At 39.3% G+C, this 72,089-nt stretch overlaps 3 protein-coding genes across 3 annotated transcripts; all 3 read left to right on the forward strand.

The window, feature by feature from the left end:
* The first annotated feature begins 2,271 nt into the window (after window positions 1-2,271).
* On the forward strand, window positions 2,272-3,219 carry LOC129402105 (olfactory receptor 1J4-like). Its single transcript, XM_055127122.1, has one exon. The coding sequence runs from the start codon at window positions 2,272-2,274 to the stop codon at window positions 3,217-3,219; it is 948 nt and encodes a 315-aa protein (XP_054983097.1).
* Window positions 3,220-29,782: 26,563 nt separating this feature from the next.
* LOC129402114 (olfactory receptor 1J4-like) lies at window positions 29,783-30,730 on the forward strand. Its single transcript, XM_055127216.1, has one exon. It carries the CDS (start codon window positions 29,783-29,785, stop codon window positions 30,728-30,730), a length of 948 nt encoding a protein of 315 aa, XP_054983191.1.
* Window positions 30,731-67,330: 36,600 nt separating this feature from the next.
* Window positions 67,331-68,278, forward strand: LOC101543496 (olfactory receptor 1J4-like). Its single transcript, XM_055127296.1, has one exon. The coding sequence runs from the start codon at window positions 67,331-67,333 to the stop codon at window positions 68,276-68,278; it is 948 nt and encodes a 315-aa protein (XP_054983271.1).
* Window positions 68,279-72,089: the final 3,811 nt, after the last annotated feature.

Genomic DNA, 72,089 nt, shown 5'->3' on the forward strand with positions numbered 1-72,089 from the left:
ATGTTTATAAAATTCTATTCTTATTTCTTGGAGTCAAGGATGGACACAGAATACGCAGATGTTTATGGATTTACAGATGCTTTCATCTTGCTCATTTTTTCCTGGGTTCTAGGACAGAAGCTGATCAGAATTTTAATCGAATTACAAGATTAGAATTTACTGTTAGCAATAATTGCTGAAGTTGGACTGAGCTGGTTTCTAGGTGAGCAAAGTGTGTCTCATTGTCTGAGAGGACTGTACATGCTTTTACTATTCAGTGCTATGTGCGGATCCCTCATAATGATGTGGATACATGAATATTTCTTCAAAAGTTGTGCCTCTATATGTTTGACATGTAACTTACAATATAGATTTTAAAAGAGATAAGATATATGGGAAGAGAGAGCGAGACTTAGATGACAAAGATGTGCTACTGAATTATAATGATTGTCCCTCCAATCAGACCACATGCACCAAATAAACTACCGTTAAGCAGATGCAGAGCAGTTCTGAGTGTGGTTTGGGGTCTCTTCATCAACTACCAAATATCTCTCTCTCCTTTAATCATTTCCATATTCTGTTCTTTTAAACAAATAAGAGTTAAATGAAGACACTGCAGCATCTGAACAGACAGATGTGTGCTCACTATGAGGTAAAATTTCTTTAATAGACCCATGACCAGCATAGGGGAAGAAGTTTAAAATCAAGCTTGCGGAAATTTGGAATCCCTCATATAATCTCAGGAATCCTGAGATTACTCAGGGATGCTGAAATGCAATATTTCATTTTGTTTATGGATAATTTTTACGGGTCACAATAATGTTGATGTGTTTGTGAGTAATTGATGGTGTCTTATTGGCAGGTAGTATATTAGTTGATGTGGTCCCTGTTAAGAAATACAGCCTCTGTGCTTAATCCACAGCTACCTTAAAAGTCTGTCAGTAGTAGCTATTATATTGCATTGAGCATGTGTTCTTATATGCTTTTCACCTCTGATAGGGTATCACACACTAATTCCTAGGACACCAATTGCTCAGTCGGTCAGGAGGTATCTAATCATCATCCTGTACCTGTTTGAATTTCCTAAGGTTCAGTTTCCAACTGGTAAAGAAAGAGGAACTAATCCTTGATCACAGTGCTATTTTGAGAATAAAATTGGACTATGTCCAACAATAGTAAGCACCATACTTGTCGTGTAATCAGTTAAAAGTACATAAACAATAAAATACAAGGGGAATTTTATTGTGTTTCTCCAAACCAAGTGTTTTCACTTAGACATTCTTATTTCTCCACTACCAAGTGCAGTCCAGGTAGAAGTCTAGAGAGTATAAGCCTTTCATACTTTGCTGCTACAGCTTGAACCCCTGCTCCTGGGTCATAGAACAATCATCTTTTAAATTAGGTGCAAATTAAGTTTCCTGGGTGATTTCCTAGGCTTCTTCTAAGTGCTCTCTTATTTCTCAGCCTCCACACAATGATACTGTACCACAATTTATAAATCAATCATCAGAAAGTGCCACCTTAGAGGTCATTAATGGAGAGACTAAGTACCTCTAGCAATTCATAGATCTTTGAACTACAATATTTGTTTTTTTTATCTCCAACACATGAATGCAAAAGGCAGTAAAGCTTCCCTCCATAAACTTTCCACAGAAAAGGGCCATCCATGGGGATGGGGTGGGGCTGTTGAAGGGAGTAGAATAGAGAAGGGACAACATGACAATAGTAATTGGGAATGATCAATTCATACAGGGACTGAGTGTTGAAAGTAGGTAAAGGCATAATCTTTAGTAACTTTGATAATCTTTCACTATCTTTATTGCAGAACCTAAGGCCCAAATAGAATGGTGTAGGTTAGGATGAAAACTCAGATCATTGATGGTCCCACACTCTTTCTCCACTCTGGTGAAAGGACTTGTGTTGGAACACTATGACAGAAACCAAATCATGAACAACTTTATAACTGTGTATATCACTGTTCTTCAATTTTTAAAATAGAGCTTAGCTCCACAGCTGTATGTTTCATAATTCTGACCCTCAGACTAAATTTCCTAAGAAGTAACAAACTGAGAGTCTACATAACAAGCCTACCAGACAACAATTTGAAATTACTTTTAAACCCTTGTGATAGGAAGGGCAATATACTATGCCATATAAACCATAAAATATCAAAATGTGATTAGTTAAAATTTAATACCCTCACATACAGTTGGCTTTACTATGATGTTACACTACTCACTCTCCATACACTATTTCCCTTTTTCTTTTATCTCCAGCGAAGACAAGGGCAGCATGATGAGGGAAAATGAAACCAGAGTTTCTGAATTTCTCCTCGAGGGGCTCCCTGTTCCACCAGAACGTCAGGGTTTGTGCTTCATCCTCTTCCTGCTCATGTACCTGACCACAGTGTTGGGGAACCTGCTCATCATCCTGCTTATCCGGATTGATATTCGTCTCCACACTCCCATGTACTTCTTCCTCAGTGTCTTGGCCTTCAATGATGTGACTGTCTCATCTGTCACTGTCCCCAAAATGTTGATGGACATGAAGACAAATCACAAATCTATCCCCTATGCAGGATGCATTTCTCAGGTGTTTTTATTAATAGTCTTTGTTTGTTCTGAAAATTTGCTTCTTACAGTGATGGCGTATGACAGGTATGTGGCCATCTGCCAGCCGCTCCACTACACCACCATCATGAGGCAGGAGCGATGCATTGCTCTAGTAACAACAACCTGGATCCTCAGTTTCTTCTATGCTCTGATGCACACCCTGCTTTTGGCCAGAGTGTCCTTCTGTTCGAACATTACCATTCCCCACTTCTTCTGTGAAATCATTCCCATCCTGGAGATAAGCTGTTCAGATGTTTCACTCAATCTCCATGTCATTTATTTTGTCGGAGGGATTTCTTTTTATCTGCCATTCATCATTATCTTGGGCACTTATATCCGCATATGGGCCACTGTCCTGAAGAATCCCTCTGCTAAGAAATTCTTCAAGGTCCTTTCCACCTGTGGTTCCCATCTCCTTGTTGTGTCTTTATTCTATGGAACCATTTTTAAAGTTTATATTTTATCACCCTCCTCTGCCACAAATAATAAAGATATAATTGCTTCTGTGATGTACATGATAGTCACCCCCATGCTGAACCCTTTTATCTACAGCTTGAGAAACAGAGATATAAAACAAGCCCTTAATTTGCTGGCTAACAGAGTCAAGTTCTGTAGTCAAAAAACTTAATGTGAGTATATTAACTAGTGTGCATTCAAATAGCCAAGGAGACTATGATCCTAAAAGATCTATTCTTTGTGTCATTTGAAATTGTCATATACATCTCTGAGATATTGAAATATTTATGCTTCACTTTGCTAACATACACCAGTTTTATTCCCCAGACTGACTTTCAGGGACAGACATTTACTGGACAATGATTAGATACTATGATGCCTTATTTCAGCATGTTTAGAACTTGGGATTTGGAGCAAAGATACTAAAAACAGTAATAAAGAAGAAAAGTAACCCAAGTCTTCTAACTCTCCTAAAAATGCCACACTTTTTTCTTTATATTGAAAACATGTAGGAAATTATGTACTTAAGGACTGTCAGAAAAACCTAATTGCTTATATCAATCATATTTCCTATTACAATTTTCTGAAATTTCTATTTCTAACTTTCAATGACAACTTTGGATGTTCTTACAAGTGGGGAATCCAAGTTCAAATAATTCTGTTACTTCTAATAAATATATTATTTTTAAATGTTAGAAGTGTTTTATATCTTGATGCATATGGCAGTTACCTTGGATAACTGCAATGTTCATGACACTGTATATGTGTGCGTATGTGTGAGTGTGAAATAAGTTCAAGATGATACACACCTTCAATTATTTCACTTTGTTTATGTATTCTCTTTGTTTATGATTACTCAGTACTATGAAAATTCAGGTGTGAGGGATAAAAACCCATGTTATTCTGAGACTGGAAGCATTAGTGACTTGTGGGTGTTTTTGTAAAATTACATAATTATGTTAATCTGTGCAAATTTTCATGCTGTACCATATATATGATATATGTAATTTTTTGTAAAGATAGTTTCATTTAAAACAGGTTATTTAGAGAAAAATGAGAGGGAAAAGAGAGAAGAGTAAGAGAGAGAGAAAGAGAGAGAGGGCTGTGTAATAAATCACATGAGCTTCTCCAGAAAAAACGCAGAGAATGGCTTTAGTGAAGTTTAATCTCAATTTTTCCAAATTTTCTTGGCCTTGGAAACTTTCATCATTTTATAAGAATATGTGGCTTTGAAAAAATAATACAACACATATAGGTAATATACAGTAATAGGTATAAACTTAATTTATACCTAAACATGAAAAATACATCTGAATATGTCATATTTATATCATTGTATCACTTGTTATCCCATTGACTTTTGATTTGCTCGAGTGGGCGCCAGTAACTACTCTACTCAGCACTGTCGTGTGCTAGTGTAGCCCAATGGCTTCTGCTCACTCCAGGAACAGTAAGAGCCTCAAACCTCTCTCAGGGTTTTAATGAAGAAGTCTGGGCATCTCATAGATGGGCAGCCATGTGGTCTTTTGGCATCCTGTGGAATCCAGCCGGTAACAGCTCTAATCCACCAGTCATCTTTGAATCGCATCACGTTTCCAGTCCATCTGATTTTTGATGCCTTGTTACATGAGACAGCGTCCTTGTTTCTTCATCATCGATAGAGGTCGGAACTCTGTATTCCTTCTCTCACTTGAGTGAAACGTGCTACTCCACGAATAGCTCTTCTGATTCCTCTTTGGGACACCTGAATACTGTTCTCATTCTGTCTTCATGGGGCCCAGGTCTCTGAGGCTTATGTTAGTGAAGAAAGAATGGTCGAGTTGAAAAGATGTTTCCAGGTGTTTAATTTCATTTTCTGTTTGTGTGTTTGATTTATTACTAATTTCATAGCATCATGGTCTCAGAAGATCATCGATACCATCTCTTATAAATGGATAGACATGGAGAGTATCATTCTAAGTGAAATCAGTCAGAAAGAGAGGGACAGACATAGAGGGACTGCACTCTTTTGTGGAGTATAGAATAACATCACATGAGGCTGACACCCTAGGACAGTAGATACAAGGACTAGGGGGATTGCCTCATAACAGGAAGACTGCTTCATGAGTGGAGGGGAGAAGGCAGATGGAATAGAGAAGGGAACACTAAGAAAATGATGTCTTGATGACCTAGTTCTGATGGGAGATGCATGGTGAAAGTAGATAATGCACCAAACATGATCACCTCTCAGTGTCTGTGTTGCAAGATATAATGTCCCGAAGTAGAGAGAGTATGGGGAATATTGTCTGCCAAAGAGGCAGGGTGAGGGTGGGAAAGGGGAGGTATATCCAAGATATTGGTGGTGTGGAATGTGCACTGGTGGAAGAATGGGTGTTTGATCCTTGTGAGATTGTAACCCAACATGAAAGCTTGTAACTATCTCACGGTGATTCAATAAAATTAAAAATATAAAAAAATAAAATTAAAAAAAGAAATAAAGAACCAGTGATTCTAAGAAAAATATTGATGAGAATTAAGGAAGTTACCAACACTGTTGAAACTTTCAGATGTCCAATTTGTGTTGGGGAAACTAAATTCACTTAATGTTTAAAATTGATAGGAAGATTGTGTTCTCAATATAAATTGAGTGCCGGAGAGAGATCCAACTGGGTGAGGTTCTTGTCTTGTGGATGGCAAACTTAGGTTTGATCTGTGAAACAGCTAATGGTCTCCCAAGCTCTGCCAGGAGTGACCCCTGCGTGCAGAGCCTCAGTACAGCCACTGTGCCCTCAGTACAGACAGTATACCCCATGCCACCCCATAAAGAAGAAATTATTTGAAAATTGTTGTTTTGAAAATATTTTGAAAATATTAATTACACACATGTCACTGTTTATGCTTCTCATTAATGATTATGCAATCTATCTACAAGGAGAAAATGATATGACTTTTATTATACTTATTTATAATTCATCCATCCTTCAAGTTGTTCATTTTTCTCAATGTTCTATCATACATATTAAATAATCTAGTTGTGTCTGTATACAATTATTATTGAATAAAATATAAAATACAAAACAAAAAAAGAGAAAATATGTGCCCAGAGCCGGAGGTTCTTTCTCCTCTTAACCACTTTTTTGATGCTCTTGAAAGCTTTCCACGCTGCTCTCTTCCTCCTGAGCAGTTCTGGCACCAAGTCGTTCCTCATGTTGATTTTTTGACCCGGGTTCACATAGCTGCTGCATTCTGAGATGTTTGTTCCATTGAGAGAAAATAGAAATTCAGAGGCTCATGCCAACCCACATTGGCGAATGAGAGTTTCCAAAAACAAACATCTGTTTGTGGCTTTCCCACTCTTGGCATTCTTCTCGCAGTCATGGAGGGGCTGAACCAGTTGATTGTATTCCTCATCAATGTTGTCAATAACAGCATCTTCCCAGATTGCCCTAATGGTGCCAAAGACCTCCCTTCGGTGGTAATTCTGGGAGTTCTTTTCTTAAACTTAAACTTTTAAGACCTTTCTCCCTGCTCTGTGAAGTAAAATTTTGCACAATGTAGATAGTGGTCCGATCCCTTTTGGAATTTTGGGACAACAGCAACACCGGTCAGGCAAAATCTTTGATTGAATATAATGTGGTCAATTTCATTGGGGAACTGTCCACCAGGAAACTCCCACGTCCAGCGTTTGGATTCAGACATGTGGAACTGAGAGTTACCACGGATGGTCTTGGTTGACATGATGATCTCAGATAAACTCTCACCCTGTTTGTTTCATTCTAGGCCATGGTCCCAATGTGGAGTTCTTCGGGTGACTTTCTTGGTTCTATTTTGCCATTAAAACCACCAAGAATGATCTTTTAAAGGTGTGGTCTTCTTTATAGAACCTCCCCAGCTCCATGTAGGACTTCTCAATTTCTTCATCATAGTTGGATATTGGTGTGTAGAAGACGAAGATAGAAACTGCAGGCAGCGAGCCACATCTATTCAAGTGTAATCGTCTGATTCTTGTTGCTAGGCTCTCGAAAGAATGATGGCTCATAGCCAAGTTCATGTTGACAAGGAAACCGACGCCAACAATGTCTCTATTCTCGCCTGTTCCAAAGAACAATTCTTCTCCAGTGACGTAAATGGCATGATGTGATTGATGTCTTCTCATTTTGGTCAGACCAATGATGTCGTACTTGATCTTCTGTGCATGCACCATCAGGTCCTCAATGGATGCTTCTGATGACAGCATACATGTCTTGAAAGTATAGACAGTCATTTTAGTCTTGCTTCGGTTTGGCATTCTGGATCATAACAGACTCAATGTCAAATGGTGAAAAATTAACCTGCAAGCAAATAACTCCCTCAAAAATGCTCGGGTGGGGGCTGGAGTGATAGCACAGTGGGTAGGGCGTTTGCCTTGCACACAGCCGACCCGGGTTCGAGTCCCAGCGTCCCATATGGTCCCCTGAGCACCGCCAGGAGTAATTCCTGAGTGCAGAGCCAGGAGTAACCCCTGTGCATTGCCAGGTGTGACCCAAAAAGCAAAAAAAAAAATGCTCGGGTGGTCTTACTAATATCTGACAACATAGACTTCAGGTTAAAAAGATTAGAAGGGACATCAAAGACCATTTTTTATTAATCAAGAGATATGTAAGGCAGGAAGAAATCACACTCCTAAATGGATATGTCCCCAGTGAGGGACCAGCTAACTACATAAAATAACTGCTAACAGATTTTCAGAAGGATATTGCTAACAACATAATAGGAGTTGGAGAATTCAACAACACCTTATCCATTCTGGATAGATCAACAAGTTTAAAACACAGCAAGTAAAAACAGACTTTGAAGGAAGATATGAAAAGGAGAATATTAATAGATCTATACAGGGCTTTACATACGCATAAAAATGTACACAATCTTTTCTAGTGCAAGGGGAACATTTTCCAACATAAACAGCGTGCTGGGTCACAAAACATACCTCAATAGAGTCAGAAATGTAGAAATTGTATCAACTATCTTTTCAGACCACTATGCACTGAAAATAGTATTACTCACAAAAAATTAAGAGGACAAAATAAACACCTGGAAATTAAACAACTCAATGTTTGACAACGCATGAGTCAGGAAGAAATCAAGGAGAAGGTCAAAAGATTCGTGAAAACAAATGAGAATGAAGACATGAGCTACTAGAATCTGTGGGATGCAGCTAAAGCCCTATTATGGGGAAAACTTGTAGCTCTGCAAGCATAAGCTCAGGAAGGAAGAAAGGGCCTACATAAATAACTTGACATCACAGCTAAAATATTTTAAAATGACCAACAAAAGGAGCCCAAACCAGGCAAAAGGAAATAAATAATAAAATTTAGAACAGATATGAACGACATGGACTCCAGAAAACATCCAAAAGATCAATGAAACCAAGACCTGGTTCATTGAGAAAATAAACAGGATTGATAAACCACTACCAAGACTTTCAGACAAAGAGAGAGAACCCTAATAAACTGAATCTAAAATGAAAGAGGGATATTACAACAGACACCAATAAATTTGAAAGATCATCAAAGACTTTTTTGAAAGTCTTTATGCCACGAAACAAACAAACCTAGAAGACATGGATAAATCTCTGAATTCCTATACTCTCCCAAGTCTAAACTACGAAAATTTAGAATACCTCAGTAGACCTATTACTGTCAAAAGAGTGAAACTGAAATGAAAAGTCTTCCCCAAAATCCAGATCCAAATGGATTCAATAGTGAATCCTTCCAAACATTTTTGTTTGTTTATTTCTTTGTTTGTTTTGCTTTTTGGGTCAAACCCAGCGATGCACAGGGGTTATTCCTGACTCTGCACTCAGGAATCACTCTTGACAGTGCTAAAAGAACTATATGGGATTTTGGTAATCGAACCTGAGTCGGTCACATGCAAGTCTAATGCCTTATCATCTGTGCAATCTCTTCAGCCCCTCTTCCAAACATTTAAAGAGGACCTATTGCCAGTTCTTTTCAAACTCTTCCAGGAAATCAAGGAAACAGAAACACTCCCAAACAGTTTCAATGACGCACATATAACCCTAATACCAAGGGCAAACCAGACAACAAAAAAAGAAACTAACAGGCCGATATCTCTGATGAACACAAATGTGAATATCCTCAACAAAATATTAGCAAAGAGATCCAACAACTCATCAATAAGATCACCCACCACGACTAAGTGGGATTCATTTCGGGGATGTATATATGGTTTAGCATTTGTGAATCAATCAGCATAATTCATCATATCATTTAAAGAAAAGTTAAAAACCATATGATCATATCAATGAATGCAGAGAAAACATTTGACAAGATGTAGCACCAGTTATGATGAAAACTCTTACCAAATGGATAGAGAAGGGACTTTCCTCAGTACAATCAAAACTATCTACCACAAGTCCATGGGAAACATAATCCTCAATGGGTAAAAACTAAGAGCTGTCCCTATAAGATAACAGAAAGATGCCCAGTGTCACCACTTTTGTTCAATAGAGTACTGGAATTACTTACAATAGCAGTTAAGCAAGAAAAGGATATTAAGGGCAATAAGATAGGAATGGAAGTAATCAAGCTCTCAGTATTTAAAGATATGATACTATATTTGGAGAAAACCAAAGCCTATACCAAGAAACTACTATAAACTATAGGTTTGTATAGTAAAGTCACAGGCTATAAAATCAATACTGAAATTCCATGGCTTTCCTAAACACAAATAATGATTGAAAAGAAAGACATGAAAAAAGAGATCTGGGCATTCCGCGACTCCCGCATCCCGGTCCGGCTCCCTCCAATTGGCCTTTTCTCAGGTAATCAGGCAACTCCCAGACACGCCCCCCTGGTGCCCCCCGTTCCCAAGCAGCCTCCCGGACATTGGACCTTTAGCCACCGCCCCGCCCCGCGTCCCCTGAGCCCCCGCAAGGAAGAAACAGGGGCGTGGCCTATGTCTCAGGGGGCGTGGTCTAAAAGGGGGCGTGGCCTCCTGCCGGAGGGGTTATTATTTTCTACCTTAGCACGTTTGGTGTAGTCTATTTGCTTTGAAACTCGCTTTAGCTCATCTCAATCACATGCAAAATAGCTCATTACCTTACTTCAACTTTAGAAAAACTATCAGTGAATAAGAGAATCTTAGCAAAACCTTTGTAAAGAGAACTTAGTCTTAAGTCTTCAGTAAAGCCCCCACATCAATCAGGAAGAAACGCCTGAGTATAAGGAAAAACCCTAGAATAGGAGCAAAGCTGCCATCAGCAATAGCACAACCAGAGCCCCTCCTTCCCTCAGAAAGAGGAAGTAGGAATAAACAACTACAAAGTTCCTATTCTATACTTCCATAATAACATGAAGAAGCAACAAAAATCCCCTCCACAAAAATAGGGAGAATAAAAGATACCAGAAACCTCAAAAGGGGCTACCCACATCTACGACCTCTCAGATAAATAATTCAGAGACGAAATCTGGAGGAGAGTCGACCTACTCCAAGCAACCATGGAACAGACATCCAATAAATTAAGAGAGGAGATGAATGAATGACTGGAACCATCTACCAAAAAATGCAGGAAGAAATGAGAGCAGAAATTTCAAACCTACGAACAGAAGTCACACAAATAAAGGAATCGGTAGATGAATTAAAAATCGCAGTAGATGCCCTCAACAGTAGAATGACTACAGCCGAAGACAGAATCAGCGATCTTGAGGATGAGCTGCAGAAAGCTTACAGACAACAACAAATAATGGTGTAAGATCTCAAAATGGCTATAGAGCGAATCAGAATCAGTCCTTGGGGATGACTTCAAGAGGAACAACATAAGAATCATTGGAGTACCAGAAGCACAGGGAAGTAATCTCAATGAGAAAAACACAGTCAAAAACATCATTACTAAGAAATTCCCAGAGCTGGAGAAGGCACGCATCCAGATCCAAGGGGTCAAAAGAGTGCCAGCAAAAAGAAACCCAAATAAAAAGAGTCTGAGGCATAACATAGTCAGAATGGCTGATGCTGTGGATAGAGACACAATTCTACAAGAAGCAAGGTCAAAAAGGAAATCACATACAAATGAGCACCCCTCAGATTTACAGCAGACCTGTCAGAGGAAACCCTCCGAGCCCGAAGACAATGGTGGGACATAGTGAAAGAACTCAATGAAATGAACACCTGAACAAAATACTTTATCCGGCTAAACTCTCACTCAAACTCTAAAAAACCATACACCATTACTCAGACAAACAACAGCTCAGGAACTTCATAGACTCAAAACCAAACTTGAAAGAAGGTCTAAAGGGGCTACTGTAAGATAAGGAGGAACCCCATAAGAACAACTAACCCCACAGAAAAATGACAAAAAACCCCATCACAATAATCTCTCTCAATGTCAATGGCCTAAATAAACCTATCAAGAAACACAGAGTGGCAAAATGGATCCAGAAATTAAACCCAACATTCTGCTGCCTGCAAGAAACACATCTGAATAAACAGAGTAAAAACAGACTCAAAGTCAAAGGATGGAAAACAATCCTGCAAGCAAACAACTCCCTTAAAAAAGCTGGAGTGGCCATCCTGGTATCCGACAACATAGATTTCAGGTTGAAAAAGATTAGAAGGGACAGCGAAGGCCACTTTTTATTCATCAAGGGATATATACAGCAGGAGAAAATCACAATCTTAAACGTATATGCACCCAATGAACAACCCGCTAAATACTTAAAACAACTCCTAACAGACTTCAAAGAGGACATCAGGAACAGCACAATAGTAGTCAGAGACTTCAATACCCCCTTATCACCTCTGGATAGATCAACAAGAACCACAGCAAGGAAACACTGACTCTAAAAGAAGAAATGGAAGAGAGAGGCCTAATAGACCTATACAGGGCTTTACACCCCCAAAAGAAAGAATACACATTCTTTTCCAGTGCACACGGAAAATTTTCCAAAATAGATCATGTACTGGGCCCGAGAACATACCTCAATAGAATCAGAAAATAGAAATTGTATCAACCATCTTTTCAGACCATGAAGCGCTGAAGTAGAAGCTAACCACACACCGACACAGAGAACCAAATCAAATAACTGGAAATTAAACAACTCAATTTTGAACAATGAGTGGGTCAGGAAGGAAATCAAAGAAGAAATAAAAAAAAATAGAAACAAATGAAAATGAGGACACAAGCTACCAAAACATATGGGACGCAGCTAAAGCCGTGTTAAGGGGAAAATTTATAGCTCTCCAAGCATTCCTCAGGAAGGAAGAAAGGGCCCACATAGAGAACTTGATTTCACGGCTCAAGAGCTTAGAAAAGGACCAGAAAAAGGAACCCAAACCAGAACGAAAGAAATAAATAATAGAAATTAGAGCAGAAATTAATGACATTGAAACCAAAAAAACAATCCGAAAGATCAATGAAACAAAGAGCTGGTTCTTCGAGAAAATAAATAAGATTGATAAACCGCTAGCAAGACTCACAAAGAAAGAGAGAGAGAGAACCCTAATAAATTGAATCAGAAATGAAAAGGGGGACATCATAACAGAAACCAGTGAGATTCAAAAGATCATTAGAGAATTCTTTGAGGGTCTATACACCACAAAACAAGAGAACCTAAAAGAAATGGATGAATTCCTTGATTCCTACAATCTCCCAAGACTGAACAAAGAAGACTTGGAATACCTAAATAGACCCATTAACGTTAAGGAAATTGAAAGTGTAATAAAAAATCTCCCCAAACACAAAAGCCAAGGTCTAGATGGATTCACTGGCGAATTCTTCCAAACATTCAAAGAAGACCTGTTGCCAGTTCTCCTCAAGCTTTTCCAGGAAATTGAAAAAACAAGAACTCTCCCAAACAGTTTCTATGAAGCACACATCTCCCTAATACCAAACGCAAACAAAGACACCACTAAGAAAGAAAATTACAGAGCAATATCCCTGATGAACACCGATGTGAAGATCCTTAACAAAATACTAGTAAATAGGATCCAACTATAAAACGCTACTTCATGAAATAAAAGAGGACATGAGGAAAAGGAAACATATACCTTGCTCATGGATAGGGAGAATCAATATTGTCAAACTGGCAATACTCCCCAAAGCATTATACAGATTCAACGCGATCCCTAAAAGGATACTCATGACATTCTTCAAGAAACGGATCAAGCAATCCTAAAATTCATATTGAACAATAAACGTCCACGGATAGCTAAAACAATTCTTGGGTAAAAGACGATGGGAGGCATCACCCTCCCCAACCTCAAACTTTACTACAAAGCGGTAACAATGAAAACAGCATGGTACTGGAACAAAGGCAGAGCCGCAGACCAATAGTACAGGGTGGAATATCCCTACAAACAACCTTAAATGTATGACCATCTAATCTTTGATAAGGGAGCAAGAGACGTGACGTGGAACAAGGAAAGCCTCTTTAACAAATGGTGCTGGCACCACTGGAAAACCACATGAAAAACAATGGGCTTAGACCTCGACCTGACACCATGCACAAAAGTCAGATCAAAATGGATTAAAGACCTCATCATCAGACCACAAACCGTAAGGTACATTGAAGACAAGGTCGGCAAAACCCTCCACGATATTGAAGATAAAGGTATCTTCAAAGATGACACAGAACTAAGCAATCTAGAAGAAACAGATATGAGACTACATCAAACTAAAAAGCTTCTGCGCCACAAAAGATACAGTGACCAGAATACAAAGACTATCTACAGAATGGGAAAGGATATTTACACAATACCCATCAGATAAGGGGTTGATATCAATGGTATACAAAGCACTGGATGAACTCTACAAGAAGAAAACATCCAACCCCATCAGAAAATGGGGCGAAGGAATGAACAGAAATTTTCCCAAGGAGAAGATACGAATGGCCAAAAGGCACATGAAGACGTGCTCTACATTACTAATCATCAGGGAGATGCAGATCAAACAACCATGAGATACCACCTCACACCATAGAGATTAGCACACATCCAAAAGAACAAAAGCAACCGCTGTTGGAGAGGATGTGGGGAGAAAGGGACCCTTCTACACTGCTGGTGGGAATGCCGACTGGTTCAGCCCTTTTGGAAAACAATATGGAAGATTCTCATTGAGCTCCCATTTGACCCAGCAATACCACTGCTGAGAATATATCCCAGAGAAGCAAAAAGTATAGTCGAAATGACATCTGTACTTATATGTTCATCACAGCACTGTTTACAATAGTCAGAATCTGGAAAAAAACCCGAGTGCCCTAGAACAGATGACTGGTTGAAGAAACTTTTGTACATCTATACAATGGAATACTATGCAGCTGTTAGAAAAAAATGAGGCCATGAATTTTGCATATAAGTGGATCGGCATGAAAAGTATCATGCTAAGTGAAATGAGTCAGAAAGAGAGAGACAGACATAGAAAGATTGCACTCATCTGTGGAATATAGAATAACAGAGTAGGAGAATAACACCCAAGACTAGTAGAAATAAGTACCAGGAGGCTGACTCCATGGCTTGGAGGCTGGCCTCACATTCTGGGGAGAGGGTAACTCAGAGAAGGGATCAATAAGTATAATGCGGTCGGAGGCCATGCGGGGAAGGGTGATGTGGGCTGAATGTAAACTAGAGACTGAACACAGTGGCCACTCAACACCTTTATTGCAAACCAAAACACCTAATTAGAGAGAGAGAACAAAAGAGAATACCCTGCCACAGTGGCAGAGTGGGGTGGGGGGAGATGGGATTGGGGAGGGAAGGAGGGATGCTGGGTTTACTGGTGGTGGAGAATGGGCAGTGGTGAAGGGATGGATTCTTGTACTTTGTATGAGGGAAGCAAGAGCACAAAGATGAGTAAATCTGTAACTGTACCCTCAAGGTGATTCAATAATTAAAAATGAATAAAGGAAAAAAATAAAAAAAGGAAATCCCATTTACAGGCTTGAACCAGACAATCAAGTCCCTCGGATTCAGCTTTACTAAGGTGGTAAAGGACCTGTACAAAGAAAACTACAAAACACTACTTCAGGAAGTTAAAGAGAACATGAGGAATTGGAAAAATGGCATGGCTCATGGATTGGGAGAACTAACTCTGTCAAAATGGCAATATTCCCCAAAGCATTATACAGATTCAATGTGAGCCTATAAGAATACCCATGACATTCTTCAAAGAAGTGTATCAAAACCTCCTGAAATTCATATGGGACAACGAACCCCCACTAATAGCTAAAGCAATTCTGTGGTAAAGCAGATGGGTGGCACCACCCCAACCTCAATCTCTACTACAAAGCAGTAATAATTAAAACAGCATGGTACTGAAAGAAACACAGAGCAGTAGAACAATGGAACAGGGTTGAATATCTTTACACACACCACAAATATATGTTTATCGAATCATTGATTAGGGGAAAATGTGAAGTGGAGAAAGGAGAGCTTCTCTAACAAATGGTGCAGGCAAAAACTGACAGCTAAGTGCAAACAATGGACTCAGATATCTACATAAAACCATGCACAAAAGTCAGTCAAAATGTATTAAATACCTCAACAACAGACTGGAGTCCATAAGGGACATTGAAGACAAGGTTGGCAAAACCCTCCATGACACTGAAGCTAAAAGTATCTTCAAAGATGACTAGCCAATGACCACATGGATACAGAGATAAACAAAAGGGACTATCTTAGCTAAGAAGCTTCTGTATCTCTAAAGAAACATTGACCAGAATACAAAGACCATCTACAGAGTGGGAAAGGATATTCACCCAATACCTATCTGAGAAATGGATGAATCAAGGATATACAAAGCACAGGTTGAACTCTACAAAAAGAAACATCCGATTTCATCAAAAAATGGGTCAATGAAATACACAAAAACTTTCTCAAAGAAGAAATACAAGTGGCCAAAAAGCATATGAGAAAATGCTCGACACCACCAATCACAGGGAAATGCAGATCATAAAACACTGAGATATCATTTCACACAACACAGACTGGCCCACATCCAAAACAACAAACACAACCGGTGTTGGCATGGATGTTGGGAAAAAGTGACTCTCGTTCACTGCTGGTGGAACGCCGACTGGTTCAGCCCTTTTGGAAAACAGTATGTATGTTTCTCAAAAACTTAGAAATGGAAATCCCATTTAACCCAGCAATACCTCGTTTTGGAATATATCCTGGGGATGAAAAAGGTGTAGAAGAAATTACATCTACACTCAAATGTTTATTGAGGCACTATTTACATAAAGCAAGAGTCTGGAAAAAATTTGAGTACCTGAGAACAGATGATTCGCTAAAGAAGCTTTGGTACATCTACACAATGGAATACTATGCAGCTGTTAGAAATTAGTCATGAAATTTGCGTATAAATGGTTAACATGGTGATACTATACTAAGTGAAACAAGTCAGTAAGTAAGGGACAGACATAGAAGGACTGCACTCATTTGTGGAATATAAAATTACAAAAGGGAGAATAACACCCAAGGATAGTAGAGATAAGGACCAGGAGGATTGCTCCACGGCTTGGAAGCCAGCCTCACATGATGGGGGAAAAAACAGCTGAGATATAGAAGGGACCACCAAGTAAAGGATGCTTGGATGGTCCGCACAGGATGGAAGATGTGTGCTGAAAGTAGACTAAATACAAAATATGATGCCATTTAATACCTGTATTGCAAACCACAACACCCAAAAGGAGAGAGAGAGAGTAACATGGAGTGCACACTATCATAGAGGCTCAGCGATGGGGTGGGGACGGTGGGAGGGATACTGGGAACATTGATGGTGGAGATTGGCACTAGTGGAGGGATGGGTACTTGATAATTGTATGCCTGAAATTTAAGCACTTAAGTTTGTAAGTCTGTAAATGTACCTCAGGTGACTCATTAAAAATAAATAAATGAATAAATAAATCAGAAATCTGTTAACCCCTAGAAAAACAAGTATTTTCAAATTCTTTATTTTGAAAACTATAAACTAATTCTTCCCTTTTCTCGGTGACACAGTATTCATGCAGAACTTGGAAGTCATGGAAGTAAATTCTTTTTTATAGGATACCGTTTCAGAGTTTCTGCAAATAGTTCATTTATTTTGTTACAGCCAAAAATATTATATTCAAAGTCTTTGTTCAAGAGACAAATTCTGAAAAGTGAAACAACAGAAATTTTCCTATTGCAAAGGAACCAAAAAGGCGCCATTCTAGTGTGTTAATAAGGATGCATTAAAAAGTCATTTCCTTCCTACTGAGGTAAAGTAAATCCAAGAATGTATAGGAACTGATCAACAATCTTTTCATTTATCAAAGTAAACCTCCGGATTTAAAACATAATAGCGCTCTGACCCGAAAGTGGATTACCCAGAGCAAAGATCAGACGGTGCTGTGTCAGCACAGGAGCAGAAGATGTCTGGTGTACAAAACTCTGACTCAAGTGCCGCCACATTTACCTCAGGTCAAGAACTCTTCAAAGCCCATGGCTCTATCTTCTCTTACACATGTTTTTGTGAATTGATTATAATTCATTATAACATTTTTTGTGAATTAATTTTGTACCTTGCCGCTTGTTGTGTTTTGTTGTTTCTAAGAGTCTTTAAATGGGATCCTTCATTCTTTCTACATTCTATATTATTTCATCTGAAAAATCAGGATAATTTATTTATTTTAAATTTACAATTTTTAATTTATTTCTGTTGCATAATTGTTGCATTTAGTACTCCCAATTTTGTGGAGTATTGGACATACTATGGACATGAAGTGGAAACAGTGAGCATCTTTGCCTGCTGCTTGGTCTCAGGGGGAGTCTTTTAACCATTGAACATAATGTTCTCTATGGGAGGAACACAAAGAGCATCAAACCATTCATTTAGGGTCTCGAGGAAGAAGTACAAACATCTTGTTGGTGGGCAGCCAGGCGTTCTTTTGACATCTGGTGGAATCAGTCGGTAAAGTCTCTTGTCTACTGAAATATATATGGCAGAATATATATGTAATATGAACTTGAGGGGAAGATTTAGAGGGACAAGACAGGTTAAAGGAAAACTTGCGAAGGATAGTGTGCATGAACTTTTGTGTTTGCATTACACTCATGCTGTGATCGTTTACCTATCCCTCCACCAGTGCCCATTCACCTCCACCAATGATCCCAGTATCCCACTCACCATGCCCACCCCATCCCCTATCACCCCACCCTGCCTCTGCGCCAGGGCATTCCCTTTTGTTTTCTCTCCTGTTGTGTGTTGTAGTTTGCAATAGAGGTGTTGATTAGCCTTCATATTCGGTCTATAGTCTACATTTACTTTGCATCTTCCAACCGAAATGGGTACTCCCAACATCCTCTACTTGGTGTTCCCTTCTCTATCTCAGCTGCTTTCCCCCAGCATATGAGGCCAGTTTCTAAGCTTTGGGCAGATCTTCTGGTCCTTATCTCTACAACTCTTGGGTGTTAGTCTCCCAGTCTGTTATTTAATATTCCACAGATGAGTGCAATCTTTCTATGTCTGTCTCTCTCTTTCTGACTCATTTCACTTAACATGATACTTTCCAGATTGATCCACTAATATGCACATGTCATGACTTCATCTTTTCTAACAGCTGCATAGTATTCCATTGTGTAGTTGTACCAGAGTTTCTCTAACCAGTCGTCTGTTTTTTGGGCACTCTGGTTTTTTCCAGACATTGGCTATCGTAAACAGTGCTTCAGTGAACATACAAATGTAGATGTCATTTTTCCTGTACCTTTTTGCCTCTCTAGGATATATTCCCAGGAGTTGTATTGCTGGGTCAAATGGGAAATCAATTTCTAATTTTTTGAGAAGCGTCCATATAGTTTTCCAAAATGGCTGAACCAGTTGGTATTCCCATCAGCAGTGAAGGAGAGTCTCTTTCTCCCCACATCCACGCAAACACTGATTGCTTTTGCACTTTTGAATGTGGGCCAGTCTGTGGTGTGAAATGATATCTCATTGTTGTTTTCATCTGCATCTCCCTGATGATTAGTGACATATTGCATTTTCTCATGTGTCTCTTAGCCATTTGGATTTCAACTTTGAGAAAATTTATGTTCATTTCCATGCCCCATTTTTAGATGGGATTTGAGGTTATCTTCTTGTAGAGTTCAACCAGTGCCTTGTACATCCTTGATAACATGTATCACTTGTAGTCAAGTTGATCTTCGATTTGCTGGGGCCGGTGCCATTAATGTCTCCATTTGTCCCTGTCTCGTGCCAGTGCAGCCCAATGATATATGCTTGCTTCAGGAACAGAAAGAGGCTCAAATCGTTCTTTCAGGGATTTGACTAAGAAATCTAACCATCTAGTTGGGCGGCCATAATGTCTTCTGACGTTCTGTGGAATCCAGTCTGTAACAGCTCTAGTCCAGCGGTCATCTCTCAATCGCATTACATAACCAGCCCATCTGATTTTTGATGCCTTGGCAAACGAGACAGCATCCCTGATTTTTCACTGTAGTTGGAGTTCAGAACTCCAGATTCCTTCTCTCACTTGAGTGAAACATGATATTCCCAGCATAGCTCTTTCAATTCCTCTTTGGGATACCCTAATAGCATTCTCATCCTGTTTGCACAGGCCCCAGGTCTCTAAGGCACATGTTAGTGCGGGAAGAATGGTGGAATCGAAAAGATGTGACTGGAGTTGGAGGTTCTTCGTTCTCTTAACCACTTATTCGACACTCAAGTGCATTCCATGCTGCTCTCTTCCTCCTGAGCAGTTCTGGCACCAAGTCGCTCCTCATATGGATTTCTCGACCCAGGTACACAATGCTACAGGTTGCTGTGCGGACACACCATAAAACTCTTAATATCTATTTTTCCCGCTCAAATTTGGTGTGAACCATGGCTTAAATTTGGTGTGAACCATGGTAACACCTCAAAGGGTGATTGGAGACTGCCCCAAAATGCCTACATCCCTCTTGAAGAGCCTGGCAAGCTACTGAGAGTATCTTGCCCGCACGGTAGAGCCTAGCAAGCTACCCGTGGAGTATTCGATATGCCATCAACAGTAACAACAAATAGCCTCATTCACCTGTCACCGAAAGAGCCCCCAATATGGCACAATTAAGAAAGATGAGCAAAGAAAGTCTGAAAACATTTTAGGGACAAACTAGTCTGCCAAAAAGAAGGAAAACTAAAATGATTGTCTGTACTTTCAACACACGTAAGCTGGCTTCAGAAGCATCCATTGAGGACCTGATAGTGCAAGCACAGAAGATCAAATACAACATCATTGGTCTGACCGAAACGAGGAGACATCAATCACATCACGCCATTTTCGACACTGTAGAATTGTTTCGTGGAAAAAGGGACAACAGAGGCATTGGTGGTGTTGGTGTCCTTGTCAACACGAATTTGTCCATGAGCATCGATTCACTCGAATGCCTAACAAACCGAATTAGACAATTACGCTTGAATAGATGTGGCTCACTGCCCACAGTTTCTATCTTCGTCGTCTACGCACCACCTTCCAAATACGATGAAAAAGAAATGGAGAGGTTCTACCTGGAACTGGAATAGCTCTATAAAGAAGACCACACCTTCTACAAGATCATTGTTGGTGATTTTAATGCCAATATAGTTCCGAGAAGGTCATCCGAAGAACTCCACAAGGGGACACATGGCCGAGAATGGAACGATCAGGGTGTCTGAATTCATATCCTTGATATCAACCCCTTATCAGATGGGTATTGGGTGAATATCCTTTCCCATTCTGTAGAATGTCTTTGTATTTTGGTCACTGTTTCTTTTGAAGTGCAGAAGCTTCTTAGTTTAAGATAGTCCCATTTGTTTATCTCTGTTTTCACTTGCTTGGCCAGTGGTGGGTCATATTTGAAAATATCTTTAGCTTCAATGTCATGAAGAGTTTTGCCGACCTTGTCTTCCATGTACCTTATGGATTTTTGTCTGATGTTAATATTTTTAATCTTTTATCTTTCCTTTTGTTGATATGATGGATTATGTTGATTGATTCCGGATGTAAAACCATCCGTGCATCCCCGGGATGAATTCCACTTGGTCGTGGTGTATGATATTTTTGATGAGTTGTTAAATTCTGTGTGCTAATATTTTGTTGAGAATCTTTGCATCCGTGTTTATAAGGGATATTGGACTGCAGTTTTCTTTTTTTGTGGGGTCTTTGTTTGCTTTTGGTATTAGGGAGAGATGAGCCTCATAGAAACTGGGAGGGTTTTGGTATCTTCCATTTCCTGGAAAAGCGTGAGGACTGGCAATAGGTCCTCTTTAAATGTTTACAAGAATTCGCTAGTGAATCCATCTGGACCTGGTCTTTCATTTTGTGGAAGACTTCTGATTAGAGTTTCAATTTCCTTGATATTAATAGGAATTTCAGGTATTCCAAGTCTTCTTGACTTAGCCTTAGGAGGTTATAGGTATCCAGGAATTTATCCATTTCTTTTAGGTTCTCGTTTCGTGGTATACAGATTTTGAAAGTAGTCTCTGATGATCTTTTGAATTTCTTTAGTTTTTGTTGTGATATTCCCCTTTTCATTTTTGATTCTGTTTATTAGGGTTCTCTCTTTCTTTTTGAGTTTTGCTAGTGGTTTATCAGTCTGTTTATTTTCTCCAAGAACCAGCTCTTTGTTCATTGATCTTTCGGATTGTCTTTTGGGTTTCCATGTCATTGATTTCTGCTCTATGTTTTATTATCTCTTTCCTTCTGCGTGGTTAGGGCTCCTTTTTTGGTCCTTTTCTAATGTCTTGAACTGTGAAGTTAACTTATTTTGTGGGCCCTTTCTTCCTTCCTGAGAAATGCTTGCGGAGCTATAAATTTTCCCCTTAACACGACTTTAGATGCATCCCACAGGTCCTGGTAGCTCGTGTCTTCAGTTTCATTTGTTCCAGGTAACTTTTGATTTCTTTCTTGATCTCCTTCCTGACCCACTCATTGTTCAACATCGAGATGTTTAATATCCAGGTGTTTTATTTGGTTTTCGGTGTCTGTACATGATTAACTTCTATCTTCAATGCATCATTGTCTGAAAAAATAGCTGGTACAATGTCTATCTTCCTGATTCTGTTGAGGTATGTTGTGTGCCCCAGCACATGGTCTATTCTGGAAAATGTTCCATGTGCACTGGAAAAGTATGTATTTTTTTGGAAGGATATAATGCCATGTATCAAGCTATTAGCCCTCTCTCTTCAATTTCTTCCTTGAAAGCCATTATTTCCTTGGTTTTAATCTAGATCTATTTAGAAGCGATAGGGTGGCATTGAAGTCTCCAACTACTATTGTTTTTCTCACAATGTCCTTCTTACAGTCTGTTAGTAGTTGTTGTAGGTATTTGGCTGGTCCCTCTTTGGGTGCGTACACGTTTAGGAATGTGATTTCTTCCTGCTGTACATATCCTGAGATTAATAAAAAATGACCTTCACTATCACCTTCACTATCCCTTCTGATCTTTTTCAACCTGAAATCTATGTTGTCTGATGCTAGTAAGGCCACTCCAGCTTTTTTGAGGGAGTTGTTTGCTTGCAGGATTGTTTTCCATTCTTTGTCTTTGAGTCAGTGTTTGTTCTGGCTATTCAGATGTGTTTCTTCCAGGCAGCAGAATGTTGGGTTCAATCTCTGAATGCATTTTGTCACTCTGTCTCTCTTAATTGGTGAATTTAGACTATTGACATGTAAAAAGATTATTGTTTTGGGACTTTGTGCCATCTCTCTGTATGGGTTTGTTGTTCTCCTAGGGGGTTTTCATGTCTTACAGTAGCTGCTTTCGTCCTTCTTTTAAGGTTGGTTTTGAGTCTATGAAGTTCTTGCATTGTTGTTTATCCACTAAATAGTGTATAATTCCGTCGAGTTTGAATGAGAGTTTAGCCAGATAAAGTATTCTTCTGAAGCATTCATTTCATTGAGTTTTTTCACTCTATCCCACCACTGCCTTCGGGCTTGGAGGGTTTCCTCTGATAGGTCTGCTCTGAATCTAAGGGGTGCTCCTGTGTATGTGATTTTCTTGTTTTACCTTGCTGCTTGCAGTATTGTGTCTCTATCCATGACTTCCATCATTGTAACTATGATATGTCTCAGAGTTTTTCTGGTAAGGTCTCCTTTAGCTGGCACCCTTCGGGCTCCTTGAATCTGGATGCCTGCATTCTCCATCTCTGGGAACTTTTCAGTAATCATTTCTTTGACTCTGGCTTTTTCACTGGGGTTACTTCCTTGTCCTGGTACTCCAATGATTCTAATGTTGTTCCTCTTGCGATTATCACCTAGGACTCTGATTTGTCCTAGAGCTATTTTTAGGTCTCTTCGCATTGTCTGTTGTTGCCTGTAGGCTTCCTGCATCTCATCTTCAAGCTCACTGATTCTGTCTTCAGCTGTAGTCATTCTATTGTTGAGGGCTCCCACTGAGTTTTTTATTTCATCTATCGAATCCTTCATTTGTGACATTTCTTTTTGTAGCTTTTTTATTTCTGCTCTCTTTTCTTCCCGTATTTTCTTGGCTATCTAATACCTTCATTATTCATTCTGATCTTTTTCATTCTGAAATCTATGTTGTCAGATACTATTATGGGCACCCCAGCTTTTTTGAGATAGGAGTTTGCTTGCAGGATTGTTTTTTATACTTTGACTTTGAGTCTGTGTTTGTTCTGGCTATTCAGATATTTTTCTTGCAGGCAGGATTATGTTGGGTTCAATCTCTGAATGCATTTTGCCACTCTGTGTTAGTCAAGGTTCTATTGTTTCTGTCAGGTCCTCCTTTAATTTAATGGATACCTTTTCAATCTTTATGTTGAGTTCATTGAGCATCTCCAACATTTCAACTTGGAATTCTTTATCGGAGTGCTCAAGTTTGTAGGAAATGCCTATTAAGTTTTTTCGACTCCTTTCTTCGTCCTCTTATTGTGGTGGGGATTTTTACTGTTTCTTCATGTTGTGGTGGTGTTATGGAAAAGTGACCTTCAAGTTCACTATCCCTGTTCCCTCTTGTTGTGAAAAAGGAATCTGGATGGGTTCAGTCACTGGTAGTTGCCTTTTTATTTACCCTTCTAGAACATGTCATTCCTCTCACATGTTCCTCTAATCCAGAGGTGAGGCCTAAAGTGATGCTTTCAGTGAATGTGCTCTTTTACATTGGGCTTTGCACAGGTACTTGTATTCATTGGTGTTTGGGTGAAATGAGGATAGACTAGTAGCTTATTGTCCTACTGTTTTGGATAGCTAGGATGTTACTCATGCAAATAGGTAATGAAGGCTGAGATGTTGCAACAGATTGCTTGGTGTTGAAAAATAAGTGTGGCCGGACCCAGAACAAGTCACGCCCACATTTTGTAAGATCAAGCCCCCTGAAGATTAGGCCACACCCATTGCCCCACAATAGCTGGGTCTGAGTCACAGGCTGGGACAGAGGTAGGGCCAGTCAGGGGACATCACACACCTGGGTCTGAAGAGAAAACAGCTGCGGTACTTAGGGTCGATATGCACCAGCAAGGGCAGCAGTTCGGAGGGGAGGTTGGTTCCTCTCATTAAGTATCATGAGTAAGAAGTAAGACCATCCTGTATGTGGGCATCTGGTGTTCTTTTGATGTTTGATGGAATCAGTAGGTAATTGCTCTAGTCCACAGAAATACATACAGCATAATATATATGTAATGTAAAATTAAGGGGAAGATTGAGGGGGACAAGACATATTAAAGGAAAATTTGCGAAGGATAGAGTGCATATAAGCTCTTCTCTGAAAAATCTTAAAGGAGTCTAGTTCCCTATAGCTATAGATGCGTGCTAATGTTATAGAAGAATGTTCTTAATGTTATAGGAGAAACAATATTCTGGCTGATACACTGAATACTGCATCACATTAGTGTGATGTCTTGTTGGGACAGTTTAGGTACATTAGCGGTTTTAAATAATAAATCAATAAATTATCCTGTGCTTATAAATGCTTATAAATTGTTCTATTAATGCTTATAAATGTATTCATCACTTGGTGTAATAAAGTTAATGACATTCACAGTGGGCATGCATTGTACAACTGTGTGCTAGAGCATGAATCATCTAATAAATGCTATGAAAGATTCAATGGCATGAAAAAATAATTTGAATTTTATAGCTCCAGAGACAAAGCTGAGAGAAGTCACTTGACTTATTGAGAACCAAGAGTGAATGGCCGACAGACTCTGGCATTGAGTTCTGTCTGGAAAGACATTGGCTGCATGAAGTTGGAGCATATCTCAGTATTCCTCCCTCCAGCTGGAACTCTGGACAGGCAAACAACTGCCAGGATGCCCCTGATACCTCGGTCACTCTCAGGTGGCTTCACAGGCTCAGTGCCTCCAGTCCACACACAAGCCCCTCCCCAAGATCTCACTGGATGAGGCAATTATCCTACTTTCTTTCCTTAACTAGGAGCTTAGGGACCTTTCATGTAGCCTTCTCTTTGTTTATAAAGTACTATTCTTATTTCTTGGAGTCAAGGATGGACACAGAATACGCAGATGTTTATGGATTCACAGATGCTTTCCTCTTGCTCATTTTTTCCTGGGTTCTAGGACAGAAGCTGATCAGAATTTCAATCAAATTACAAGATTAGAATTTACTGAGTTACCATTAATTGCTGAAGTTGGACTGATCTGGTTTCTAGGTGAGCAAAGTGTGTCTCATGTGCTTAGAGGTCTGTACACGTGTTTACTATTCAGTGCTATATGCGGATCCCTCCTAAATGATGTGGATACATGAATATTTCTTCAAAAGTTGTGTCTGTATATGTTTGACATGAAACTTACAATACAGAATTGTAACTTACAATTTAGATTTTAAAAAGAGATAAGAGACATAGGGGGAGAGAGCGAGACTTAGATGACAGAGATATGCTAATGACTTATAATGATTGTCCCTCTAATCAGACCACATGCACCAAATAAACTACCATTAAGCAGATGCAGAGCAGTTCTGAGTGTGGTTTAGGGTCTTTTCATCAACTACCAAATATCTCTCTCTCCTTTCATCATTTCCATATTCTGCTCTTTTACACAAATACCAGAGTTAAGTGAAGACATTGCAGCATCTGAACAGACAGATGTGTGCTCACTATGAGGTAAAATTTCTTTAATAGACCCATGACCAGCATAGGGGAAGAAGTTTAAAATCAAGCTTGAGGAAGTTTGGAATCCCTCATGTAATCTCAGGGATCCTGAGATTACTCAGGGATGCTGAAATGCAATATTTCATTTTGTTTATGAGGTATTTTTATGGGTCACAATAATGTTGATGTGTTTGTGAGTAATTGATGATGTCTTATTGGCAGGTAGTATTTTAGTTGATGTGGTCTCTGTGAAGAAATGCAGCCTCTGTGCCTCATCCACAGCCACCTTAAAAGTCTGTCAGTAGTAGCTATTATATTGCATTGAGCATGTGTTCTTATATGCTTTTCACCTCTTATAGGGTATCACACACTAATTCCTAGGACAACAATGGCTGAGTTGGTCAGAAGGGATCTAACCATCAGCCTGTACCTGTTTGAATTTCCTAAGGTTCAGTTTCCAACTGGTAAAGAAAGAGGAACTAATCCTTGATCACAGAGCTATTTTGAGAATGAAATTGGACAATGTACAACATTAGAAAGCACCATATTGTTGTGTAATCAGTTATCAGTACATAAACAATAAAATACAAGGGGAATTTTATTGTGTTTCTCCAAACCAAGTGTTTTTACTTAGATATTCTTATTTCTCCACTACCAAGTGCAGTCCAGGTAGAAGTCTAGAGAGTAAAAGCGAACATGAACTCCATTTCTAAGTTTGCTGCTACAGCTTGAACCCCTGCTCCTGGGTCATGGAACAATCATCTTTTAAATTAGGTGTGAATTAAGTTTCCTGGGTGATTTGCTAGGCTTCTTCTAAATGCTATCTTATTTCTCAGCCTCCACACAATGATACTGTACCACAATATATCAATCATAAGAAAGTGCCTCCTTAGAGGTCATTAATGGAGAGACTAAGTACCTCTAGAAATTCATAGATCTTTGAACCACAATATTTGTTTTTTATCACCAACACATGAATACAAAAGGCAGTCAAGCTTCCCTCTATAAACTTTCCACAGAAAAGGGCCATCCATGGGGGATGGGGTGGGGCTGTTGAAGGGAGTAGAATAGAGAAGGGACAACATGACAATAGTAATTGGGAATGATCAATTCATACAGGGACTGAGTGTTGAAAGTAGGTAAAGGCATCATTTTTACCTACTTTGAAAACCTTTCATTATCTTTATTGCAGAACCTAAGGCCCAAAAGAGGATGGTGTAGGTTGGGATGAAAACTCAGGTCATTGATGGTCCCACACTCTTTCTCCACTCTAGTGAAAGGACTTGTGTCAAAACACTATGATAGAAACCAAATCATGAACAACTTTATAACTGTGTATATCACTGTTCTTCAATTTTTGAAATAGAGATTATCACCACAGCCGTATGTTTCATAATTCCGACCCTCAGACTATATTTCCAAAGAAGTATCCAACTGAGAGTCTACATAACAAACCTACCTGACGCCAATTTGAAATTACTTTTTCACCCCTGTGCTAGGAAGGGCAATATATTATGCCATGTAAACCATAAAATATCAAAATGTATTTATTTGAAATAAGCTGCATGAATTGAATTTATTTAAGCTGATACTTTTGAAAAATCTACAGTGATATCACATACAGTTGTGGGTATCCAAATAATGAGTAGAAAAGTGACACATAATAAGTAAGACACAGATTCTTACTGAATATAAATTGTAATTTTACCTATTGTATTCATGAGTGATGCACCTATGTAACTTCACATAATTTATCTTTTGTTTTTTATATTTAAAAAATAATTTAATGCTGAATTCACACTTTGGTGATGAATTACATTAAATATATGTAATACTGATAAAATAGTACCTGATTTTGGGTAAGTTTATGGCAAATATTAATTTATTTATTTCAAATTTTATTAGTTTATTACATGAGATACAGTTACAAACTTATGAACTTTTATCTTTGAATTTGGTTTATATCTCTCCACCAGTTCCTATTTTCCTCCACCAAAGTTCCCAGTTTCCCTCCCACCACCCCCACCCCCAAACCCACTAGCCCACCCTGCCTTCCCAACAGGGCATTCCATTTTGTTCTCCCTCCTGTTGGGTGTTGTAGTGATGGCCAATATTTTACATGATTTTGAAAGTTAATGAACCACTGTTATCAGGAAATATAATATTTTTGATGAATATCACTGTATCATTGTCATCCCATTATTCATCGATTTGTTCGAGCAGGCACTAGAAACGTCTCTGTTCTGAGACTTGTTACTGCTTTTGGAATATTGAATATGCCTTGGGAAGCTTTTCCAGCACTGCCATGCAAGTGAGATACTCACAGTATTTGCTGGGCTCTCTGAAGGGATGGAGGAATCTAACCCGGGTCAGCCGAGAGCAATGCAATGGCCATACCCACTCTGCAATTTGATAGATTATTTGATCCATAAATTTTCACTGTATTCTATTCCAGTGTATATAGTTTTAGCAGTTCAAGACGGAAAGTTTTAGATGTGTACTAATGCCCAAATTTCCAAAAAATTATTAGAAAAGACTTGCCATGACATAATACAAAGGTGAGCACTCCTCTTACACCGAGACCTTTGATTCCTTATGAACTATTATAAACTTAGTTCTTTGTTTAGCATCCTGCAAAAATTATGTTTTTCTAAGAATTTTATATATTGGGGATGAGTGATAGTACAACAGGCAAGCCTTTTGCCTTGCTCAACTCAGCCCTGTCATCCCATATGGTCTCCTGAGCATCACCAGGAGAAATTCCTGTGTGCACAGCCAGTGCACTAAGTAACACCTAAATGCAAAACTCCTGAGTATTGCCCAAACAAAACATTTTATGTATTGAAATCAATAACAGTACATCAATTAAAAATTGTAAATAAAATAAAATAAAATATTTATGAGGAAAAATGATATCAAACCAATTTTTTTTAATTTCGAAACACAATGAGGTAAAGATACAGACTTATGAACTTTTATGATTTTGTTTCAGTCCTACAATGATCCAGTACCCATCCCTGCACCAGTGCCCATTCTCCACCCCAATGTTCCCAGTATCCCTCCTGCCACCCCCTCCCAATTCTCCCCCACCTGCTCTGTCGGACACATTCCCTTTTACTCTCTCTGTCTTCTATTCAGTGTTAAGGTTTTCAATACAGGTACTAGGTGGCCATGATATTTGGTCAATAGTCTACTCTCAGCACCAGTCACTCATTCCAAATGAGCCTCCAAGCATCATACAATTAGTGGTCCCTTCTCTATCCCAACTACTTTTTCCCCCAGCAAGTAAGGCTGGATTCCAAGCTGTGGATTGATCCCCCTGCCCCTTATTTCTGTTATCATTGATTGGGTATTTGTCTCCCATTCAGTTATTTTATATTCCTCAATTGAGTTCAGCTATTCCATGTCTGTTCCTCTCATTTTATTCGTTTAACTTAGCATGATACATTCCATGTTGATGCATGTTAGAAAAGATAAAATAATAAAAACATTTTTGTATTAGCAAAAATACCTTCTTCTTTCAAAATGAAATCTTACTACTGATGGTACAGTATAATGTACCACTGGAAACTGACAGGTACAAACTATGGTTCATGAAACCACACGTGATTAGTTAAAATTTAATACTCTCACATACAGTTGGCTTTAGTATGATGTTACACTACACACTCTCCATACATTATTTCCCTCTTTCTTTCATCTCCAGCGAAGACAAAAACAGCATGATGAGAGAGAATGAAACCAGAGTTTCTGAATTTCTCCTCCAAGGGCTCCGTGTTCCAACAGAACGTCAGGGTTTGTGCTTCATCCTCTTCCTGTTCATGTACCTGACTACAGTGTTGGGGAACCTGCTCATCATCCTGCTTATCCGGATTGACTCTCGTCTCCACACCCCCATGTACTTCTTCCTCAGTGTCCTGGCCTTCACTGATGTGACTGTCTCATCTGTCACTGTCCCCAAAATGTTGATAGACATGAAGACAAACCACAAATCTATCCCCTATGCAGGGTGCATTTCTCAGGTGTTTTTATTAGTAGTTTTTGTTTGTTTTGAAAATTTGCTTCTTACAGTGATGGCGTATGACAGGTGTGTGGCCATCTGTCAGCCACTCCACTACACCACCATCATGAGGCAGGAGCGATGCATTGCTCTAGTAACAACATCCTTGATCCTCAGTTTCTTCTACGCTTTGATGCACACCCTCCTTTTGGCCAGAGTGTCCTTCTGTGCCAACATTACCATACCCCACTTCTTCTGTGAAATCATTCCCATCCTGGAGATAAGCTGTTCAGACGTTTCACTCAATCTCCAAGTCATTTACTTTGTTGGAGGAATTTCTTTTTATCTGCCATTCATCAGTATCTTGGGCACTTATATCTGCATATGGGCCACTGTCCTGAAGAATCCCTCTGCTAAGAAATTCTTCAAGGTCCTTTCCACCTGTGGTTCCCATCTCCTTGTTGTGTCTTTATTCTATGGAACCATTCTTAAAGTTTATTTTTTATCCTCCTCCTCTGCCACAAACAATAAAGATATAATTGCTTCTGTGATGTACATGATAGTCACCCCCATGCTGAACCCTTTTATCTACAGCTTGAGAAACAGAGATATAAAACAAGCCCTAAATTTGCTCGCTAACAGAGTCAAATTCTGTAGTCAAAGAACTTAATGTGAGTATATTAACTAGTGTGCATTCAAATAACCAAGGAGACTATCATCCTAAAAGGTCTATTCTTTGTGTTATTTGAAATTGTCATAAACATCTCTGAGATATTGACATATTTACTCCTCAGTCTGCTAACATTCTCCAGTTTTATTCCCCAGACTGACTTTCAGGGACTCACATTTACTGGACAATGATTCCAAACTATGATGCCTTATTTCAGAATGTTTAGAACTTGGGATTTGGAGCAGATACCAAAAAACAGTAACAAAGAAGAAAAGTAACCCAAGTCTTCAAAATCTCCTAGAAATGCCACACTTTTTTCTTTATATTGAAAAGAAGTAGGAAATTATGTACTTAAGGATTGTCAGAAAAAAACTAATTGCTTATATCAATCATATTTCCTGTTAAAATTTTCTGAAATTTCTATTCCTAACTTTCAATGACAACTTTGGATGTTCTTACAAGTGAGGAATCCAAGTTCAAATAATTCTGTTACTTCTAATAAATATATTATTTTTAAATGTTAGAAGTGTTTTATATCTTGATGCATATGGTAGTTACCATGGATAACTGCAATGTTCATGACAATGTATATGTGAGCGTATGTGTGTGAAATATATTCAAGATGATACAAACCTTCAATTATTTCACTTTGTTTATGTATTTTCTTTGTTTATGATTACTCAGTACTATGAAAATTCAGGTATGAGGGACAAAAATCCATGTTATCCTGAGACTGGAAGGATTCGTAACTTGTGGGTGTTTTTGTAAAATTACATAATTATGTTAATCTGTGCAAATTTTCATACTGTACCATATATATGATATATATACATATGAATTTTTAGAAAGGTAGTTTCATTTAAACCAGGCTATTTATAGAAACATGAGGGGAGAAAGAGAGATGAGTAAGAGAGAGAGAAAGAGAGAGAGTGCTAATAAATTACATGAGCTTCTCCAGAAAAATAAAGCAGAGAAAGGCTTTAGTGAAGTTTAATCTCAATTTTTCCAAATTGTCTTGCCCTTGGAAACTTTCATCATTTTATAAAAATATGTGGCTTTGAAAATATAATACAAGACATATAGGTAATATACAGTAATATGTATAAAACTTAATTTATACCTAAACATGAAAAATACATTTGAAAATGTCACATTTATATCATTGTATCACTTGTTATCCCATTGACTTTTGATTTGCTCGAGTGGGCGCCAGTAACTACTCTACTCATCACTGTTGTGTGTTACTGTAGACCAATGGCTTCTGCTTGCTCCAGGAACAGTAAGAGCCTCAAAGCTCTCATTCAGGGTTTTAATGAAGAAGTCTGACCATCTCGTACGTGGGCGGCCATGCGGTTTTTTGGCATCCTGTGGAATTCAGTCGGTAACAGCTCTAATCCACCAGTCATCTTTGAATCGCATCACGATTCCAGTCCATCTGATTTTTGATACCTTGGTACATGAGACAGCTTCCTTGTTTCTTCATCATCGATAGAGATCGGAACTCTGTATTCCTTCTCTCACTGGAGTGAAACGTGATACTCCAAGCATAGCTCTTTTGATTCCTCTTTGGGAGACCTGAATAGCGTTCTCATTCTGTTTTCGTGGGGACCAGGTCTCTGAGGCTTATTTTAGTGCAGGAAGAATGGTCGAGTTGAAAAGATGTTTCCAGGTGTTTGATTTCATTTTCTGTTTGTGTGTTTGATTTATTACTAATTTCATAGCATCATGGTCTCAGAAGATCATCGATACCATCTCTATATTCTTAATTTTATGGAGTTATGTTTTGTGGCTCATCATGTGGTCTATCTTGGAGAATGTTCCATGCACACTTGAGAAGAATGTATATTCAGCTTTTTGAGGATGAAGTGTCCTGTATATATCTACTATATCCCTTTCTTCCATTTCTTCCCTCAGATGCTGTATGTCCTTGCTAAGCTTGAGTCTGGTTGATCTATCAAGAGGTAGTAAAGTGGTGTTGAAATCTCCAAATAGTATTGTGTTGCTATCCATGTCTTTCTTCAAGTCTGTGAGTAGTTGTTTTAAGTACTTTGCTGGTCCTTCATTAGGTGCATGTATATTTAGTATTGTTAGTTCTTCCTGTTTTGCAGACACCTTTATCAATAATAAATGACCTTCACTGTTTCTTGTGACTTTCTTCTGTCTGAAATCAATGTGGTCTGATACTAAGATGGCTACCCCAGCTTTTTATGAGAGTTGTTCACCTGTAGCATTGTTTTCCAGCCTTTGACTTTGAGCCTGTGTTTGCTCTGACTGTTGAGATGTGTTTTGTTCAGGCAGCAGAATGTTGGGTTCAATTTTCTAATCCATCCTGCACTCTGTCTTTTAATTGGTGCGTTTAGCACATGGACATTGAGAAGATAATTGTTATGTGGTTTTGTCCCATCTTTCTGCTGAACTTTGGTGTATTTGTTGGTCCTGTCTCATCTTAAAATAGCTCATTCAGTTGTTCTTTTAACCATGGTTTTGAGTCTATGAAGTTCCTGAGCTGTTGTTTATGTGTGAAACTGTGTGAAAATGTAGGCAGAACTCTCCATGACATTGAAGCTAAATGCATCTTTAAGGATGAAACAGACTGACCATTCAAGTGGAAGCAAATATAAACAAATGGGACTACATTAAACTAAGAAGCTTCTGCACTTCAAAAGAAACAGTGACCAAAATAGAGAAAAGGCCCACAGAATGGGAAAGAATATTTACCCAATACTCATCTGATAAGGGATTAATATCAAGAATGTACAAGACACTAGTAGAATTGTATAAGAAAAAAACCTACAACACCATCAAAAAATGGGGAGAAGAAAAGAACAGAAGTTTCCTCAATAAAGAAATATAAATGGCCAAAAGGCACTTGTAAAAATGCTCCAAATCCCTAGTCATCAGGGAGATGCAAATCAAAACAACAATGAGATATCATCTCACATCACAGAGACTGGCACACATTCAAAAGAACAAAAGCAATCAGTGCTGGCCTGGATTTGGGAAAAAGGGAAGCTTCTTCAATGTTGGTGGGAATGCCAACTGGTCCAGCATTTCTGGAATACAATATAGACAGTCCTTCAAAAACTAGAAATTGAGCTTCCATATGACCCCTCAATAGCATTTCTGGGAATATATCCCGAGGGTGCAAAAGAGTATAGGATAAATGACATCTGTATCTATATAATCATTGCAGCACTGTTCACAATAGCCAAAATATGAAAACAAACCAAGTGTCTTAAAACAGATGGCTGGTTAAAGAAAGTTTGGTACATCTACACTATGCAGCTGTTATTAGAGATGAAGTCATGAAATTTGCTTATAAATGGATAGACATGGAGAGTATCATTCTAAGTGAAATCAGTCAGAAAGAGAGGGACAGACATAGAGGGACTGCACTCTTTTGTGGAGTATAAAATAATGTCACATGAGGCTGACACCCTAGGACAGTAGATACAAGGGCTAGGGGTATTGCTTCATAACTGGAAGACTGCTTTATGAGCGGAGGGGAGAAGGCAGATGGAATAGAGAAGGGATCACTACGAAAATGATGGCTTGAGGACCTAGTTCTGATGGGAGATGCATGTTGAATGTAGATAATGAACCAAACATGATGACCTTTCAGTGTCTGTGTTGCAAGCGATAATGCCCAAAAGTAGAGAGAGAGAGTATGGGGAATATTGCCTGCCATGGAGGAAGGGGGAGGGTGGGAAAGGGGGGGGTATAACCAGGATATTGGTGGTGGGAAATGTGCACTGGTGGAGAAATGGGTATTTGATCATTATGAGATTGTAACCCAAACATGAAAGCTTGTATCTATCTCACGGTGATTCAATAAAATTAAAAATATAAAAAATAAAATTAATAAAAGAAATATAGAACCAGTGATTCTAAGAAAAATATAGATGAGAATTAAGGAAGTTACCAACCCTGTTGAAACCTTCAGATGTCCAATTTGTGTTGGGGAAACTAAATTCACTTAATGTTTAAAATTGATAGGAAGATTGTTTTTTCAATATAAATTGAGTGTCAAAGAGAGATCAAACTGGGTAAGGTTCTTGTCTTGCAGATGGCAAACTTAGGTTTGATCTGTGAAACAGCTAATGGTCTCCCAAGCTCTGCCAGGAGCGACCTCTGAGTGCAGAGCCCCAGTACAAACACTGTGCCTTCAGTACAGACAGTATACTCCATGCCTCCCCATAAAGTAAGAAGAAATTGTTTGAAAGCTGTTGTTTTGAAAATATTAATTACACACGTCACTGATTATGCTTCTCATTAATGATTATGTAATCTATCTACAAGGAGAAAATGATATGACTTTTATAATACTTAATTAAAACTCATCCTTCAAGTGTTCATTTTTCTCAATGTGCTATCATACATACTAAATAATTTAGTTGTGTCTGTATACAATTATTATTGAATAAAATATAAAATACAAAACAAAAGATAAAAAGAAAAGATGTGGCCAGAGCTGGAGGTTCTTTGTCCTCTTAACCACTTTTTTTTCGATGCTCTTGAATGTTTTCCACGCTGTTCTCTTCCTCCAGAGCAGTTCTGGCACCAAGTTGTTCCTCATGTTGATTTCTCGACCCTGGTTCACATAGCTGCTGCATTCGGAGATGTTTGTTCCATTGAGAGAAAATGGAAATTCATTGACCTTTTCGTTTTTCATGAACATTGTTTTGGTGAGATTCAGCTGCAGCCCTACCTTTCCACATTCGAGGTCGAAGTCCGCCAGCATTTGTGCCACTTGATTAATGTTTGGTGTTATTATAATGATGTCATCAGTGAAGCAGAGGTGGTATAGTTTCTGACTGTCTATCTTCACTCCCAGTCATCACATGACATTCCCGAGGGTGGCACTGTAGAGTTTCGGTGAAATGGTATCAACCTGCAGAACCCCTCTCTTTATATCAATGATCACTTCTTTGTAGAATGGGGAGATCCTGGTGCTGAATCCATCATACAGCTCAAGGAGGGTCTTGATGTACTGAGTTTGAATGCCCTGTTTGGCTAGGGATTCAATGACTGCCTCAGTCTCAACAGAGTTGAAGGTCTTCTTTAAGTCAATGAACATTAGATAGAGCGGCATCTTGAACTCTCACGAAAACTTCAATGAGTTTGGTCACTGTGTGGATATGGTCTATCATGCTGAATCCTTTTCGGAACCTGGCATACTTGCATGGTTGTCCTTTGTCTAGTGTTCTGCCTATTCTATTCAGGATGACATGAGTTAACAACTTGTAGACAACGGACAACAGGCAGATTGGGTGATAGTTGCCGATGTTGTGGATGTCTCCCTTCTTGTACAACAGCACGGTCCTGCTGGTTTTCCATTGGGAGGGAACCTTGAATACGGACAGGTAGCGTGTAAAGAGCCGAGGTAGTGTGTTGATGAGTACTGGTGGCACATGCTTCAGGTGTTCAGGATTGACTTTCTCCAGACCGATGCTGTACGCGTCTTTAACGATGAAATGGCATGTCGGATTTTGGAAGGGAGGATATTGGGAAAGACATAACCATCTTACAGAATTTGTTACGTGGGCAGGAAGATGTGGCTGTCAAAGAGATCCGAGTAGAAGTTGAGATAATCCTCTCCATTACCCTTTTGGAATATGTGATAGATCTATCAGAGAGCCAGAGGGCAGTCATCTTGGTCTTGTAGTTGGCGAAGCACAAGCGAGCTTTGGGCATACTTTACCTGGCTTCTGCTGCATCAGCCAACATTGCTGTTCTTCTCTATTTCAGGTCTTCCTTCATCTCTTTTCTGCACAGCTTTGAGAGCTCGGACATTAGCTTGTTGCCTGAGGCTCATGCCAAAACACATTGACGAATGAGCTCAAGAGTTTCCGAAAACAGGCATCTGTTTGTGGTTTTCCCACTCTTGGCATACTTCGCGCAGTCATGGAGGTGCTGAACCAGTTGATTATATTCCTCATCAATGTTGTCAATGACAACATCTTCCCACATTGCCCTAATGATGCCAAAGACCTACCAGTCCATTGTCATTCTGAGAGTTGTTCTTTTCTTAAACTTTGCAGACCTTTCTCCCTGCTCTGTGAAGTAGAATTTTGCACAAAGTAGATAGTGGTCAGATCCCTTTTGGAATTTTGGGACAACAGCAACACCAGTCAGGCAAAACTTTCAATTGAATATGATATGGTCAATATCATTGTGGAACTGTCCACTGGGAGACTTCCACGTTCAGTATTTGGATTCGGCCTTGTGGAACTGAGAGTTACCATGGATGTCTTGGTTGACATGATGAACTCAGATAGTCTCTCACCCTGTTTGTTCCATTCTAGGCCATGGTTCCAATGTGGAGTTCTTTGGGTGACTTTCTTGGTTCTAATTTGGCCTGACAATCACCAAGAATTATCTTTTAGAAGGTGTGGTCTTCTTTATAGAACTTCTCCAGCTCCATGCAGAACTTCTCAATTTCTTCTTTATCGTAGTTTTATATTGGTGTGTAGACGACAAAGATAGAAACTGCAGGCAGTGAGCCACATCTATTCTAGCATAATATTTCAATTCTGTTGTTAGGCTTGAGATGAATCAATGCTCATAGCCAAGTTCATGTTGACAAGGACACCAACGCCACCAATGCCTCTATTCTCGCATGTTCCAAAGAACGGTTCTTCTTATTTGCCGAAAATAGTGTGATGTGATTGATGTCTTCTCCTTTCAGTCAGACCAATGATGTCGTACTTGATCTTCTATGCATGCACCATCAGGTCTTCAATGGATGCTTCCAATGACAGTGTATGTGTCTTGAAAGTATAGACAGTCATTTTAGTCTTTCTTCGGTTTGGCATTCTAGATCGACACAGACTCAACGTCAAATGGTGGAAAACTAACCTGCAAGCAAATAACTCCCTCAAAAATGCTGTGGTGGTATTACTAGTATCTGACAACATAGACTTCAAGTTGAAAAGATTAGAAGGGACATCGAACGCCATTTTTTATTAATCAAGAGATATGTAAGGCAGGGAGAAATCACACTCCTAAATGGATATGGCCCCAGTGAGGGACCAGCTAAATACATAAAACAACTGCTAACATATTTTCAGAAGGATATTGCTAGCAAAATAACAGGAGTTTGAGACTTCAACACTGCCTTTTCAGGTCTGAATAGATCTATAATATTAAAACTCAGCAAGGAAAAACAGGCTTTGAAGGAAGATATGAAAAGGAGAGTATTAATCAATCTATACAGGGCTTTACATCCACATAAAAATCTACACTTTCTTTTCCAGTGCACGGGGAACATTTTCCAACATAGACCACATGCTGAGTCACAAAACATACCTCAATAGAGTCAGGAATGTAGAAATTCTATCAACTATCTTTTCAGACCACTATGCACTGAAGATAGAAATCAGTCACACAAAATGAAGAGAACCAAATAAAAACCTGGAAATTAAACAACTCAATATTTGACAACGCGTGGGTCAGGATGAAAGCAAGGAAAAAGTCAAAAGATACGTGAAAACAAATGAGAATGAAAACACGAGCTACTAGAACCTGTGGGATGCAGCTAAAGCCCTATTAAGGGGAAAACTTGTAGATCTGCAAGCATAGCTCAGAAAGGAAGAAAGAGCCTACATAAATAACTTGACATCACAGCTAAAATAATTTAAAATGACCAATAATAGGAGCCCAAACCAGGAAAAGGAAATAAATAATAAAGTTTAGAAAAGATATGAATGACATGGACTCCAAAAAATGTCCAAAAGATCAATGAAACCAAGACCTGTTTCTTTGAGCAAATGAACATGATTGATAAACCACTACCAAGAATTAAAAACAAAGAGAGAGAACCCTAATAAATTGAATCTGAAATGAAAGGAGGTACATCACATCAGACACCAAAAAATTTGAAAGATCATCAAAGACTTTTTTGAAAGTTTTTATGCCATGAAACAAAAGAACCTAGAAGACATGAATAAATCCCTGAATTCCTATACTCTCCCAAATCTAAACTAAGATTATTTAGAATACCTGAGTAGACGTATTACTGTAAAAAAATTGAAACTGAAATCAAAAGTCATCCCAAAAACCCAGGTCCAGATGGTTCAATAGTGAATCCTTCCAAACATTTTTGTTTCTTTCTTTGTTTGTTTTTCTTTATGGGTGAAACCCAGCGATGCACAGGGGTTATTCCTGACTCTGCACTAAGGAATCACTCTTGACAGTTCTCAAAGGACAACATGGGATGTTGGGAATCGAACCTGAGTCGGTCACATGCAAGGCTTATGCCCTATCATCTCTGCTATCTCTCCATCCCCTCTTCCAAACATTTAAAGAGGACCTATTGCCAGTTCTTTTCAAGCTCTTCCAGGAAATCAAGGAAACAGAAACACTCCCAAATAGTTTTAATGAGGTACATATAACCTTAATACCAAAATCAAACCAGACACCAAAAAAAAGAAACAGGCTGATATCTCTGATGAACACAAATGTGAAGATCGTCAACAAAATATTGGCAAAGAGATCCAACAACTCATCAAAAAATCACCCACCACAACCAAAAAGGATTCATCATGGGGATGCAAGTATGGTTTAGCATTTAAGAATCAATCAGCATAATTCATCATATCAATAAAAGAAAAGTTAAAATTCATATGATCATTCCAATGGATGCTCAGAAAGCATTTGCCCAGATCTAGCACCAGTTATGATAATAACTCTCACCAAATGGGTATAGAAGGGACTTTCATCGATATAATCAAAACTATCTACCACAAGACCATGGGTAACATAATCCTCAGTTGGGAAAACCTAAGAGCCATCCCTCTAAGATAAGGGACAAGATGCCCAGTGTCACCACGTTTGTTCAGTAGAGTACTGGAATTACTTACAGTAGCAGTTAAGCAAGAAAAGGATATTAAGGGAAACAAGATAGGAATGGAGGTAATCAAGCTCTCAGTATTTAAAGATGATATGATTCTATATTTGGAGAACACCAAATCCTATACCAAGAAACTACTAGAAACTATAGGTTTGTATAGTAAAATCACAGTCTATAAAATCAATATGGAAATTTCATGGCTTTCCAAAACTCAAATAATGAGAGAGAAGAAAAGAGATGAAAAAAATAAATCCCATTCTAATAAACCAAATCAGAAATGAAAAGGGGGATATCACAACAGAAAACAAGGAGATTCAAAGGATTATCAGAGACTACTTTGAAAGTCTGTATGCCACGAAGCAAGAGAACCTAAAAGAAATGGACGAATTCCTTGACTCCTACAATCTCCCAAGACTGAGCCAAGAAGAACGTGAAATACCTCAATAGGCCCATAAATATCAAGGAAATCGAAACTGTAATCAAACGTCTCCCCAAAAACAAAAGCCCAGGTCCAGACGGATTCACTGGCAAATTCTTCCAAACATTTAAAGAAGACTTGTTGCCAGTTCTTCTCAAGCTTTTCCAGGAAATTGAAAAGACAGGAACCCTTCCGAACAGTTTCTACAAGGCACATATCTCCCTAATACCAAAAGCAAACAAAGACACCACTAACAAAGAAAACTATAGACCAATATCCTTGATGAACACCGATGCGAAGATCCTCAACAAAATACTAGCAAATAGAATCCAACAACTCATCAAAAAGATCATACACCATGACCAAGTGGGATTCATCCCTGGGATGCAAGGATGGTTTAACATTCGGAAATCAATCAACATAATCCATCACATCAACAAAAGTAAAGATAAAAACCATATGATCATATCAATAGATGCAGAGAAAGCATTTGACAAGATCCAACACCCATTCATGATAAAAACTCTCACCAAAATGGGTTTTGGAGGAACTTTTCTCAAGATAGTCAAAGCCATCTACCACGAACCTAGGGCAAGCATTACCATCAATGGAGAAAAACTAAGGGCTTTTCCTCTAAGATCGGAGACAAGACAAGGATGCCCACTCTCACCACTTCTCTTTAATATAGTATTGGAAGAATTAGCAATAGCCATCAGGCAAGAAAAAGATATTAAGGGGATTCAGATCAAAAAGGAAGAAATCAAGCTCTCACTATTCGCAGACGATTTGATGCTATACCTAGAGAAACCTAAAAGCTCTAGTAAGAAACTCTTAGAAACAATTGACCTATACAGTAAAGTCGCAGGCTATAAAATCAATACCCAAAAATCCATGGCCTTCCTATATGCAAACAATGAGACAGAGGAAAGGGACATGAAAAAAGCAATCCCATTCACAATTGTGCCCCAGAAAATCAAATATCTTGGAATCAGCTTAACTAAAGAAGTAAAGGACCTCTACAAAGAAAACTATAAAACTCTACTCCATGAAATAAAAGAGGACATGAGGAAATGGAAACATATCCCCATACTCATGGATAGGGAGAATAAACATTGTCAAAATGGCAATACTCACAAAAGCATTATACAGATTTAAAGCGATCCCTATAGGGATACCCATGGCATTCTTCAAAGAAGCGGAGCAAGCAATCCTGAAATTTATATGGAACAATAAACGGCCACGGATAGCTAAAACAATTCTTGGGAAAAAGATGATGGGAGGCATCAACCCTCCCCAACCTTAAACTGTACTACAAAGCGGTAACAATTAAAACAGCATGGTACTGGAACAAATGCAGAGCTGAAGACCAATGGAACAGGGTGGAATATCCCCACACACAACCTCAAATGTATGATCATCTAATCTTTGATAAAGAAGCAAGAGATGTGAAGTGGAGCAAGGAAAGTCTCTTAAACAAATGGTGCTGGCACAACTGGACAACCACATGCAAAAAAATGGGCTTAGAACTCAACCTGACACCATGCACAAAAGTCAGATCAAAATGGATTAAAGACCTCAACATCAGACCACAAACCATAAGGTACATTGAAGCCAAGGTCGGCAAAATCCTCTACGATATTGAAGATAAAGGTATCTTCAAAGGTGACACGGAACTAAGCAATCTAGTAAAAACAGAAATCAACAAATGGGACTACATTAAACTAAAAAGCTTCTGCCCCGCAAAAGATACAGTGACCAGAATCCAAAGACTATCCACAGAATGGGAAAGGATATTTACACAATACCTATCAGATAAGGGGTTAATATCAATGGTATATAAAGCACTGGTTGAACTCTACAAGAAGAAAACATCCAACCCCATCAAAAATGGGGCGAATAAATGAACAGAAACTTTACCCAGGAAGATATACGAATGGCCAAAAGGCACATGAAAAAGTGCACTACACCACTAATCGTCAGAGAGATGCAGATCAAAACAACCATGAGATACCACCTCACACCACAGAGACTAGCACACATCCAAAAGAACAAAAGCAACCGCTGTTGGAGAGGATGTGGGGAGAAAGGGACCCTTCTACACTGCTGGTGGGAATGCCGGCTAGTTCAGCCCTTTTGGAAAACAGTAAGGACGATTCTCAAAAAACTAGAGATTGAGCTCCCATTTGACCCAGCAATACCACTGCTGGGAATATACCCCAGAAAAGCCAAAAAGTATAGTCGAAGTGACATATGCACTTATATGTTCACCGCAGCACTGTTTACAATAGCCAGAATCTGGAAAAAACCCGAGTGCCCTAGAACAGATGACTGGTTGAAGAAACTCTGGTACATCTATACAATGGAATACTATGCAGCTGTTAGAAAAAAATGAGGTCATGACGTTTGCATATAAGTGGATCAACATGGAAAGTATCATGCTAAGTGAAATGAGTCAGAAAGAGAGAGACAGACATAGAAAGATTGCACTCATCTGTGGAATATAGAATAATAGACTATAAGACTAACGTCCAAGAATAGTAGAAATAAGTACCAGGAGATTGTCTCCATGGCTTGGAGGCTGGTCTCTCATTTTGGGTAACTCAGGGAAGGGACCACCAAGTAAAATGTGGTTGGAGGACATGTGGGGGAAGGGTGATGTGGGCCGAATACAGACTAGAGACTGAACACAATGGCCACTCAACACCTTTATTGCAAACCACAACACCTAATCAGAGAGAGAGAACAAAAGGGAATTCCCTGCCATAATGGCAGAGTGGGGTGAGAGGAGAAGGGACTGGGGAGGTGGGGAGGGATGTGGGGTTTACTGGTGGTGGAGAATGGGCACTGGTGAAGGGATGTGTTATCGAACTTTGTATGGGGAAAATATGAGCACAAAGATGTATGGATCTGTAACTGTACCCTCACGATGACTCTCTAATTAAAAATAAACAAATAAAAAAATAAAAAATAAAAAAATATAAATCCCACTCACAAGCTTGACCCAGTAAATCAAGTGCCTCGGATTCAGCTTTACTAAGTAGGTAAAGGACCTGTACAAAGAAAACAACAAAATGCTACTTCAAGAAGTTAAAGTGGACATGAGGAAATGGAAAAAAGTCACGGCTCATGGATTGAGACAACTCACTCTGTCAAAATGCCAATATTCCCCGAAGCATTGTACAGATTCAATGTGAGCCGATAAGAATACCCATGACATTCCTTAAAGAAGTGTATCAAACCCTCCTGAAATTCATATGGAACAACAAACCGCCACTAATTGCTAAATCAATCCTGTGGTAAAGAAGATGGGTGGCAGCACCACCCCAACCTCAAACTGTACTACAAAGCGGTAATAATTAAAACAGCTTGGTACTGAAAGAAATGCAGAGCAGTATACCAATGGAACAGGGTTGAATATCTTTACACACACCCGCAAATATATGTTTGCCTAACCATTTATTAGGGAAAAAATGTGAAGTGGAGCAAGGAAAGCCTCTCTAACAAATGGTGCTGGCAAAAGCTGACAGCTAAGTGAAAAAAACTGGACTCAGACATCTACCTAAAACCATGCACAAAAGTCAGACAAAATGGATTAAAGACCTCTAAATCAGACTGGAGTCCATAAGGGACATTGAAGACAAGGTGGCAAAACCCTCCACGGCACTGAAGCTAAAAGTATCTTCAAAGATGACTAGCCAATGACCACATGGAAACAGAGATAAACAAAAGGGACTATCTCAAACTAAGAAGCTTCTGTATCTCTAAAGAAACATTGACCAGAATACAAAGACCATCTACAGAGTGGAAAAGGATATTCACCCAATACCTATCTTAGAAATGGATGAATCAAGGATATACAAAGCACAGGTTGAACTCTACAAGAAGAAATATCCAATTTCATCAAGAAATAGGTCGATGAAATACACAGAAACTTTCTCAAAGAAGAAATACAAATGGCCAAAAAGTATATGAGAAAATGCACGACACCACCAATCACAAGGAGGTGCAGATCAAAAAAACAATGAGATATCATTTCACACCACACAGACTGGCCCACATCCAAATGAACAAACACAACCGGTGTTGGCATGGATGTGGGGAAAAAGGGACTCTGGTTCACTGCTGGTGGGAATGCCGACTGGTTCAGCCCTTTTAGAAAACAGTATGTATGTTTCTCAAAAAATTAGAAATGGAGCTCCCGTTTGACCCAGTAATACCACATTTGGGAATATATCCTTGGGATGAAAAAGGTATAGAAGAAATTACATCTACACTCATATGTTTATTGCAGCACTATTTATAAAAAGCAAGAATCTGGAAAAAATTTGAATACCTGAGATCAGATGATTTGCGAAAGAAACTTTGGTATACCTACACAATGGAATACTATGCAGCTATTAGAAATAAGTCATGAAATTTGCATGTAAACGGTTATCATGGTATTAGGCTAAGTGAAATGAGAAAGTAAGTAAGGGACAGATATAGAAGGACTGCACTCACTTGTGGAATATAAAATTACAAAAGGGAGAATAACACCGAAGGATAGTAGAGATAAGGACCAGGAGGATTGCTCCATGTCTTGGAAGCCAGCCTAACATGATGGGGGAAAAAACAGCTGAGATAGAAAGGGGACACCAAGTAATGGATGCTTGGAGGGTCCGCACAGGATGGAAGATGTGTGCTGAAAGTAGACTAAATACCAAATACGATGGCCATTTAGTACCTGTATTGCAAACCACAACACCCAAAAGGAGAGAAAGAGAGAGTAACATGGAGTTCACGCTATCACAGTGGTGCATGGGTGTGGTGGGGATGGTGGGAGGGATACTGGGAACATTGGTGGTGGTAATGGGCACTGGTGGAGGGATTGGTATTTGATCATGGTATGGCTAAAATGTAAGCACATAAGTTTGTAAGTCTGTAACTGTACCTCAGGTGACTCATTAAAAATAAATAAATGAATAAGTAAATGAGAAATCTGTTAACCCCTAGAAAAACAAGTATTTTCAAATTCTTTATTTTGAACACTATAAACTAATTCTTCCCTTTTCTCGGTGACACAGTATTCATGCAGAACTTGGAAGTCATGGAAGTAAATTCTTTTTTATAGGATACTGTTTCAGAGTTTCTGCAAATAGTTCATTTATTGGGTTACAGCCAAAAATATTCTATTCAAAGTCTTTGTTCAAGAGAAAAAATCTGAACAGCGAAACAACAGAAATTTTCCTATTGCAAAAGAACCAAAAAGGCGCCATTCTAGTGTGTTAATAAAGATGCATTAAAAAGTCATATCCTTCCTACTGAGGTAAAGTAAATCCAAAAATGTATAGGAACTGGTCAACAATCTCTTCATTTATCAAAGTAAACCTCCGGATTTAAAACATAATAGCTCTCTGACCCGAAAGTGGATTACCCAGAGCAAAGATCAGACGGTGCTGTGTCAGCACAGGAGCAGAAGATGTCTGGCGTCCAAAACTCTGACTCAAGTGCCGCCACTTTTACCTAAGGTCAAGAACTCTTCGAAGCCCATGGCTCTATCTTCTCTTACACATGGTTTTGTGAATTGATTATAATTCATTATAACATCTTTTGTGAATTAATTTTGTACCTTGCCGCTTGTTGTGTTTTGTTGTTTCTAAGAGTCTTTAAATGGGATCCTTCATTCTTTCTACATTCTATATTATTTCATCTGAAAAATCAGGATAATTCATTTATTTTAAATTTACAATTTTAATTTATTTCTGTTGCATAATTGTTGCATTTAGTACTCCCAATTTTGTGGAGTATTGGACATACTATGGACATGAAGTGGAAACAGTGAGCATCTTTGCCTGCTGCTTGGTCTCAGGGGGAGTCTTTTAACCATTGAACATAATGTTCTCTATGGGAGGAACACAAAGAGCATCAAACCATTCACTTAGGGTCTCGAAGAAGAAGTACAAACATCTCTTTGGTGGGCAGCCAGGCGTTCTTTTGACATCTGGTGGAATCAGTCGGTAACGTCTCTAGTCTAGTGAAATATATATGGCAGAATATACATGTAATATGAACTTGAGGGGAAGATTTAGAGGGACAAGACAGGTTAAAGGAAAACTTGCAAAGGATAGTGTGCATGAACTTTTGTGTTTGCATTACACTCATGCTGTGATCCTTTACCTATCCCTCCACCAGTGCCCATTCATCTCCACCAATGATCCCAGTATCCCTCTCACCACGCCGACCCAATCCCCTACCACCCCACCCTGCCTCTGCGCCAGGGCATTCCATTTTGTTTTCTCTCCTGTTGCGTGTTGCAGTTTGCAATAGAGGTGTTGAGTAGCCTTCATATTCGGTCTATAGTCTACATTTACTTCGCATCTTCCAACTGAAATGGGTACTCCCAACATCCTCTACTTGGTTTTCCCTTCTCTATCTCAGCTGCTTTTCCCCCAGCACGTGAGGCCAGTTTCAAAGCTTTGGGCAGACCTCCTGGTCCTTATCTCTACAACTCTTGGGTGATAGTCTCCCACTGTGTTATTTAATATTCCACAGATGAGTGCAATCTTTCTATGTCTGTCTCTCTCTTTCTGACTCATTTCACTTAACATGATACTTTCCAGGTTGATCCACTAATATGCAAATGTCATGACTTCATCTTTTCTAACAGCTGCATATTATTCCATTGTGTAGTTGTACCAGAGATTCTCTAACCAGTCATTGTTTTTTGGGCACTCTGTTTTTTTTCCAGACATTGGCTATCGTAAACAGTGCTGCAGTGAACATACAAATGCAGATGTCATTTCTCCTGTACATTTTTATCTCTCCAGGATATATTCCCAGGAGTGATATTACTGGGTCAAATTGGAACTCAATTTCTGATTTTTTGAGAAGCGTCAAATTGTTTTTTAAAATGGCTGAACCAGTTGGTATTCCCACCAGCAGTGAAGGAGAGTCTCTTTCTCCCCACATCCACGCAAACACTGATTGCTTTTGTACTTTTGGATGTGGGCCAGTCTGTGGTGTGAAATGATATCTCATTGTTGTTTTCATCTGCATCTCCCTGATGATTAGTGACATAGAGCATTTTCTCATGTGTCTCTTAGCCATTCGGATTTCTTCTTTGAGAAAATTTATGTTCATTTCCATGCCCCATTTTTTGATCGAGTTGGAGTTTTCTTCTTGTAGAGTTCAACCAGTGCCTTGTATATCCTTGATCACTTGTATCACTTGTAATTCCATTGATCTTCGACTTGTTCAAGCGGGCGCCAGTAACGTCTCCATTTGTCCCTGTGGCATGGTAGTGCAGCCCAATGATATCTGCTTGTTCCAGGAATAGAAAGAGCCTCAAATAGTTCATGTATGGATTTGATGAAGAAATCTGACCATCTAGTTGTTGGGCGGTAATGAGGGCTTCTGACGTCCAATGGAATCCACTTGGTAACAGCTCTAGTCCAGTTGTCATCTCTCAATTGCATTACATGACCGGCCCATCTGATTTTTGATGCCATGGAAAACGAGACAGCATCCTTGGTTTTTGACCATCGATGGAGGTCAGAACTCCTGATTCCTTCTCTCACTTGAGTGAGACATGATATTCCCAGCATAGCTCTTTCGATTCCTCTTTGGGATAAGCTAATAGCATTCTCATCCTGTTTGCGTAGGGCTCAGGTCTCTGAGGCATATGTTAGTGCAGGAAGAGTGGTAGAATCGAAAAGATGTGCCCGGAGTCAGAGGTTCTTCGTTCTCTTTAAAACCTCTTCAATGCTCTTGAAGTCATTCCACGCTGCTCTCTTCCTCCTGCGCAGTTCTGGCACCAAGTCGCTCCTCATATTGATTTCTCAACCCAGGTATACAACGCTACTGGTTGCTCTCCGGACACACCATATACAGTAATACCTATTTTTTCCACACCATATTTTATAGGGTTCAAATTTTGAGTGAACTATGGTAACACCTCAAAGGGCGATTGGAGGCCACTCTAAAAGCCTCGGTCCCGCTCAGAGAGCCCGACAAGCTACTGAGAGTATCCCGCTCTCATGGCAGAGCCTCGCAAGCAACTCATGGAGTATTTGATCTATAGAAACAACAATCGGCCTCATTCACCTGACACCGAAAGAGACCCCAAAATGGCATCGTTAAGAAAGATGAGCAAGGAGAGCCTGAAAAAATCTCATGGAAGAACTAGACTGCCAACACAAAGAAAGACTAAAATGATTGTCAGTATTTTCAACGCACGTAAGCTGGCATCAGAAGCATCCATCGAGGACCTGATGGTGCAAGAGCAGAAGATCAAGTACAACATCACTGGTCTGACCAAAACTAGGACATATCAATCACATCACGCCATTTTTGACACTGGAGAAGAATTGTTCCTTAGAACAAGGGACAACAGAGGCGTTGGTGGTGTTTGTGTCCTTGTACACTTGAATTTGGCCATGTGCATTGATTCATTCGAATAACTAACAAACTGAATTAGACAATTTCGCTTGAATAGATGTGGCTCACTGCCCAGTTTCAATCTTCATCGTCTACGCACTACCTTCCAAATACGATGAAAAAAAAATGGAGAAGTTCTACATAGAACTGGAGAAGCTCTATAAAGAAGATCACACCTTCTACAAGAACATTGTTGGTGATTTTAATGCCAAGATAGGTCCGAGAAGGTCGCCCGAAGAACTCCACAAGGGGACACATGGCTTAGAATGGAATGATCAGGGTGTCTGAATTCATATCCTTGATATCAACCCCTTATCAGATGGGTATTGGGTGAATATCCTTTCCCATTCTATAGAATGTCTTTGTAGTTTGGTCACTGTTTCTTTTGTTTTTTTGTTTGTTTGTTTGTTTGTTTTGAGACAAATATTATTTTATATTGAAAATAGATGGACATATCTATAAAAACAATTATAGAAATTGAATCTCGCTTAAAGTGACAAAGTGAAAATTATAATCTACACAGGCAGGGGTGTTGGGGCGGGAGGTGAGGTATACTGGGGTTCTTGGTGGTGGAATATGTGCACTGGTGAAGGGATAGGCGCCCGAGCACCATGCAACTGAGACCCAAGCCCGAATGCTCCGCAACTCTCCACATGGTGACCCAATCAAAATAATAATAATAATAAATTGACAAAGCATATGCCCATTATGTGAGAGATCATGAAATCACTTCCTGGCATCACAGTTTTTTGAGTAACATAGCCTTGAGTCAGAGCAGTGAGCCATCAGATCCAAATATTTGGGCTAACAAACACTCAGAGAATTCCCTGGCACCCTGCTGCCTTGCTGGGTATAGGCTATATTTAAAAGCAATGAAAAATGTGTATAAATGTAAAATCTGTCACTGTCACTGTCATCCCGTTGTTCATCGATTTGCTCAAGCGGGCACCAGTAACATCTCCATTGTGAGACTTGTTGCTACAATTTTTGGCATATGGAATATGCCACGGGTAGCTTGTCAGTCTCTGCTGTTTGAGGGGGATACTCTTGGTAGCTTGCTGGGCTCTCCAAGAGGGATGAAGAAATTGAACCCGGATCAGCCACATGCAAGGCAAATGCCTACCCACTGTGCTGTTGCTGGAGCGATAGCACAGTAAGAAGGGCATTTGCCCTGCACATGGCCGACCCGGGTTCGATTTTTAGCATCCCATATGGTTCCCTGAGCACTTCCAGGAGTAATTTCTGACTGCATGAGCCAGGAGTAACCCATGTGCACTGCCAGGTGTGACCCCAAAAGCAAAAAAGAGCAAGAGGTGACATGTAAATATATAAATGTAAAATAGCCTCAATAAAACCAAATTCATCAACATATTTATATGAGTATCCATCCTGAAAAATCATGATTTGGATTTATTTCAGGGTTTAATGATGGCTCAAAATATACAAAGTAATATAACACCACTTAGACATAGCAGACTCATCCCGATGCTCATCAATTTGCTCGAGCTGGAACCAGTAACGTCTCCATTGTGAGACTTGTAGTTACTGTTTTTGGCATATTGAATATGCCATTAGTAGCTTGCCAGACTCTGCCATGCGGGCGGGGCACTCTCCGTAGCTAGTCGGGCTCTCTGAGAGGGAAGGAGGAATCGAACCAAGGTCAGCCCTACCTAAAACGCCCTATCTGCTTTGCTATAACTCCAGTCCATAAATCAAGGTAAATAAAAGTAAATTAATTAAAAATTAATATGCTTAACCAAAAATATATTCATCCGATGGTTTTAATTTATTAACTTATTTGTTTTATTTTTTAATTTATTTTATTGAGTCACCATGTGGAAAGTTACAAAGTCTTCAGGCTTAAGTCTCAGTTATACAATGCCCGAACACCCATCCCTTCACAAGTGCACACATTTCACCACCAAGAATCACAGTATAGCTTCAACCCACCTCCCCACATCCCTAGCCCCCCCACAACCCTAGCCCCCACCCCTCCTGTGTAACTGATAAACCTCACTTTACTTTCACTTTGATTACATTCAATATTTCAACAAAACTCACTATTATTGCTATTATTGTTTAGAGTTTCTCCCCCCTAAATTCGGACCTGGTGAAAAGGAAGCATTTGATAATTTGCTTTCCACTACTGAGAATGAAGAGATATGAGGTCGAGTGACCGCACGAGCAGCCTCACAGATTTGGGTTTCTTTTTTTTTTTATTTTTTATTGTGGAAAGTTACAAAGTTACAAAGTTTTCAGGTTTAAATCTCAGTTATACAATGCTCGAATACCCATCCCTTCACCAGTGCTCATATTCCACCACCAAGAATCCCAGTATAGCTCCACCCCGCCCCCTCACACCCCAAACCCCCCCACGCCCCTAGCCCCCCCCTAAGCCCCCCCGCCTGTGTAACTAATAAACTTCACTTTACTTTCACTTTCATTGCATACAATATTTCAACAAAACTCACTATTATTGTATGGAGAGTCTCTCCCCTAAAGTCAGACCTGCTGAAAAGAAAGCATTAGATAAAGAGAGATATCTGCCAGAAGTTGCATCGTTGCCATCTTGTACTTCTCAGTTACATTATATTCCACATATGAGTGCAATCTTTCTATGTCTGTCTCTTTCTTTCTGACTCATTTCACTCAACATGATACTTTCCATGTTGATCCACTTGTATGCAAATTTCATGACTTCATGTTTCCTGACAGCTACATAGTATTCCATTGTGTAAATATACCAGAGTTTCTTTAGCCAATCATCTGTTTTCGGGCACTCTGGTTTTTTCCATATTGTGGCTATTGTGAACAGAGCGGCAATGAACATGGAAATGCAGATGCCATCTCTACTATACCTTTTTGCCTCTCCGGAATATATTCCCAGGAGTGGTATTGCTGGGTCAAATGGAAGCTCAATTTCTAACTTTTTGAGAATCGTCCATATTGTTTTCCAAAAGGGCTGAACCAGTCGGCATTCCCACCAGCAGTGAAGGAGAGTCCCTTTCTCCCCACATCCACGCCAACACCGGTTGCTTTTGTTTTTGGGGATGTGGGCCAGTCTCTGTGGTGTGAGATGATATCTCATTGTTGTTTTGATATGCATCTCCCTGATGATTAGTGATGTTGAACATTTTCTCATGTGCCTCTTAGCCATTCGGATTTCTTCTTTGGAAAAGTTTCTGTTCATTTCATCAGCCCATTTTTTGATCGGGTTGGCAGTTTTCTTCTTGTGGAGTTCAACCAGTGCATTGTATATCCTTGTTATCAACCCTTTATCGGATGGGTACTGCATAAATATCCTTTCCCATTCTGTAGACTGTCTTTGTATTTTGGTCACTGTTTCTTTTGAGTTGCAGAAGCTTCTTAGTTTGAGATAGTCCCATTTATTTATCTTTGTTTTCACTAGCTTAGCCAGTGGCGTGTCAGCTTTGAAGATACCTTTGGCTTCAATGTCGTGGAGGGTTTTGCCGACCTTATCTTCAATGAACCTTAGGGATTCTGGTCTGATGTTGAGGTCTTTAATCCAGTTTGATCTGATTTTTGTACATGGTGATAGATGGAGGTCTATCCCATTTTTTTGCATGTAGCCGTCCAGTTTTGCCAGCACAATTTGTTAAACATGCTTTCCTTGCTCCACTTCAAATTTCTTGCTCCCTTATCAAAGATTAGATGATCATATATTTGGGGGTGTATGTCAGAGTATTCAACCCTGTTCCATTGGTCTGCCACTCTGCCTTTGTTCCAGTACCATGCTGTTTTAATGACTACCGCTTTGTAGTAGAGTTGGAAGTTGGGGAGGTTGATTCCTCCCATTTTCTTTTTCCCAAGGATTACTTTAGCTATTCGTGGGGGCTTATTGTTCCATATGAATTTCAGGAGCGCTTGCTCCATTTCTTTGAAGAATGTCAAGGGTATCCCTATAGGGATCGCATTGAATTTGTACAATGCTTTGGGGAGAATTGCCATTTTGACAATATTAATTCTTCCAATCCATGAGCAGGGGATGTCTTTCCATTTCCTCGTGTCCTCTTTTATTTCCTGAAGTAGTGTTTTATAGTTTTCATTATACAAGTCCTTTACCTCCTTTGTTAAGCTGATTCCGAGGTATTTGATTTTTTGAGGCGCAATTGTGAATGGGATTGCTTTTCTCAGGTCACTTTCTTCTCTCTCATTATTTGCATATAGGAAAGCCATGGACTTTTGGGTATTGATTCTATAGCCTGCAACTTTACTGTATGAGTCTATTGTTTCTAGGAGTTTCTTGGTAGAGGTTTTGACTTTGAGTCTGTGTTTGTTCTGGCTATTCAGATGTGTTTCTTGCAGGCAACAGAATGTTGGGTTGAGTCTCTGAATCCATTTTGCCAGTCTGTGTCTCTTAATTGGTGAATTCAGACCATTGACATTAAGGGAGATTATTGTTATGGGATTTTGTGCCGTCTTTGTGCAAGGGTTTGTTGTGCTTGTAGAGGTTGTTCTTGTCTTACAATTGCCCCTTTAGTGCTTCTTTTAGGTTTGGTTTTGAGTCTATGAAGTTCCTGAGCTGTTGTTTATCCCCAAAGTAGTGTATGATTCCTTCTAGTTTGAATGAGAGTTTAGCCGGATAAAGTATTCTTGGTGAAGCGTTGATTTCATTGAGTTTTTTCACTATATCCCACCATTGCCTTCGAGCTTGGAGGGTTTCCTCTGATAGATCTGCTGTGAGCCTAAGGGGTGCTCCTTTGTATGCGATTTCCTTCTTGGACCTTGCTGCTTGGAGTATTGTGTCTCTCTGGAAGATGTCCATCATTGTAACTATGATATGTCTTGGGGTTTTTCTGTTAGGATCTCTTTTAGCTGGCACTCTTCGGGCGCCTTGAATCTGGATGCCTGCATTGTCTAGCTGTGGGAAGTTTTCCGCAATGATTTGTTTGACTGTGTCTTTTTCGTTGGGGTTGGTTCCCTGTGGTTCTGGTAGTCCAATGATTCTAATGTTGTTCCTCTTGAATTCATCCCCTAGGACTCTGATTCTGGCTAGAGCTATTTTGAGGTCTCTTGCCATGGTTTGATGTTGCCTCTAGGCCTCTTGCAGCTCATCTTCAAGCATACTAATTCTGTATTCGGCAGCAGTCATCCTATTGTTGAGGGCAGTCAGAGAGTTTTTGATTTCATGTACGGAATCCTTCATTTCTTTTTGAAAGTTTTTTTATTTCTGCTCTCATTTCTTCCCGTATTTTGTCGGCTGTCTGTTGTATTGTTTCCGCCAGGTCTTCCCTGAAGTTGTCCATCTTTGCATTGAGTTCATTGAACATGTTGAGGATTTCAAGTCTGAATTCTTTCTCAGAGAGGTCAAGTTTGTAGGAAGCGCCCATTGAGGTTTCCAGACTCCTTTGATCGTCCTCTGGTTGCAATGGGGATGTTCGCTGTTTCTTCATGTTGTTTGTGGTGATATGAAAGAAGGCCCTTGATGATGAGTGTCCCTGTTTCCTTTTGTTGCGAAAAAGGATTGTGGATAGGCTCAGTTAATAGTGGTTGGCTTTTTACTTGCCGGTTGTAGAACCTGGTCTACTGAGATGTTTCCTTCAGTTCTTATGTGAAGTCTTGTGTTTTATTGTCCTACTGCTTGCGAATAGCTAGGATGTTAGTCTTGGATAGGATGTTGAGGAAACTACTTGCCGCCGCGTGAGCTTTGGCTGCCGGCAATGAGGCCACGCCCAACTTTCTTAGGCCACGCCCCCTGGTGGTTAGGCCACACCCCTTTCCCACAACCCGATAACGGTCAACGTGCTGGGTGTGGCGTGCCGGCCACTCGGCCGGCAGTCCGGAGGGGAGGGAAGCCCGGGGTGCTCAGGGCTGCGGAGCAGGCTCACTGTTTCTTTTGAAGTGCAGAAACTTCTTAGTTTAAGGTTGTCCCATTTGTTCATCTCTGTTTTCACTTGCTTGACCAGTGGTATGTCATCTTTGAAAATACCTTTAGCTTCAATGTCGGGAGGGTTTTGCCAACTTTGTCTTCCATGTACCTTATGGATTCTGGTTTGATGTTGAGATCTTTAATCCAGTTCACCTCACTATTTTACATGATGTTAGGTAGAGATCTAAGCCCATTTTTGCATATAGCTGTCAAGTTTTTCCAGCACCATTTGTTGAAGAGGCTTTCCTTCTGCCAATTCACATTTTTGCTCCCTTATCAAAGATTAGATGATCATATATTTGAGTCTATGTGTCAGGATATTCAACCCTGTTCCATTGGTCTGTGTCTCTGCCTTTGTTCCTGTACCATGCTGTTTTAATTATTACCACTTTGTAGTAGAGGTTGAGGTTGGGGAGGTTGATTCCTCCCATTTTCTTTTTCCCAAGAACTGTTTAAGCTATCCGTGGGGGCTTATTGTACATATGAATTTCAGGAGTGTTCGCTCCATTTCTTTGAACAATGTCATGGATATCCTTATAGGGATCGCATTGAATTTGTACAATGCTTTGGGGAGTATTGCCATTTTGAAAATGTTAATTCTCCCAATCCATGAGCAGGGGATACCTTTCCATTTCGTCGTGTCCTCTATTATTTCTTGAAGTAAGTTTTGTAATTTTCTTTGTTCAAGTCCTTTACCTCCTTAGTTAAGCTGATTCCAAGGTACTTGATTTTCTAAGGCACGATTTTGAACGGGTTGTTTTTTCATGTCACTTTCTTCTCTCTCATTATTTGCGTATAGGAAAGACTTTTGGGTATTGATTTTATAGCCTGCAAGTTTACTATACGAGTCTATTGTTTCTAGGAGTTTCTTGGTAGCGGTTTTAGGGTTCTCTTTTATAGTATCATGTCATCTTCAAATAGTGAGAGCTTGATTACTTCCTTTCCTACTTGAATTCTCTTAATACCTTTTCTTGCCTAACCGCTATTGCAAGTACTACCAGTACTATGTTGAACATAAGTGGAGAGAGGGGGCATCCTTGACTCATCCCTGATCTTAGAGAAAAGGCTCTTAGTTTTTCCCAATTGAGGATGATGCTTGCTGAAGGCTTGTAGTAAATGGCTTTGACTATATTGAGGAAAGTCCCTTCTGTACACATTTTGGCAAGAGTTTTCATAAAAAAAAAAGGTGCTGGATCTTGTCAAATGCTTTCTCTGCATCTATTAATATAATCATATGGTTCTTATCTTTTCTTTTGTTGATATGATGGATTATGTTGATTGATTTCCGAATGTAAAACCATCCTTGCATCCCCGGGATAAATCCCACTTGGTTGTGGTGTATGATCTTTTTGATGAGTTGTTGAATTCTATGTGGTAATATTTTGTTGTGAATCTTTGCATCTGTGTTCATCAGGGATAATGGACTGCAGTTTTCTTTTTTTGTGGTGTCTTTGTTTGCTTTTGCAATTAGGGAGAGATGAGCCTCATAGAAACTGTTTGGGAGGGTTTCAGTTTCTTCCATTTCCTGGAATAGCTTGAGAAGTATTGGCAATAGGTCCTCTTTAAATGTTTAGAAGAATTCGCCAGTGAATCCATCTCTACCTGGTCTTTTGTTTTGTGGAAGACTTTTGATTAGAGTTTCAATTTCCTTGATATTAATAGGACTTTTAGGTATTCCAGGTCTCCTTGATTTAGCCTTAGGAGATTATAGGTATCCAGGAATTTATCCATTTCTTTTAGGTTCTCTTGTCTTGTGGTATACAGATTTTCAAAGTAGTCTCTGATGATCTTTTGAATTTCTTTAGTTTCTGTTGTGATATCTCCCTTTTAATTTTTGATTCTGTTTATTAGGGTCTCTCTCTCTTTGTGAGTTTTTCTAGTGGTTGATTGATCTTGTTTATTTTCTCCAAGAACCAGCTCTTTGTTCATTGATCTTTTGGAATGTCTTTTGGGTGTCCATGTCATTGATTTCTGCTCCATGTTTAATTATCTCTTTCCTTCTGCATTGTTATGGCTCCTTTTTGGGTCCTTTTCTAATGTCTTGAGCTGTTAAATTAAATTACCAGTTCAGAAATTCCACCACCAAGAATCACAGCATACATCCCCCATTCACCGCCACCTCCCCAGCACCCCACCCCACCTGTGTAACTGGTAAATTTCACTTTACTTTCACTTTAGTTTGATTACATTCAATATTTCAAAAAAAACCTCACGATTATCGTTTTGAGTTTCTCCCCCCAAAGTCAACCTGCTGAAAAGGAAGCATTTGATAATTTTTTTTCCATTGCTGAGAATGAAGAGATATGAGGTCGTGTGGCCACACTAACGGCCACACGGTTTTGGATTTCTGTATTTATGTATTTTAGTAACTAAGTCCAGAGAAATATCTGCCAGAAATTACATCATTGTAAGCTTGTACCTCTCAGCTACATTATATTCCACATATGAATGCAATCTTTCTATGTCTGTCTCTTTCTTTCTGACTCATTTCTCTCAGCATGATACTTTCCATGTTGATGCACTTATATGCAAATTTCATGTCTTCATGTTTTCTGACCGCTACGTAGTATTCCATTGTGTAGATATACCAGAGTTTCTATAACCAGTCATCTGTTTTTGGGCACTCTGGTTTTATCCATATTGTCGCTATTGTAAACAGTGCGGTAATGAACATAGAAATGCAGATGTCATCTCCACTATACCTTATTGACTCTCTGGGATATAATCCCAGGAGTGGTATTGCTGGGTCAAATGGAAGCTCAATTTCCAACTTTATGAGAATCGTCCATATTGTTTTCCAAAAGGGCTGAGCCAGGCGATATTCCCACAAGCAGTGAAGGAGAGTACCTTTCTCCCCACATCCCCGACAACACCGGTTGCTTTTGTTTTGGGGGATGTGGGCCAGTCTCTGTGGTGTGAGATGTTATCTCATTGTTGTTTTGATCTGCATCTCTCTGATTATTAGTGATGTTGAACATTTTCTCATGTGCCTCTCAGCCATTTGGATATCTTCTTATGGAAAGTTTATGTTCATTTCATCACTCCATTTTTTGATTGAGTTGGCAGTTTTCTTCTTGTGGAGTTCAACCAGTGCATTGTATATCCTTGATATCAATGCTTTATCGGATGAGTACTGAGGAAATATCCTTTCCCATTCTGTAGATTGTCTTTGTATTTGGTCACTGTTTCTTTTGAGGTGCAGAAGCTTCTTAGTTTGAGATAGTCCCATTTATTTATCTCTTTTTTCACTTGCTTGGCCAGTGGCGTGTCAGCTTTGAAGATACTGTTGGCTTCAATGTCGTGGAGGGTTTCGCCGACCTTGTCTTCAATGTACCTTAGGGATTCTGGTCTGATGTTGACGTCTTTAATCCATTTTGATCTGACTTTTGTACATGGTGATGGGTGGAGGTCTAAGCCCATTTTTTGGGATGTAGCTGTCTAGTTTTGCCAGCACAATTTGTTAAAAATGATTTCTTTACTCCACTTTACATTTCTTGTTCCCTTATCAAAGATTAGATGATCATATATTGGGGGGGGGGGGTGTCAGAGTATTCCACCCTGTTCCATTGGTCTGCAGCTCTGCCTTTGTTCCAGTACCATGCTATTTTAATTATTACCGCTTTGTAGTAGAGTTGGAAGTTGGGGAGGGTGATTCCTCCCATTTTCTTTTTCCCAAGAATTGTTTTAGCTATTCGTGGGGGCATATTGTTCCAAATGAAATTTAGGAGCGTTTGTTCTATTTCTTTGAAGAATGTCAAAGGTATCCCTAGAGGGATCGCATTGAATTTGTACAATGCTTTGGGAGTATTGCCATTTTGACAATATTAATTCTTCCAATCCATGAGCAGGGGATGTTTTTCCATTTCCTTGTGTCCTCTTTTATTTCCTGAATTAGCGTTTTGTAGTTTTCATTATAGAAGTCCTTTACCTCCTTTGTTAAGCTGATTCCGAGGTATTTGATTTTTTGAGGCACAATTGTGAACGGGATTGCTTTTCTCATGTCACTTCCTTCTCTCTCATTATTTGCATACAGGAAAGCCATGGACTTTTGGGTATTGATTCTATAGCGTGCAACATTACTATAGGAGTCTATTGTTTCTAGGAGTTTCTTGGTAGAGGTTTTAGGGTTCTCTAGGTATAGTATCATATCATCTGTGAATAGTGAGAGCTTGATTTCTTCCTTTCCTACCTGAATGCCCTTAATATCTTTTTCTTGCCTAATCACTATTGCAAGTACTTCCAGTACTATATTGAACAGAAGTGGAGAGAGTGAGCATTCTTGTCTCGTCCCTCTTCTCAGAGGGAAGGCTCTTAGGTTTTCCCCATTGAGGATGATGCTTGCCATAGGCTTTTGATAAATGGCTTTGACTATATTGAGGAAAGTCCCTTCTATACCCATTTTGGCAAGCGTTTTCATCATAAACTGGTGCTGAATCTTGTCAAATGCTTTCTGTACATTTATTGATATGATTATATGATTTTTATCTTTTCTTTTTTTGATATGATGGATTATGTTGATTGATTTCCAGATGTTGAACCATCCGTGCATCCCAGGGATGAATCCCACTTGGTCATGGTGTATGATATTTTTATGAGTTGTTGAATTATATTTGCTAATATTTTGTTAAGAATCTTCTCATCTCTGTTCATCAGGGATATTGGCGTGTAGTTTTCTTTTTTTGTGGTGTCTTTGTTTGCTTTTGGTACTAGGAAGATATGAAGCTCATAGAAACTGTTTGGGAGGGTTTCTGTTTCTTCAATTTCCTGGAAAATCTTGAGAAGTACTGGAAATAGGTCCTCCTTAAGTGTTTGGAAAAACTCGCTAGTGAATCCGTCTGGACCTGTTCTTTTGTTTTTTGGAAGACTTTTGATTACCATTTCAATTTCCTTGATGTTATTTGGACTATTCAGGTACTCCAGGTCTTCTTGGTTTAGCCTTGGGAGATTATAGGAGTTTAGGAATTTATCCATTTCTTCTAGGTTTTCTTGTTTTTTGGCATACAGATTTTCAAAGTAGTCAATGATGATCTTTGAATTTCTTTTCTCTAGGTTCTCTTTTTATGTGACATACATATTTTCAAAGTAATATCTGATGATCTTTTGAATTTCTTTGGAAACCAAAGAAATGTTGTGATGTGTCCCTTTTTATTTCTGATTCGGCTTATATGGGTTCTCTCTCTCTTTCTTTGTGAGTCTTGCTAGTGGTTCATCAATCTTATTTATTTTCTCGAAGAACCAGCTCTTGGTTTCATTGATCTTTCGGATTGTCTTTTGGGATTTTTATGTCGTTAAGTTCTGCTCTAAGTTTTATTATCTCTTTCCTTCTGCCTGGTTTGGGCTCCTTTTGTTGGTACTTTTCTAAGGTCTTGAGCTGTGAAGTTAACTTATTTATGTGGGCCCTTTCTTCCTTCCTGAGATATGCTTGCAGAGCTATGAATTTTCCCCTTAATATGGCTTTACCTGCTTCTCACGGGTTCTGGTCGCTCGTGTCTTTATTCTCATTTGTTTCCCGGTACCTTTTGATTTCTTCCTTCATTTCCTTCCTGACCTACTCATTGTTGAACATCAAGCTATTTAATTTCCAGGTGTTTGATTTGGTTTGTTGCGTCTGTCCATGATTAACTTTTATCTTCAGTGCCTCATGGTCTGAAAAGAGAGCTGGTACAATGTCTATCTTGTTGATTCTGTTGAGGTATGCTGTGTGGCCCAGCGCATGGTCTATTCTGGAAAATGTTCCATGTGCACTGGAAAAGAATGTGTATTCCTTTTTTTGTGGAATATATGCCCTGTATAAATCTATTAGCCCTCTCTCTTCTATTTCTTCCTTCAAACCCAGTATTTCCTTGGTGAGTTTTAATCTTCTTGATCAGTCCAGAGGTGATAGGGCGGTGTTGAAGTCTCCAACTACTATTGTGTTGCTCACAATGTCCTTCTTAAGGTCTCTTAACAGCTGTTGTAGGTATTTAGCTGGTCCCTCATTGGGTGTGTACACGTTTAGGAATTGATTTCTTCCTGCTGTACATATTGCGAGATTAATAAAAAGTGGCCATCACTATCCCTTCTAATGTTTTTCAACCTGAAGTTTATGTTGTCTGATACTAGTAAAGCCACCCCAGCTATTTTGAGGGAGTTGTTTGCTTACAGGATTGTTTTTCCATCTTTTGACTTTGAGTCTGTGTTTGTTCTGGCTATTCAGATGTGTTTCTTGCAGGCAGCAGAATGTTGGGTTCAGTCTCTGAATCCATTTTGCCAGTGTGTGTGTCGTAATTGGTGAATTTAGACCATTGACATTAAGGGAGATTATTGTTATGGGATTTTGCTCCATCTTTTTATAATGGTTTGTTGTGCTTGTAGGGGTTCTTCTTGTCTTACTATAGCCCCTTTTGTGTGTCTTTTAGGTTTGATTTTGAGTCTATGAAGTTCCTGAGCTGTTGTTTATGCCCAAAATAGTGTATCATTCCTTCGAATTTGAATGAGAGTTTAGCCGGATAAAGTATTCTTGGCGAAGAGTTCATTTCATTGAGTTTTTCACTATACCCACCATTGCCTTCGGGCTTGGAGGAATTCCTCTGATAGATCTGCTGTGAATCTAAGGGGTGCTCCTTTGTATGTGATTTCCTACTTCGACCTTGCTGCTTGCAGTATTGTGTCTCTATCGATTACGTCCATCATTGTAACTATGATATGTCTTGGGGATTTTCTGTTAGTATCTCTTAAAAGGCACCCTTCGTGCGCCTTGAATCAGTACGCTCACATTGGCCAGCTCTGGGAACGTTTCAATAATGATTTGTTTGACTGTGACTTTTTCGTTGGGGTTGGTTCCCTGTCCTCTGGTACTCCAATGATTCTAATGTTGTTCCTCTTGAAATCATCCCCTAGGACTCTGATTCGCCCTAGAGCTATTTTGAGGTCTCTTATTGTTTGTTGTAGCCTGTAGGCTTCTTGCAGCTCATCTTCAAGCATATTGATTCTGTCTTCCGCTGCAGTCATTCTATTGTTGAAGGCAGCCAGACAGTTTTTGATTTCATCTACCGAATCCTTCATTTCTTTTCCTAGGTTTTTTTATTTCTGCTCTAATTTCTTCCCGCATTTTGTTGGCCTTCTGTTGTATTGTTTCTTTCAGGTCCTCCTTTATGTTGTCAATCTTTGCGTTGAGTTCATTGATCATCATGAGGATTTCAACTCTGAATTCTTTATCAGATAGCTCAAGTTTGTAGGTAACGCCTATTGAGGTTTCTGGACTCCTTTCATCGTTCTCTGCTTTCGGTGGGGATTTGCACTGTTTCTTCATGTTCTTGTGGTGGTATGGAAGAGGGACCTTGAAGAACAGTATCTCTGTTCCATCTTGTTGCGAAAAAGGATTGTGGATCGGCTCAGTCAATGGTGGTTGCCTTTTTATTTCCCCTGTCTAGAACCTGGCCTCCCACTGAGATGTTCCTTTAATCCTTCTGTGAAGTCTTGTGTTGTATTGTCCTACTGTTTACGAATAGCTAGGATGTTAGTCTTTGCCTTGATGTTGAGGAGAATATCTAAGGCTGCATAAGCGTCTGTCGGCCGGAAAAGAGGCCACGCCCACTAAGCCTAGGCCACGCCTCATTCCCACAACCCGACAACGGGTCAAGGGGTTGGGGGTGGTGTCCCGGCCACTCCGCCAGTAGACCAGAGGGGAGGGAAGGCTGAGGTGCTCAGGACTCAGGGGCATGCTGGGTCGCGGAAGAGCGGTCGAGGAGATGTCACACACCTGGGCCGAAAGACAGAACGGCTATCGTGCTTGGGGTCGATATGCACCAGCAAGGGCAGTACATCAGAGGGAAAGTTGGTTCCTCTCATTAAGGATCTTGAGGAAGAAGTACGACCATCCTGTAGGTGGGCTGCCAGGTGTTCTTTTTATGTTTGATGGAATCAGTTGGTAGTGTTCTAGTCCAACAAAATACATATGGCATAATATATATGAAATATGAACTTGAGGGGAAGATTGAGGGGGACAAGACATATTAAAGGAAAACTTGTGAAGGATAGTGTGCATATAAGCTCTTTTCTGAAAAATCTTAAAGGAGTCCAGTTCCCTATACCTACAGATGCATGTCAATATGTTATAGAAGAAACAATATTCTGGCTGATAGACTGAATACTGCATCAAATTATTGTGATGACTTGTTGGGACAGTTTAGGTACATTCGGGGTTATAATTAATTAATTAACAAATATACTGTGCTTATAAATGCTTATAAATTGTTCTATCAATGCTTGTAAATGTATTCATCACTTGGTGTAATAAAGTTAATGACATTGAGAGTGGACATGCATTGTACAACTGTGTGCTAGAGCATGAATCATCTAAGTAAAAGCTATCAAAGATTCAATGGCATGAAAAAATAATTTGAATTTTATAGCTCCAGAGACAAAACTGAGAGAAGTCACTTGACTTATTGAGAACCAAGGGTGAATGGCCAACAGAGTCTGGCATCGAGTCAGGTCTGGAAAGACATTGGCTGCATTGAAGTTGGAGCATATCTCAGTCATTCCCCCCTGCAGATGGAGCGCTGGGAAGGCAAACAACTACCATGATGCCCCTGATACCTCGGTCATCTCAGGTGGCTTCACAGGTTCAGTGTTTCCAGTCCACATACAAGCCCCTCCCCAAGATCTCACTGGAATGAGGCAATTATCCTACTTTCTCCTTAACTAGGAGCTTTGGGACCTTTCACTTAGCCTTCTCTATGTTTATAAAGTTCTATTCTTATTTTTTGGAGTCAAGGACAAACAAAGAAAGCCCAGACGTTTGTGGGTTCACAGATGCTTTCTTCTTGCTCACTTTTTCCTGGGTTCTAGGACAGAAGCTTATCAGAATTTTATTCGAATACAAGATTAGAATTTGCTGAGCTATCAACAGTTGCTGAGGTGGGGCTGAGCTGGTTTCTAGGTGAGCAAAATGTTTCATATGCTTGGAGGTCTGTACAAGCATTTACTGTTCAGTGCGGATAACTCCTTTAATGATGTGGATACATGAAATTTTTTTCAAACATTGTGTCTCTAGATGTTTGATATGTAACTTACAATATAGATATTAAAAATAGAGGAGAGATAAAGTGAGAGAGAGAGACTTAGAAGACAGAGATGTGCTAATGACATTTAATTATTGTCCCTCCATTAAGAACACATGCATCAAATTAACTACTATTAAGCAAATCCAGAGCATTTCTGAGTGTGGTTTGGGGTCTCATCATCAGCTGTCAAAAATCTCACTCACCTTAAATCACTTCCAAATTCTGATCTTTTTACACAAATTACAGAATTAAGTGAAGACATTGCAGCATCTTAACAGACAAATGTGTGCTCACCATTAAATAAAATTTCTTTAAAAGAGCCATGACCAGAATAGGGGAAGAAGCTTGAAATCAAGCTCGAGGAAGTTTGGAATCCCTCATGTAATCTGAGGGATGCTGCAATATGCAATATTTCATTTTGTTTATGGGTTATCTTCATGTGTCACACTAAAGTTGATGTGTTTGTGAGTAATTGATGATGTCTAATTGGCAGGTAGTATTTTAGTTGGTGTTATCTCTGTGAACAAATGCAGCCTCCTTGCCTCACCCACAGCTACCTTAAGAGTCTGTCAGTAGTGGCTATTATAGTGCATTGTGCATGTGTTCTTATATGCTTTTCACCTCTAATAGGGTGTCACACACTAATTCCTAGGACACCAATAGCTCAGTCGGTCAGGAGGGATCTAACCATCAGCCTGTACCTGTTTGAATTTCCTAAGGTTCAGTTTCCAACTGGTAAAGAAAGAGGAACTCATTCTTGATCACAATGCTATTTTGAGAACGAAATTGGACTATGTACAACATTAGTAAGCACCATACTTGTCATGTAATCAGTTCTCAGTATATAATCAATAAAACACAAGGGGAATTTTATTGTGTTTCTCCAAACCAAGTGTTTTTACTTAGACATTCTTATTTCTCCACTACCAAGTGCAGTCCAGGTAGAAGTCTAGAGAGTACAAGCCAACATGAACTCCATGTCATACTTTGCTGCTACAGCTTGAACCCCTGCTCCTGCATCATGGACCAATTATCTTTTAAATTAGGTATGAATTAAGTTTCCTGGGTGATTTGCTAGGCTTCTTCTAGTGCCCTCTTATTTCTCATCCTCCACTCAATGATACTGTATCACAATTTATAAATCAGTGATAAGAAAGTGCCACCTTAGAGGTCATTAATGGTGAGGATCAGAGTCCCTAGCAATTCGTAGTTCTTTTGACTAGATCATTTGTTGTCTTTCTCTAATATAAGGAATACAAATCCAGTGAAGATTCCCTCCATATACTTGCCACAAGAAAAGGCCATCCTTTGGGGATGGGGTGGGCTGTTGAAGGGCAGTAGGTTAGAGAAGGGACAACATGACAATAATAGCTTGGAAATATCATTAGTGTTGAAAGTAGGTAAAGACATAATTTTTACCTACCTTCATAATCTTTCATTATCTTTATTGCAGAACCTAAGGCTCAAAAAAATGTGTAGGTTGGGATGAAAACTCAAACCATTGATGATCATACACTCTTTCTCCAATCTGGTGAATGGACTTATGTCGGAAAGCTATATAACAGAAACCAAATCATGAACAACTTTATAACTGTGTATATCACTGTTCTTCAATTTCTTAAAAAGATTAGATCTACAGCCGTATGTTTCATAATTCTCACCCTCAGGCTAAATTTCCAAAGAAATACCAAACCGTGAGTGTACAAACCTACATGACCCCAATTTGAAATTGCTTTTTCACACCTGTAATAGGAAGGACAATATATTATGCCATGTAAATCAAAATATCAACATGTATTTATTTGAAATAAACTGCATGAATTGAAGTTATCTAAGCTGATACTTTTGAAAAATCTACAGTGATATCACTTACAATTGTGGTTATCCTAAATAATGAGTGGAAAAGTGACACCTAATCAGTAAGACACAGATTCTTACTGAAGATAAATTGTCATTTTACCTGCCATATTTATGAGTGATGCAGCTATGCAACTTTAGATAATTTATCTTTTGTTCTTCATATTTAGAAAAAATAAGGTAGTGCTGAATTCATACTTTGGTGAAGATTTTTAAGATATATGTAATACCCATAAAATAATGCGTGCTATTGGGGTAAGTTGATGGCCAATATTTTATTTATTTATTTTAAATTTTTATTAGTGAATCACCATGAGGTACAGTTACAAACTTATGAACTTTTATGTTTGCATTTGGTTTACATCCCCCCACAAGTGCCCATTCTCCTCCACCAATGTTCCCAGTTTCCCTCCCACCACCCCACCCCAAAACCCACCACCACACCCTGCCTCCTCAGCAGGGCATTCCCTTTTGTTCTCTCTTCTGTTGGGTGTTGTATTGATGGCCAATATTGTACATGATTTTGAAAGTTAAGGGACGACTATTATAAAGAGATATCTTTTATAAATATCATTGTATAATTGCCATCCCATTATTCATCGATTTGTTCGAGCAGGCACTAGTAACGTCTCCATTGTGAGACTTGTTACTGTTTTTGGCATATCGAATATGCCACAGGAAGCTTTCCCGGCTTTGCCATGCTGGCGAGATACTCATAGTATTGCCGGGCTCTCTGAAAGGGAATTGAACTCGGGTCGGCAGCATGCAGTGCAAAGGCCTTACCCGCTGTGCTATTTGATAGATAATTTGATCCAGAAATTTTCACTGCATTCTATTTCTGTGTAGATAGTTTTAGCAGTTCAAGGCGGGAAAGTTTTATACGTGTCCTAATGCCCAAATTTCCATAAAATTATGGGAAAAGACTAGATTGCCATGACATAATACAAAGGTGAGCACTCTTCTGACACTGAGACCTTTCATTCCTTATGAACTATTCTAAACTTAATGCTTTGGGTAGCATCCTGAAAAAATTATATTGTTCTAAGAGTTAATATATTGGGTATGAGTGATAGAAGAATGGGGAGGCCTTTTGCCTTTCTCAACTCTGGCCTGGGTTTAATCCCTGTCATCCCAGAAGGTCTCCTGAGCATCACCAGGAGAATTGCTGTGTGTTAAGCAAGTGCAGTCAGTAACTCCTGAATGCAAAACCCCTGAGAATTGCCCAAAAAAACATTTTATGTATTGAAATCAATAACAGTACATCAATTAAAATTTGTAAATCAAATAAAATAAATGTTATAAGAGGAAAAATGAAATTAAACCAAAATTTTTAATGAATCACGAAGAGGTAAAGTTAAAGACTTTCAAACTTTTCTGATTATGTTTCAGTCCTACAATAATCCAGTACTCATCCGTCCAGCAGTGCCCATTCTCCACCAACAATATTCCCAGTATCCCTCCTGCCACCCCCTCCCAATTCTTTCCCACCTGCATCTGTCAGACATATTCCCTTTTACTCTATCTCTCTCCTATTCAGTGTTAAGGTTTTCAATACAAGTACTAAGTGGCCATCATGTTTGGTCTATAGTCTACTCTCAGCACACATCTCTCATCCCGAATGAGCCTCCAAGCATCATACACTTAGTAGTGCATTCTATATCCCGCTGCCTATTCCCCCAGCAAGTGTAGCTGGGTTACAAGCTGTGGAGCACAACTTCTGGCTCTTATCTCTATTATTATCGATTGGGGGTTATTCTGATTTCTGTTATTTTATATTCTTCCTATGAGTCCAGATATTCTATATCTGTTCCTCTCATTCTGATTCATTTCACTTAGCATGATACTCCTCATGTTGATCCACTTGTGCTAGAAAAGATGAAATCATAAAAAGTATATTTTTGTATTATCAAAAATACTTTCTTCTTTCAAAAGGAAATCTTACTACTGATGTTAGAGTATAATGCTGGAAACTGAATGGTACAAACTATGGTTCATGTAACCACACACGATTAGTTAAAATTTAATACTCTCACATACAGTTGGCTTTAGTACGATGTTACACTAGTCACTCTCCATACATTATTTCCGTCTTTCTTTTATCTCCAGCGAAGACAAAAGAATCATGTTGAGAGAAAATGAGACCAGAGTATCTGAATTTCTTCTACAGGGGCTTCCTATTCCACCAGAACGTCAGGGTTTGTGCTTCATCCTCTTCCTGCTCATGTACCTGACCACAGTGTTGGGGAATCTGCTCATCATCCTGCTCATCCGGATGGACTCTCGTCTCCACACCCCCATGTACTTTTTCCTCAGTGTCTTGGCTTTCGATGATGTGACTTACTCATCTGTCACTGTCCCCAAGATGTTGATGGACATGAAGACGATTCACAAATCTATCCCCTACGCAGGGTGCATTTCTCAGGTGTTTTTTTTAATAATCTTTGGTTGTTTTGAAAACTTCCTTCTTACAGTGATGGCGTATGACAGGTATGTGGCCATCTGTCAGCCACTCCACTACAACACCATCATGAGGCAGGAGCGATGCATTGCTCTAGTTACTACATCCTGGATCCTCAGTTTCTTCTACTCTTTGATGCACACCCTCCTTTTGGCCAGAGTTTCCTTCTGTGACAATATTACCATTCCCCACTTCTTCTGTGAAATCATTCCTGTCCTGGAGATAAGCTGTTCAGACATTTCACTCAACCAGCAGGTCATGTACATTGTTGGAGGGATTGCTTTTTATCTGCCATTCTTCAGTATCTTAAGCACTTATATCCGCATATGGGCCACTGTCCTGAAGAATCCTTCTGCTAAGAAATTCTTCAAAGTCCTTTCTACCTGTGGTTCCCATCTCCTTGTTGTGTCTCTGTTCTATGGAACCATTCTTAAAGTTTATTTTTTATCCTCCTCCTCTTCCTCAAAAAATAAAGATATAATTGCTTCTATGATGTACATGATAGTCACCCCCATGCTGAACCCTTTTATCTACAGCTTGAGAAACAGAGATATAAAACAAGCCCTATATTTGCTCGCTAACAAAGTCAAGTTCTGTAGTCAAAAACCTTAATGTTAGTATATTTACTGGTGTGCATACAAATAATCAAGTAGACTATCATCCTATACAATCTACTTTTTATGTTCCGTTCTAATTGTGTTCATATACATCTCTGACACATTGAAATATTTATGCTTTACTCTGCTAATGTTCACCAGTTTTATTCCCCAGACTGACTTTCAGGGACTGACATTTACGGACAATTATTTGAAACTATGATGCCTTATTTCAGCATGTTTAGAACATGGTATTTGGAGAGTAGTAAAGATACCTAAAATAGGAATAAAGAAAAGAGCCCCAAGTCTACTAACTCTCCTAGAAAAAAAACACGCTTTTTTTCTTTATACTGTAAATGCAGGAAATTTTGTACGTAAAGATTGTCAGAAAATAATAATTGGTTATATAAATGAGATTTCCTGTTAAAAAATTCTTAATTACCCATTCAAAACTTTCAGTGACAACGTTGGATGTGTTTATAAGTAAGGAATTTTACCATTTTTAACTAATTCTGTTGTTTATAATAAATATATTATTTTTAAATGTTAGAAGTGTTTTATATCTTGAAGTATGAATCTATTAGCCCTCTCTCTATTTCTTTCTTCAAAGCCAGTATTTCCTTGGTACATTTTTATCTTGATCTATCCAGAAGCGATAGGGCGGCTTTGAAGTCTCCAACTACTATTGTATTGCTCACAATGTCCATCTTACAGTCTGTTAGTAGTTGTTGTAGCTATTTAGCTGGTCCCTCATTGGGTGCGTACACATTTAGGAGTGTGATTTCTTCCTGCTGTACATATCCCTTGATTAATAAAAAATGACCTTCACTATCCCTTCTGATCTTTTTCAACCTGAAATCTATGTTGTCGGATACTAGTAAAGCCACCCCAGCTTTTTTGAGGGAGTTGTTTGCTTGCAGGATTGTTTTCCATCCTTTGACTTTGAGTCTGTGTTTGTTCTGGCTATTCAGATGTGTTTCTTGCAGGTAGCCAAATGTTGGTTTCAATCTCTGAATGCCTTTTGCCACTCTGTGTCTCTTAATTGGTGAATTTAGACTATTGACATTGAGAGAGATTATTGCTATGGGATTTTGTGCCAGTTCTCTTTAAGGGTTTGTTTTGCTTGTAGGGGTTTTTCTTGTCTTACAGTAGCCCCTTTAGTCCTTGAGTTCCTGAGTTGTTGTTTATCCACAAAATAGTGTATAATTCCATCAAGTTTGAATGAGAGTTTAGCCAGATAAAGTATTCTTTTGAAGCATTCATTTCATTGAGTTTTTTCACTATATCCCACCACTGCCTTCGGGCTTGGAGGGTTTCCTCTGATAGGTCTGCTGTGAGTCTAAGGGGTGCTCCTGTGTATGTGACTTCCTTCTTTGATATTGCTGCTTGCAGTATTGTGTCTCTATCCATGAGACCATCATTCTAACTATCATGTCTCAGATTTTTTCTGGTAAGGTCTCCTTTTGCTGGCACCCTTTGTGCTCCTTGAATCTGGATGCCTGCATTCTCCATCTCTGGGAACTTTTCAGTAATCATTTCTTTGACTCTGGCTTTTTCACTGGGGTTACTTCCCTGTCCTGGTACTCCAATGATTCTAATGTTGTTCCTCTTGAGATCATCCCCTAGGACTCTGATTCGTCCTAGAGCTTCTTCTACGTCTCTTCCCATTTTCTATTGTTTCCTGTAGGATTCCTGCAGCTCATCCTCAAGCTCACTGATTCTGTCTTCTGCTGTAGTCATTCTATTGTTGAGGGCACCCACTGAGGTTTTTATTTCATCTATCGAATCCTTCATTTGTGACATTTCTTTTTGTAACTTTTTAATTTCTGCTCTCATTTCTTCCCATATTTTCTTGACTGACTGTTCAGTTGTTTCTGTCAGGTCCTCCTTTAATTTAATAGATACCTTTTCAATCTTCACTTTGGTTCATTGAACATCTTCCGCATTTTTACTCTGAATTCTTCATCATAGTGCTCGAGTTTGTAGGAAACGCCTATTGAGGTTCCTGGACTCCTTTCTTCTTCTGCTCCTTGTGGTGGGGATTTGTGCTGTTTCTTCATGTTGTGGTGGTGGTATGGAAAAGTGACCTTTAATTTTACTACCCGTATTCCCTCTTGTTGTGAAAAAGAAATCTGGATGGGTTCAGTCTCTGGTAGTTGCCTTTTTATTTTCCCCTTCTAGGACATGTCCTTCCTCTCAGATGTTCCTCTAATCCAGAGGTGAGGCCTAAAGTGATGCTTTCGGAGAATGTGCTCTTTTACATTGGGCTTTGTGCAGGTACTTGTATTCATTGGTGATTAGGTGAAATTTGGATAGACTAGTAGCTTATTGTCCTACTGTTTTTTGGAGAGCTAGGATGTTACTCATGCGAATAGGTAATGAAAGCCGATATGCAACAACAGATTGCTTGGTGTTGAGAAAATAAGTGCGGCCAGCCCCAGAACAGGCCATGCCCACTTTTTCTAAGACCACGACCCCTGAAGATTAGGCCACACTCCTTGCCCCACAATAGCTGAGTCTGAGTCACAGGCTGGGACGGGGGTAGGGCGAGTAGGGGATTTCACACACCTGGGTCAGAAGAGAAAACAGCTGCGGTGCTTGGGGTTGGTATGCAGCAGCGATGGCAGCAGTCGGAGGGGGTGTTGTTCCTCTCATTTAGGATCTTGAGTTATAAAGTACGACCATCCCATAGGTGGGCTACCAGGTGTTCTTTTTTTTTTACGGTTTTTTTTTATTAGTTTATTTTTAATTAGAGAGTCATCGTGAGGGTACAGTTACAGATCCATACATCTTTGTGCTCATGTTTCCCCCATACAAAGTTCGAGAACCCATCTCTTCACCAGTGCCCATCCTCCAACACCAGTAAACCCAACATCCCTCCCCCCCTCCCCAGTCCCGTCTCCCCCCACCCCACCCTGCCACTATGGCAGGGAATTCCCTTTTGTTCTCTCTCTCTACCAGGTGTTCTTTTGATGTTTGGTGGAAGCAGTTGGTAACTGCTCTAGTCCAGCAAAATACATAAGGTAGAACATATATGTAATATAAACTTAAGGGGAAGATTGAGGGGGACAAGATATATTAAAGGAAAACTTGCGAAGGATAGTGTGCAAATAAGCTCTTCTCTGATAAATCTTATGGAGTCCAGGTCCTTATGTCTATAGATGCATGTAAATATGTTATAGAAGAAACAATATTCTGACTGATAGACTGAATACTGTATCACGTTAGTGTGATGTCTTGTTGGGACAGTTTAGGTACATTCGGGGTTATAGATAATATATTAATAATTATCCTGTGCTTATAAATGCTTATAAATTGTTCTATTAATTATAAATCTATTCATCACTTGGCATAGTAAAGTTAATGACACTCACAGTGGACATACATTGTACAACTGTGTGCTAGAGCATGAATCATATAAGTAAATGCTATCAAAGATTCAATGGATGCAAAAACAATTTGAATTTTGCTCCAGAGACAAAGCTGAGAGAAGTCACTTGACTTATTGAGAACCAAGAGTGAATGGCTGACAGAGTCTGGCATCTGGTCCTGTCTGGAAAGACATTGGCTGCACTGAAGCTGGAGCATATCTCAGTATTCCTCCCTCCAGCTGGAACTCTGGGCAGGCAATCAACTGTCAGGATGCCCCTGATACCTCGGTCACTCTCAGTTTGCTTCATAGGCTCAGTGCTTCCAGTCCACACACAAGCCCCTCCCCATATCTCACTGGACTGAGGCAATTATCCTACTTTCTCCTTAACTAGGAGCTTTGGGACCTTTCACTTAGCCTTCTCCATGTTTATAAAGTTCTATTCTTATTTCTTGGG

This window comes from Sorex araneus, chromosome 1 (genome assembly GCF_027595985.1).
Source record: "Sorex araneus isolate mSorAra2 chromosome 1, mSorAra2.pri, whole genome shotgun sequence".
In the NCBI taxonomy this organism is placed as follows: domain Eukaryota; kingdom Metazoa; phylum Chordata; class Mammalia; order Eulipotyphla; family Soricidae; genus Sorex; species Sorex araneus.

What these genes read in the sequence shown, in the direction of transcription:
- LOC101543496 (XM_055127296.1), top strand. Translation starts at nt 67,331, where the DNA reads ATGTTGAGAGAAAATGAGACCAGAGTATCTGAATTTCTTCTACAGGGG.
- LOC129402105 (XM_055127122.1), top strand. Translation starts at nt 2,272, where the DNA reads ATGATGAGGGAAAATGAAACCAGAGTTTCTGAATTTCTCCTCGAGGGG.
- LOC129402114 (XM_055127216.1), top strand. Translation starts at nt 29,783, where the DNA reads ATGATGAGAGAGAATGAAACCAGAGTTTCTGAATTTCTCCTCCAAGGG.